The following is a 72,089-nucleotide window of genomic DNA, read 5'->3' on the forward strand; positions in this document are numbered from 1 at the left end:
CTGAAGAAACTGGAACCGTAGTGAAACTCTATAAAATAAAGATTTGAGATCTTTTATTCTTAGAGTCCACGCTCATCGCACTAAATTGATAACAACACTTCATTCATTGATGATAATTTTGGCACTGGAGAGATGTAGTTGGGTTCGACCAGGCTCGTTCCTGAGCATGGGCAGGAGGGGCGCCTGCCCAGGGCCCATGGATGAAAGAGGCCCAATAATAGTAATTTATGGTATTATTATAGGTTTTTAAACTATACTTGATTAAATTCAAAAAGAAAATATACTTTGATTAAAAACATTGTCATAGGATTCTTTCTAAATTAAAAATATTGTCATTAGATTAAATTCAAAAAGAAATATACTTGATTAAAAACGTCACATTCTTTCCAAATTTCTTAATAAAAATGTTTACATCAATTCCCTAATTTATCTCAGAGTCTTTCCATAATTATCTCTCTCACCCATTAATCCTAACAAAATTTCTAATTTATCTCTTCCGTCTTTGCAAAACTCTATCAGATTCTGATTTACTTGGTCTTCAGAGGCAATTTGGGAGAAACGCATCAAAATCTTCAAATTTCAAGAACTTAGCCACTAAAGCCTGTTAAGTGAGATGATTTTCAAATTTAGTTTTTCATTTTTCTGTTATTATACGTTGTGTCCTGAAGAGCATAAAATCTATTAGAACTATTTCATAATCTATTAAATTTGAAAATTTTGCATTTAGAAATGCTCATGGGCATCATTTTGTATAAGAAATTGGATACTTAAAGGAATATAAAATATTTTTTTCATATGAAATGTTTTTATTAGATTGTTTGCTAAATGAAACAAAAAAATATCATTTTTAAGTAATATTCTTTTATACAATTGACTTTTCTACTTTAGTTTTTACTTGTACTTATTTATTAGGGCCCCAATTGGTAACTCGCCCCTGGACCTCTAAAACCTCAGGATCAGCTCTGGGTTCGACCATGGCACATCCGATGATAACGTCAGTAATGAAATTTGAGATTAATAGATATTGAGAAATATTAAGGAGAGTGTTGTTAACTTACTTGTAAGGACGTCGTGATGGGGGTATATATACTCCCTTTGTGTTTGTCGTAATTTAGCTTAATTGTCATTAACCCCTATTAATTATCATTAATCCTCATATTAATTGTTATTAATCATTCTTTTAGAACGAATAACGGTTTGTCATTATTTCTATTTAATTGTCATTATTCATCTTGTAAGTCTATTTTAAGAGCATCTCCTAACTAGTTTGTATTTGACTCTCTAAAATAATATAAAATATTAATTTAGTGGAATTTATCTAACCAAATTTATGTTTTACTCCAATCATACTAGCTATTTGACTCTCTATTTGATTATTTTATTATTAAAAGTGAATAAATAAAAAATAGAAATAACTAATCAAATGGACTAGTCATATTTAGCTCGCGAAAATAATTAACTATATATTTTAGAGAGTTACGTCAGATTAATTAAATTTGATAATATAGTCATGTCATCCTATTATCATATACAACTTATCCAATTTCTGTTTACACCGTCAAAGATGTCCGATTAAGTAAATTTTGGGGACCAATGGGATAATTGAAACTTAGGGGGTAAATCGATCTTTTGCCCAAGTTCAGGTATCTAATGTATTCAACCAAAAAAAAAAAAGTCAAGCTGGACTGAGTTGCATAACCCATAGAATAGAAGTCCCCGGTTGAACTAGCGGGTCTGGTCCGATTTTACAAACGCAGCGCAGAACTACCAGAGGGCAAAGAAGAATTTAGAGGCAGTTTTGAGCTTCATCAACAACACTACTGAAAAACTGGACACGGCAGGCTATACAGCTCCGTACATCACCCATCTCCAACAAGTTCGGTCGTCTACGCATCATATATGCTCCGTCAAGGCACCGCCGGAATTGAAGCATTCTCAGGTCGGTCGGAATTATCCAACTTGTTGAATTCTTGTGTTGGATTTCAATTATTGGTGTTGTTGGAGTTTTCTTCCACACCCATCTAGGTTTTATGTGTTTCCGCTGCCTTCCTTTTGGAGATTTAACTAAACAAGGTTCTACAAGTTCGGGATTTGCCATCATATGAAACATTTTCTCTTCAATCTTTGCCTCAGGTTAGTTTTATCTGTTTATTCTTTCGTTTGTCATTCTTTTGCTGATTTACATCTTTCGCAATTATAGTTGATAGTGAAATTGACATTCTTAGATTGATGATTGGACTTTTTTCTTATGCTCTCCGATGAGGGATTTGCTTTAAAACCCAAATTGGCTTCTTTTTTTTTTTTTGCGCTCAATTGTATGCTTATGCCCTTTTATAAATTTTGATAAGCTTAATTGAAAAGACTGAGAGCTTCTAACTGCTTTCAGTAGATTCAAATTCCTTATAATCTACTCTGCCTCCAGTCGATTGTTTATTACTGAATTTGTAGTCTAGACCTGATTGATGTTGGGTCTTGGTGCAATTCTAATAGTTGAGGCACTAAATTGACTTTGAAAAAATGAAGTTGATACATTTGGAGATATGTATTCTAGCTCAAGTTCTTTTGGGGTTTAGTATCTCGATCCTTTTATTTTAAATTTGCATTCATTAATTTCTTTATTAGTTTTGTTGTTTCAGTTGTAGGAGGATGCCTTATGATCACACTTTAATCCTTTCTTAGTGAATCATTATTGCATTAAATAAGGCTAGGGTGGAGAAATCCTTAAAACTTCCTTATTGAGAAGAAGTAATATTTGGTTCAAGGAAATTTGGAGTATTTCCCTCACCCTATGATATGGCAATGTGGACATAAGAGACCTCTACTGTAGGAGATGATATTGTAGGATTGATTTTGAGTCATGAGGCGTTGAGAGGCTATTTGTCCTAAAAAGAAGCTACTACCAATATTCTCTGAAAGTTTCTGCACCCCATTTCATAAAAAAAGTCCTAATGTGATAAATTTCCTAATACTCTATTAATAATTGTGCCCAACAACCACAAGCAGGATTAAGTTTTTGTTTTAAGAAAAAAAAAAAAAAATGGGTTGCAAACATAGTTGTTAAAGGCGCGCCTGACCCTAGGCTCAGGGCTTAGCGCCTCTGCAGCAGAGAGGCGGGCGATGTTCATCTGGGGTGCGCCTTATGGAGCCTGTCGCGTTGTTTGAGGCGCGCCTAGGTGCAGGTATAGGATTTTTTAGGGTTTTGAATTAGAATAAGTTGTTCTAATCTCAGCTTTATGATCAAGGGCTGAGATTAAATTAGACAGAAAAAAAGAAAAGGAAAGAAGATGAAGTTATGAAGGCAAATATTAGAATAAGAAATAAATAGATAGAAAAAGGAAAGAACATCAATTAGAATAAGAAAGAAAGAAATAGAAAAAGGAAATAACATCAATTAGAATAATAAAGAAAGAAATAGAAAAAGGAAAGAACATCAATTATAATAATGAAGAAAAATACAGAAAATGGAAAGAATATCAATTAGAATAAGAAAGAACTAAACAGAAAAAAGGAAAGAACATCAATTAGAATAAGAAAGAAAGAAATAGAAAAAGGAAAGAAGATCAATTATAATAAGAAAGAAATAAATAGTTTTTCAAAAGAAAAAAAAAAAAGCAAACGCAAACGCAAAGGAAAGAAGATTAAGATCTGAATAGATACAAATAATAAAGTATTGAATATTCCACACTTCCACTGTGAGTAATGTGAGTTGGAAGAATCTTGAAGAAATCAACATATAAATGTGCTTTGCCTTTCTATTTTGCAGTGAACTATCTTATAATTCTGAACTTTGATTTTTGGAGTAGACTATTCTTGGGATGGGAAACATACTTATTTACTTCATTAGTTATATTATATCTGTGCTACAAGTATTTCGAGGAGTCTATCGAACCGTTTATTCCAGTTCCAACACCTAATATCTGATTATAGTTTTCTACTTCTAAGGAGCCCATTGATGCATCTATTATCACTGGTATGACTGAAATTATGGGCCATTAATGATGGCTGATTGTAGAGTTAGTTTCCATATTTGTTTGAAAATAATATGGTCTAGCATTTCTGTTCTTTGCCAAATTTGGTTACTCTGTCATCTCAAGTCACTTCATGTGTGAGTTTACCAATAATTGCAATTATCTTCACTCACTCTTATGGTAAATTCTGTATGTTCACATGCTTGCATGCACAAGAGCAGTTGTGAATGTGCATATGCACGCAAGTATTGAGTTTGATTCTGTTTAAGAGGTTGCTTAGTTGCAACACTATTGACATGAACCTTTTTACTGTTTACTGCTATTAAACTAGGATGTCAGTAGCAAAAGGTGAATTGAAGAGAGTCCCGAAATTTGCAAGGATAATAAGAAGAATTCTGGTTGATGAATGTGAAACAAAAGAAGAATCAGAAAAAGAAGTTAATCAGAAATATAGGCTGGCAAATGCATGTTTTTTTGAGTGTATATACGTTATTTCTCATTTTTTTCGCTGTATCATGGAATAATCTGTAGTAACAGTTGCTAGATTTGTAAAAAAAATGTTTATTTTTCTTACTACGTGCATGTTTAAACACTAGGTTGTTTCATAAGTATAATTAAAATGAAAATTTTTCTTTTCATCTTTCCAGGTGAGTTGATTATTGCATTTGCTGAAAGGTAAATATTATCACCATGGACATTGATCTTAGGTTGCCCTCTGGTGAACATGACAAAGATAATGAGGAACCCAATGGAATTGACCATATGTTGAGTGAAGACAAGCTCCATAATGGAGATGTAGGAAGTGCAAATATTCTTGATGTTGCAGAAGAGGTTAATGCCATAGAAGGTGGGGACTTGAGCTTTCCAACTGCAGAATTCAAAGAAGAAACAAATCTTGAGCCGCTTTCTGGTATGGAATTTGAATCTCATGGGGCAGCATATTCCTTTTATCAAGAATATGCTCGGTCCATGGGATTCAACACAGCAATACAAAACAGTCGCCGTTCAAAAACATCGAGAGAATTCATTGATGCCAAATTTGCTTGTTCTAGGTACGGAACAAAGCGAGAATATGACAAGTCCTTTAACCGACCGCGTGCCAGACAAAACAAGCAAGACCCAGAAAATGGAACTGGCCGGCGATCCTGTTCCAAGACAGACTGCAAAGCAAGCATGCATGTTAAGAGAAAACCGGATGGAAAATGGGTCATTCATAGTTTTGTGAAGGAGCACAACCATGAGCTTTTACCTGCCCAAGCTGTGAGTGAACAAACCAGAAAGATGTATGCTGCAATGGCTAGGCAATTTGCTGAATATAAAAATGTTGTTGGCCTTAAAAATGATTCTAAAAATCCATTTGATAAGGGTCGAATTTCGGCTCTAGAAGCTGGTGATGCCAAGACTATGCTTGACTTTTTCACGCACATGCACAATTTGAATTCAAACTTCTTTTATGCCATAGAGCTGGGTGAGGATCAGCGTCTGAAGAGTTTATTCTGGGTAGATGCCAAAAGTAGGCATGACTATGTCAATTTCTGTGATGTTGTCTCCTTTGATGCTACCTATGTTAGGAACAAATATAAGATGCCTCTAGCACTTTTTGTTGGAGTGAACCAACACTATCAATTCATGTTACTTGGCTGTGCTCTGCTATCAGATGAGAGTTCAGGTACTTATTCTTGGTTAATGCAGACTTGGCTGAAAGCAATGGGTGCACAAGCTCCAAAAGTTATAATCACTGACCAAGATAAAGCCATGAAACTAGTTATTTCAGAGGTGTTTCCAAATGCACGCCATCATTTCTTTTTGTGGAACACCTTGGGGAAGATAACCGAAAATCTGAGTCAAGTAATCAAGCAGCATGAAAATTTTATGGCAAAATTTGAAAAATGCATCTTTAGGTCATGGACAGATGGTGATTTTGTAAAGAGATGGTGGAAACTTCTTGACAGATTTGAACTCAAAGATAATGAAGTAATGCATTCACTTTACGAAGATCGTGAATTGTGGGTGCCAATCTTCACAGGGGACGCTATTTTGGCTGGGATGTCAACAGTTCAGCGTTCTGAGAGTATAAACTCCTACTTCGATAAGTATGTACATAAGAAAACCAGTGTGCAAGAGTTTGTGAAACAGTATGAAGTTATTCTACAAGATAGGTATGAAGAGGAAGCAAAGGCAGATTCTGATACATGGAACAAGCAGCCTGCATTAAAATCTCCATCACCGTTGGAAAAGAGTGTTTCAGGGGTCTATACACATGCAGTATTCAAGAAATTTCAAATAGAAGTTTTGGGTGTAGTTGCTTGCCACCCTAAAATGGAAAGCCAAGATGAGAAGAGTGTTAGTTTTAGAGTTCAAGATTTGGAAAAGAAGCAAGATTTTACTGTAGTATGGCATCAAGTAAGGTCAGAAGTTGCATGCATATGCCGCCTATATGAGTACAAGGGTTATCTCTGTAGACATGCTCTGGTTGTTCTTCAGATGTGTCAACAGTCCGTCATTCCACCCCAGTACATTTTGAAGCGGTGGACCAAAGATGTGAAGAACAGACATTTTTTGGGGGAAGAACCTGAACAGTTACAATCTAGAGTGCAAAGATATAATGACTTGTGTCAACAGGCAATGAAATTGAGTGAAGAGGCCTCATTGTCTCAAGAGAGTTATAGTATTGCATTTCGTGCTTTTGAAGAAGCCTTTGGAAACTGTATCAGTGCAAATAATACAAACAAGAGTCTTGCAGAAGCTGGTACCTCAGCTAGTCATGGACTGCTTTGCATCGAGGATGATAATCAAACTAGAAGTATGAACAAGGCAAATAAGAAAAAGAATCCAACAAAGAAAAGAAAGGTCAGTGGCAGATGACAGTTCCCATGCATGTTATGTATGTTATGCATCTCCCATTCATGATTTGTTGATGATAGCCGACTTCTTTTATATGCAGGTGAACACTGAGCAGGAGGTTACAACTGTTGGGGCAGAAGACAGCTTGCAACAAATGGTTTGTCAGATATAGATTGTTAGCCTTCCCAAAAGAGTATACACTCTCGTACACTCATACTTTTTCAATTAATTAAATTTCATTGCTATTATAGGACAAATTAACTTCAAGAACAGTGACACTAGACGGCTATTATGGAGCACAACCAAGCGTGCCTGGAATGGTATGATGTGCATTGAATTAAGATTATGTTCCTATTGACAACAGTATAGATTGATTTTTGCCCCTTTCTTGTGGATCTTTATATCTTCTCAGGTGCAACTGAACTTAATGGCACCACGGGATAATTTCTATGGAAATCAACAGACTATTCAGGGGCTGGTATGGTTCACAAAAGATTATGTTGATAATTCTATAGTCAATTGAGTACTGAAGTATGCTAATTTTGAAATTTGGGTTTACATTTGTAGGGACAACTAAACTCAATAGCTCCAAGTCATGATGGTTACTACAATCCCCAGCAAAGCATAATGGTACTGTATCTGCTGATGTTGTTTTTTAATTTTCTCACTAGTTCAGGGTTTAAATGGTTATAACCTTTGTGGTTGCAGGGGCAGATGGATTTCTTCCGCACACCAAATGGTTATACATATGGCATCCGAGTGAGTTGGCTCTATATGGTATTCTTTGCGAAAGCGATCCAACTTTACTTACAGATTATATTTTTTCTTCTTTACAGCAGGATGACCCCAATGTACGGACAGCTCCACTGCATGATAATGCATCCAGACATGCATGAATGACGAATTTTCTTACTACAACGGTAATTTATATTTAAAGATAAAGAAAAAGTTCATTGAATCTTGTAGCCAATGGTGTAGGATAAGAATATTTTACTGTCTTTGTAGGTGAGGAGGAAAAGCTAGTTTTTTCTTTTCTTTTTTATTGTGTAGCAGAGGTGGAATTTTCTGTAAAGAATGAAATGTATGATGCAAGATGGAACAGGAATAGATTAAAAGAAATATGTTTAGGATCTGTAAGATATGATAGAGTAGGACATTTGTCTCCTTCACGGCCTATTATGATAGTTAAAAGCCGGGATGAAATCCCTCTCCTGTAAAGGTTGTTGTATTATTGTATCAGTGTCTGCTTTTGGCTGAACTGGGTTGCTCAATCTTATTATTAGTTTATCTTTGTCCTTGTGACTTCTGATCTAGGCTTGAATTTAGATGGGTTATCTGTTACTTTGAGCTGTTAAGGGTTATTTCATGGTGATTTTTTTTTTTATATATCTTATGTGTGAATCATGTTTGGTAATTATATTTGTGGGGTATTAATTATACTATAAATTTGATTTCATTGCCAAGGTGGAGCAGATAGGGTTATCCAATATTGAATTAATGTAGTAGGATTATTTTACGGTGGAGGTGGAGTTTTTTATAACATGTGTGAATTCACACTACATATGGTAAAAATATGTATGGGTCCTCCATGCTTCTAATAATTTCTCTTTATACTTGGGACAAAATTTCTTATACGCTACAAAATCTTCTTTAGGAAAAGAAGAGTGTTTGGATTCGTAAGAGTTTTTTTATTCAATGTCTCTGTATAATTGTGGTTTACAGTTCAAAGTCGCACATTTTTTCGAGAACTTTCAAGACGATATCAAAAGCTTTGTTCCACTGTGTCCTATAGATCAAGGACTTGTTGCAAATTGTTGAAATCAAATGGTTTTATGAATAAAATACTTGATATGATATTTGTAGTTTCCATTTGCATCCAAGTCTATAGTGATGATCGAAGTGAAAGTTGTTTGACAATCTCTTCAAACATATTACGAGAGCTGTATATAATGGTGGTCATCTATTAACACAAAAGTATCAGTGTATGATCATAGAAATACAATGAGCTGTATATAACGGTGGTCATCTTTTAACACAAAAGTATCAGTGTATCTGTATGATTATAGAAATACAATTAATTCAATATTTTATGACCAAACAGTTATATAGTGAAGCTAGAATTATTCTAACACATGATAAATATACACAGAAAATCCAAAATCAATCATGTATAGATTATATATTCATCAACAAAATCTTAAACAAAATCTTAAACGTATAGAGGAAATTCTCCAAAAGGGTAGAGAATGTGAAAATGATACTATGTATAAACTTATTGTTAACATATAAAGTTAAGGAAAAAAACATAACTAAACATTATTTCAAGAAACAAGTTCTTCCGTAATTTTTCTAATCTCACCAATTTTAACATATCTTTTCTACACTTAGCTTTCAACATGGCATATTTGAATTTTAAGTCTCTCAGTTTTCTTAGGAGGTGTGCAACTTTCTGACTCTAGGGTTTTGATATTCGCTTCCAAGTCCATCATTTCACAATAATTGAAGTCAACAAATTCTAAATCGTGGATCGGCTTCATGAAAGACAACACCTTTTATGATCTCAAAAGTCATAGAGTATCACATTCGAGGGTAATCTGATACACCACTAGAGACGTACTATGTACGTATCTGCGGATGTATGCTTGTTGCAGGCATACAAATAGTTTTTTCAACATTTTTTTTCAGTAAGTTGTCTAGAGGAAGTCTAATTAAGACCAAATATGTGGATTGGAAGTAATTAGAAAGGATATTCTATTGTTAGTAAAAATATGGTCCCATTTGAAGCTAATCATAAAAACGACTGTTAAGGAAACAAAACCGTATGAAAACGAACCTAACAATTGGTTACGATATAGATAAGAATTGGTAAATGGTTTATTCATATGGAATTATATAGTGGTCGTCGTGTCCGAGTAAAAAAAAACAAAAAAATAAACGTAATCATGCAAATCGTTTTTAATTGAGCCAAAAGAGGTAGTCTAGGATTTTCTCTTTTTTTTTAAAAAAAAAGCCTTGTTAAAAGGACAGAAATAAAAGAGACAACTAACCCTACCTTTAGAAGGAAAGAAATAACAAAATTGCTACCTAGAAAAATGTTAAAAATATATTAAAGTAAGATAGAAATGAACTCGACATGTTGGGTTTAGATAGTTTGGTATATGGTAAGTGCTAAAGACTTGTTATAACATGTAGAATATGAAATAAGTTATAAAAAAATGAGTAAGGCGATAAAGAATAAGGAAAAAACACGAAATACAAAAATAAACTATACAACACATGAAAGACAGTTTTTTTTAGCAAAATCGGAAGTAACTCTTCAAATTTTAAAATTGTATGGGTTAGTTTTTACTTATAGTGCATAAGAAAGTAAAAGTAAGAAACGTGCAGTGCATTCAGTAGAAGAGTTAGAAGGGTATCGTCATTGTGAAGAAGTACAATAGGAGTATTATATGTGTTTCTTGTTGTTCCTAGAAGAAGTACAATAGGAGTATTGTACAATTTGGAATCGAAATCGTAATATAATATTTATTAAAAATAACTTATTAAATAATAATAATTATTATTATTATAACTTCAATCAATTTTTTTTAAATAAACCAACATCAAATTATATATATATATATATATAGAAGGATTTAAAACGATTTGTTTGAGAACATTTAAAATGAAATTTTGATTAAAAAGGAATTAAAAGACTACTTAGACTATATTATATTATTGTATTTATTAACGGAGGGTCTTCTCTCTCTCAGATTTGTTGTCATGGTGAAGAATTTTTATGAAGATTGAGAGTTTTGAGATCTATCTCTTCTCTTTTAGATCTTTCTCTCTCTTTTAGATCTATCTTCTCTTTTTCAGATCTGTCTTCTCTCTCTCAGATCTGTTGTCATGGTGAAGAATTTTTATGAAGATGGAGAATTTTGAGATCTATCTTCTCTCTCTCAGATCTATTTCTCTCTTTTAGATCTTTTTTCTCTCTTTTAGATCTATCTTCTCTCTCTCAGATCTATTTCTCTCTTTTAGATCTTTTTCTCTCTTTTAGATCTATCTCCTCTCTCTCTCTCTCTCTCTCTCTCTCTCTCGGCTAGGGTTCATGGTAAAGCGTGTTAGGGATAGATCTAGGGAGAGGGGGGCTGTGGCCGGCAAGGGGGAGTCGGATCTGGAGGGGATTTGCGGCAAGGAAGGGGGTGGCGGCCTGGTGGTTTGGGGAGAGAAGGGTGAGGCAGGTTTTGTTGGCAGCGAGCGTGCGCCGCCTGTGCGGCTGGGGACGGATCTTTGCGATCCACAGGCGGCAGATTCGGCAAGGTTGTCGCGGCTGGGTGCGGATCAATGGGAGATACGGGCGGCTGGGTTTTCTGATGCCGGGGGTAAGGCTTCCCCAATCTCGGGGGGAGAAGTGGGGCGGGGGGTGCCTGGCGCAGGGCTATGCGCCGATAGTGTCGGGCACTGCCCAGGCGCTGCCGGCTCCTCGGCCGAGCAGTGGGCTGGGGCTGTCGGCGCAGTGCCTTGCGCGGGATCCTCTCCTCCGGGCTGTGAGGGGCAGGCAGGGGCTACGATGGGGAGGCAGGCTGCCTCGGGTCTGGATGTTTCTAATAATTCGGGAAGGGTGGGTGTTGTAGGAGTAGCTCATGGGAAGACGGTCTCCCCCAGACCTAGGGTTCAGATGAGCGAGATTGGTAAAAACTCTTGGAAGGACACGGTCATGGGGGTGGCTGAGGAAGAACCGGTTTTAGAGGAAGTTTTAATGGTGGGAGATTCTGATGATATGTTCTCGGATTCTGATGAGGAAGATAATGGCCAGGAGGATCCTCTCTGTCCGATCATTAGACTTTCCGCTGCAGAGAAACGTGAGCTTAGAGAGAAGTGGAAGGTGTCTTTGATTGTTACTGTCCTGGGTAAGCGAATTAGTTTTAACTATTTTGCCCAAAGAATACAAGCGCAGTGGGCAAGGAAAGGTAAAGTCAGTATTACTGACCTGGAAAATGACTACTATGTCATTAAATTTACCAGGGTTGAGGATTATAATTTGGTTATCAAGGGAGGCCCATATATCATTTCCAATCATGTTTTGGCCTTAAGGCCTTGGGTTCCTAATTTTAATCCTCACGACTGTTCGGTTAACAGGATCTTGACTTGGGTAAGATTCCCGGGCCTTCCCATTAAGTACTACAGTGAAAACTTTCTGAGTAAAATAGGAGGTTTGGTTGGTAAGGTCCACCATGTGGACAAGACTACAATTGGGGCCATTAGGGGTAAGTTTGCTAGGGTATGTATAGATGTTGATCTGGCTAAACCTTTACTTTCAAAGTTCTGTGGTCAGGATAAAGTGTTCTTTATTGAGTATGAAGGTTTACATAACATCTGTTATGATTGTGGCATGTATGGTCATTCTTAGGAGGGTTGCCCTAAAAGGGAGAGGGTTGTTATAGAGAGGGTTGAGAGTAGTGTGCGGATTACTGGAGGGAACCAGGGGTATGGTGGCAAAGAGGCCCGCTAGACGTAGGAATCAACCTGCAGTGGTTCACAATCGTCCTTCTGATATCAACACAAATTCTAAGTCCCTTTCTCCTAAAGCTACTGTTATTCCAAATGTCAAGGAGAAGCCTATCCTCAAAGCTAGAAAGGAGGCTGGGGTTTCTTTAGTAGCCTTGCCTGGGTCCAGATTTGGGGCCCTGATGATTGAGGAAGTTCAAGAGTCGGACCAAGATGAGAATCATATAGATCAGAGTATTCCAGGATTGGAGTCTGTAGATCCAGTCGAGAAGGTGGTTGAATCTGTGAACCCGCTTTTTGTCTCTAAGGATGAAGCCCAGGGGAGGACCCTGACCCTTGCAGCTAGAAGGATGAAGAAATCAAATGAGGTTAGTATTCCTGTTCCTGGTATTGATCCTGGGATTGGGAAATCTATGGGAGTTAACAAAACTAATATGAAAAAGCTTAAAGGAAAACAAAAAAGTGGCCTTAACACTTTGGCGTTTCCAGATAAGAGGGGGCCTGGGGGTACCTCGGTAAGGCTCTCAGGAGCCCCTAGTAAATACCTGGCTTAGGGTAGGGGTGTGGTTAGTTGTCCTCCTTTCTATGGATTTGTTATTTTGGAATGTTAGGGGTGCGGCTAGCAAGGCTACCCGTATCCATATTAATGATCTTATTAAGCAGTTTAATCCATCTTGTTTTGCTCTTTTGGAAACTAAGATTAGTGGTGAGAAAGCAGATGAGGTGGTTAAGAAGTTTAAGAACTGGCACTGTGTTAGATCGGAGGCAACTGGCTGGGCTGGGGGGATTTGGCTTTTTTGGAGGCCAGATCGAATTCATTTTGATATTCTTAGCATGGATAAGCAGTTCATTCATTGTAAAGTGAGTATTTCCGGCAATACTCCCTTTTTGATTACCCTTGTGTATGCTGACCCTATCTTTTCTAATCGAAAACGGCTCTGGGAGGTTCTCTATTCTATGAGTGTCAGCATTTCGGAGCCCTGGTTTGTGGCGGGTGACTTTAATGATATCGCCTTTATGAGTGATTAGAGAGGGGGATCCAATCATTATGTTAATCGCTGTCTGCATCAAAAGAATAGTATGGATTTATGTGGGCTTTCTGATCTGGGGGCTTCTAGTCATAAATTCACTTGGAAGCGTAATAATACTTTTGTTCGATTGGACAAAGTCTACGTTAATATTTTAGCTCTAACTTCCTTCCCCGAGTGCTCTGTGTTGAACCTCCCGTTCTGTCATTCGGATCATTGTCCTATTTTGTTTAGACTTTTGAGAGGTAAGCATCCTAGGGGTAAGAGACCGTTCCGGTATCAGTTGGCTTGGGAGTCCCATCCTAAGTTTAAAGAGTTCGTTCATGAGAGTTGGAGACCTCATTCGTATGTACTGCAAGCTGCTGAAGGGTTCAGGAATAAGGTGCAGGGGTGGAATAGGAATGTGTTTGGGCATATTATCAGAAGGAAGAACAAGTTATTAAAGAGGATGGAGGGCATTCAACGCAGGTTGGAGGGGAGGTTTGATCATAGCCTTGAGGGCCTCCTCAGAACCCTTCAGAAGGAGCTGGAGGCTGTGCTTAGGCAGGAGGAGTTCCTTTGGTTCCAGAAGTCTCGGAAGTCCTGAATTAGAGATGGGGATCGTAATACCAAATACTTCCATCTCTCTACCCTGATCAGAAGGCAGAGAAATAGAATTGAGGCCATTAAGGATTCTAATGGTGATTGGGTTTATGAAGATGAGGTTATTCGGAACTTAGCCCTGGATTTCTACAGAGAGCTGTTCAAAGCGGAACCTGTTCTTTTGGAGAGGGCTCACTCTATTGCTACATTTCCTTTAATCAGTGAGGATTGTAGTCAGGAGGCCTTTCAACCTATTTCTCGAAAAGAGATTGACCAAGCTATCTTCAACATTGGGGCTTCTAAAGCTCCTGGGATTGATGGTCTTCCGGCGGGCTTTTACCATAAGCATTGGGATGTCGTGAAGGAAGGCATCTATAATTTTGTCTTGGGGGTGTTCAGTGGTTCGAAGGATATTGAGCTGGTTAATAGAACCCTCCTGGTTCTGATTCCTAAGATTGATAAGCCTTCTTCCTTTTTGCATATGAGACCTATCAGTCTTTGTAATGTTCTTTACAAAACTGTTACAAAGATTGTGGCTAATAGAATCCGTGGCATTCTTCCTGTGATCATTTGTCAGAATCAGGGTAGCTTTGTGCCTGGTAGACAAATGATGGATAATGTGGTGATCGCCCAAGAGATGGTCCACACGATAAAGATTAGGAAGGGGAGGAAAGGCATTGTGGCTCTGAAGCTGGATTTAGAGAAGGCCTATGATCGAATTAATTGGGATATCTTGATGGAGAGCCTTGAGAGAGCTAGAATCCCGGACAGCTGGAGAAGTTTAATTAAGGTATGTATTTCTTCTCCTGTGTTTCAAGTTATGGTCAATGGGGATATGTCGGAGGAATTTTCCCCGGGCAGAGGAATCCGTCAGGGGGATCCTATGAGCCCTTTCCTTTTTGTTATTGCTATGGAGAGGCTCTCTCACCTGATTCAGGATGCGATTGATAATGGGAGTTTCCACCCTGTGGCGATCAACAGCTTCTGTCCCCAGGTGACTCACTTATTCTTTGCAGATGATGTCCTTATCTTTCTTGAGGGTAATGAGGAGCAGTTGAGAGTCATTATGGATATTCTGGATTGTTTTTGTTCGGCCTCTGGGCAGAAGCTTAATATCCAGGAATCTAGGATGATGTGCTCTAAGAATATGAATCAGAGAGTCTGTAAGAGATTAAGTGATCTCTCAGGTATTCCTCTTACTGATTCTCTTGGGAAGTATCTGGGCGTTCCCCTCCACAGTGAGCGTGTGTCTAAAGGCTCCTTCAAAGAGACTTTGGATAAAGCTAATTCGAAGTGTGCCACTTGGAAAGCCAAGACTCTGTCTCTCGTTGGCCACCTCACGTTAATTCAATCTGTTAATTGTGCTGCTCCCAATCACATCATGCAGGATTGTAAGCTTCCGGATCCTGTGCTTAATGATCTTGACAAGATTAACCGTAGGTTCTTGTGGGGGGAAGCTGCGGAGGGCAGGAAGATCCATCTTGTGCCTTGGAGTGAGGTTTTCCAGCCTAAAAATTCTGGGGGTCTGGGTATTAGGAAAGCAAAGGACAATAATAAAGTTTTATTAATGAAACTCCTTTGGCGTATATGGCAAAACCCCTCCTCTCTTTGGGTTCGCCTCCTTTGTGGTAAGTATCGGAAAGACAAAATCTTCGGGGGCCCGAAAGAGAGAGTTGCTAATTGTTCCTTCCTCTGGAAAGGACTTAGTGCTGTGTTTGATGAGTTCTGCTCGGGAGTTGGCCTGGAGGTGGGGAATGGTAAGTCCATTAGTTTCTGGTTTGATAACTGGATTGGGGATAAACCGTTAATTGAGGTGTGTTCTTCCCCCCCGCCTAGTGATATACGCAACTGGAGGATTGCCGATGTGGTTGACTCGGAAGGGGACTGGATCTGGTCAAAGTTTGATACTTTCTTTAGCCTTGAGACTCTCCTTAGAATGCGGGGAGTGAAGGTGAGTAATCAAGAGGAAGACTTGGATAGGCACTGTTGGGCACTGACTAACAATGGAGTTTATTCTTGCAAATCGGCCTTTGAAGCTTTCTCTCTCTTTAGATCTGATCCTCCCTCGGATGTGTGGAAGTCGATTTGGACCCTTAAAGTTCCTTTCCGTATTAGGAGTTTCCTGTGGCTGGGCGTTAAGGACAGGCTTCTTACTAATTCGGATAGGGACAGAAGGCACTTGGTTGATTCTGGAGCTTGCAGTAGATGCAGAGGCCATGTTGAGACTTTGTGCCATGCTCTTAGAGATTGCTCTAATAGTAAAGAGGTTTGGAGGAAAATTCTCCCACACCATATTTTCTCTTCCTTCATGGCACATTCTGAGGTCGACTGGTTCTCTGATGGTGTTAGAGGAAAGTTGCTTCCATACATGGAGCATGGTGACATTTTCTTTGCTATTATCTGTCACCAAGTTTGGAAATGGAGAAACAAGGAGATTTTTGGAGATAAAACTGTTTTTATGACAAACTTAGCTGATTTCTTCTCGAAAAAACTTTTCTCTATTATCGATAGTTTCAAAGGAGAGTCCCTTGCCAGAGCCTCTCAGTGTTGTGATGTCCATCTCGTGGGATGGAGCAGGCCAAGAGAGGGGGTTGTGAAGCTAAATACTGATGGTTCCTGCCTCAGTAATGGTAAGATTGCGGCTGGAGGTGTGCTTAGAGATGCAGGGGACGCCTGGCTTTTTGGGTTCTCCCAGAATTTAGGGTTGGGTTCTTCCTTTTCTGCGGAGCTCTGGGCTATTCTTACTGGAATCAATCTTGCTAAAAGGTTGGGTGTGAAGAGGCTCTCAGTGGAGTCTGATAATTTGGAAGCAATCAAAATGATTTCTGAGAATCATTCTATGGGTCTTAACAGTCGCAACCTCATCAAAGCTATTAAAAGGCTTTGCTCCTCCTTTGAGTTCGTAGAGTTCAGACACATTTTTAGAGAGCAGAATCGTGTTGCTGATCGCTTGGCGGCGGCGGGCCATGAAGGGACGTTAGGCGTTACTACCCTTCCTGTTTTCCCTAGTTTCATCTCTCCTCTTCTCTTAGAAGATAGGATTGGGGTTAGCTTCCCTAGGCTAATTCCTGGGTAGTTTGTTGTTGTTCGTTTTCTTTTCCTTTTCTACCAAAAAAAATATTATTGTATTTATTAGTATGAAAGCTTTTGTGGCTTTATATACATAAAATAAAAAGCTATGGATGCACCTTTATTTAATTGAGAAATCTGTAGCCTTTATAGTAAGAGATGTTGGAAAAAAAAATTAGTGGATCCAAAAAGAAGATGAATTGTTGAGAAAAAAAAAAGATGGATCGTGAGTTTATAGATGTAAAAGATTAGTTACATGATAAATAAAGGGTGTTATTAAACCCATCCCCAAATTCCCACCCCTAGCCCTATGAAAGGACGAAAATGCCGTTTCATGGGTTTTGGGAGGGGAATTTCTATTTTTTTTGCCAATCCGACACGCGGGCGTGTGGATATCACGCCTCACCGCGTGGTCGGGCGTATGAGTATCACGCCTCACCGTGTGGTCGGGCGTGATAGCCCCACGCCTCATCGCAAGGTCGGGCAGTTGGCTGTCACGCCCGACCACGCGGTGAGACGTGTGTCTATCACGTCCGACCATGCGGTGAGGCGTGATAGCCACACGCCCGCGTGTCGGATGGGCAAAAAAATAGCTTTTTAACCCCGTAAATAGTTCGTTAAACCCGTAAATAGGTCATTAAACCCGTAAATAGGCCGTTAAACCCGTAAATACAGAATTGTACTTAAAACCTAAAAATACCATATAATTTAGTCCTAAAATCAGTAAAAATAATATAAGTTAATTAATAAATATTATTAATCACAAAATATAAAACTAATATAATTTAGTCCAAGCCTCTTTCCTTTCAGCGTATAGATTCTCGAAGTGACGAACACTCGGATGACAATATAAACGCCATTGGGTGGCAATGGGAGGCACTGGAAACGTGGGATATAAATAAAGACGTATGTAGTGATGATAACTCCCCAAATGACAAATCACAATCTCTCGCTATGGTGGTCTTCCATCGTGAACGCATCGGCAGTATAGTGCAACATCCTAACTGTTGTGCAGTAAAGAAGAAAATTACTACGTTCAATACAGATGCAGCAGCATATAAGTCATCCGGACTCACCATCCAGTGGGACTCACCACAACCCGCTCCTGCCCATTTAATACGTGTGAGGGCAGCATCAAATCCGTTCCCGTACACTGGCGCATACAGATCGCGGTTTGCCCTCATCTCATTCTCTATGAGCACTCTCATCAGCTTCCACTCCTCCTGGTTATAAATGATGGCATCGGCTAAAACACGAAATCCACAGTTACCATCTGCTACAACATCATGGAATCTAGTAATAAATGGTACGATGAGACCTTGAACCCAATGTAAATGGTGGTAACTGGCGATATCCGCATCAAATCCGACTGAAAATATTAATATATGAAATTCATCAATAAAAATATATTTAATTTAACTTCAACATATATATAAATGAAATAAAATATACCCGGCATATGGCTGTTATGCACAGATGAGGATGAGGAATGGCCTCGACTACGACTACTCCTCGAACCTGAGGACCGTGCTCGACCTCGTGGTGCCTGACTGTACTCCCATGCACTCGGATTTCGTTTTGTTGATGAATTTCCCTTTGGTCTACCCCTAACAGTGTCTTTGACCTCAGGTTCTTTGAAGCCACTTTGTTCCAGGTTTATCTTATCATGAATCATCATTGATATGCTACGCACCATTGAAGGATCTAATTTTTCAACCTTTTCCACAAGAGATTGAAAAAATCGGTGATCCTCAGACCTGTCAGCATATACTGGAGCAGTAACTGGTATGTCACTCAACCCTTCAAACGCAAGAGATCTCCAAAAAGGATGGATGCGGTTAACACGAACCGATTCATCTGTGTCAATATATGTTTTAAGCTCACATGCACACGGAATGCCATAAGTCTTGGGCAACACGCATCCGCATTCACTTACCACATCCATACTCAATCCGTGCATACGCTTGAGCTCATCATTTAGTACAGCCAAGCAGTAATATGAAACGTGTAAGTCAAGATACGTGAAAGGTGCTCCACAGTGATTCACCACAGATCTTCTTCTCGAGTCCTCGAGTGAGTATCTGATTATATACAGTGAAGGATTACAAAACTAATGTATTAAATTTTAAAAGATTAAAGCAAATAACAGAATAAATGTCTTACTTGATCGCCTCGATCTGAGCCTCAATGTCCTTGTGCACCTTCGCCCACACTGTATCGAGTGCACCAGTAGATGAATTCAGCCACTGTTTCAACTGTGCATGTGAACTCTCCACTCAACAGGTTGTGGTGTTTCCTAAGTGCAACACATCGTTCGCCCATGCTCGACAAAACTTCTCTTTATGCACTAGCCATGTGGTCTCCACGTACTGAATCACATGAGGCCAGTTGCCAGTAGTATTCTTCATGGCTACCACTGCCGCCTCATATTCGGCTACTGTCGGGGCTTCAATTATACGTTTCCATTTGGAATTCTTAAAAATTTCACAAAACCTCTTCATTCCACTCAACTTGCCTACTCTATCCTCCACATCTTTATTAATATGCCATGTGCACAATAAATGATGAGTATGAGGAAATACCTCACGAACCGGCCGCATCAGTCCTAACTCCCGGTCTGTAACAATGGTTGTCGGATGCACATCAGGTTGGAGCAAAAGCTTCAATTTTTGTAACACCCACATATAACTACCATCAGTTTCATCCTTCATGATTGCATAGGTGATCAAGAAGTTTTTGTTTGAAGGCGTGATTCCAATGATTTCAAAAAATGGCATCTTATACTTGTTTGTTTTATATGTTGAATCCATACCAACAAACAAGTAATAAGATCGGAACAGTGTGATCGATGTTGGATGTGCCATAAATAAGTGAGTCACGACATTGCTGCCCGGCACCGCTTGCGTCCAATGTATGTAGTCCTTATCTATAGCAAGCCGATAAAACTGACCGATTACATCCCGACCCTCAAAGCTCTCAGTCCTAATTTTCTCCCTGTAATTATAGATATGTCTTTGTATCGGGCAATCCTCTGGATGTTTTTCTTTGATTGCAGCAAAAATAGCACAAGGCTTAGCTTGAGCCGAACTGATTTCACGAACAAGTTTTTTGGAAGCCGGGCTTAGTCCGCTCATCTGTCTGTAGCCCTGACGATATACAGCCAACTGATGACAGTGATGTCCTCTATCTCCAGGAATCTCATTCACCACCCAACCGCCCAATTCAGCGATTTCCATAACCTTTATCTGGAATTTGCAACCACAGTACTTTGTTTTTGTATTCTTCCGTAGTATAACATCCATATCCATATCCTTTTTCCTTTTATAATTCTTAACACCACGAGCACATTTAACCAATATCCACTTTAACTTGTGCCCCGTCTTGTGCGACGCTGTTGTTAACTCGAACCCGATCCCAATTGCCGTCTGTTTTGCCCAGTTAACAGCTTCATGATATGTTTGAAACGTTTGTTTGGGAAAAAACTGCGAACTGTAATCTATGCCGTTTCCGTCAAATTGTTCCCACGAAACCTCCTGTAAATGATAAATAACGAACATTACAGTCCAAAACGTGACATTTCTACAGCGTTTCGGTGTCTAAATCCGAAAAACAGCCAAAAATAAGCTCGGACGTGTGAGCATCACGTCTCACCTTGTGGTGGGGCGTGTGAGCATCACGCCTCACCACATGGTGGGGCGTATGAACATCACGCCTCACCTTGTGGTGGGGCGTATGAGTATCACGTCCCACCTCATGGTGGGGCGTGTGGCTATCACGCCTCACCATGTGGTGGGGCGTGATACTTAGGGGTGAGCATGGTCCGGTTCGGTCCAAAAACCAAACCGAACCATAAAAAACCGAACCATATTTTGATGATTTTTAGAAACCAAACCGAACCAAAATTTAATTCGGTTCGGTCCAAACCAAACCAAACTAATTCGGTTTGGTTCAAGTTAAAACCAAACAGTACTTCATTCCGTTTGTTTTTTCAACTTTTAAATTCAAATACTATCTATCTTTCATTAAAAGTATCTTTCTATTAATTTTCTATTTATATATAATATATATCAATTATCAAACCATCAAATATTTCATTCATGACAATTAAAAATTATTCATTCAGTTATTTGGAAATTTAAAAAATTATGCAAGTTTTAAATTCAATTCTATATAATTATAAATAGTTGAACAGAGAAAGCTAGCTTTTTTTTTCATATTTGTAGACTAAGAACCTAATCTTTCCTACTCACTGTTTTTTTTAATTGTTTTTTAAGTGTTTGATAATTAAAAACCAAAATACTCTCAACAAATTTAATAAATATTAGAAACCACAAACAATTGAAAGAAGTCTCTGGATTTTAGTACGGTCCAATTAAGTTATTTCCAAAAATAATATTTAATTAATTAGCTTTCGGTTTCGGTTTTATTCGGTTTAGAACCAAACCAAACCGAACCAAACCGAAAACCAAATTTCTATTCAAACGAAAACCGAACCAACCCAAATAATGAATTGGTTCGGTTCGGTTTTTTTAGTTCGGTTTTCGGTTTGGTTTTGCTCACCCCTAGTGATACTCATACGCCCCACCACAAGGTGAGGCGTGATGCTTACACGCCCGAGTGCCGAACCAGATTTTTTTTAATTCAAATTACATAAATGCAAGGAAGTTCAATCGGAAAAATACCTCGAATTCAGACACAGCATCACTCCCGTCTCCTCCCCGTGATAACGGATTGCCTTCCATCAAACGTGTTGTTTTTTATTCGGATGAAAATGTATTTGGGAGACTTTGAGAGAGTTTGGGAGGGATTCAAATTTTCAGTTTTTGGTTAAAGGACGGTTACGTCTTTTTCCGGGGCTGGAAGTGTGAAAATGGGGCTGGGTTTAGTAACCCACTAAATAAATGAGTGAGGAAATGAGAGTTGATTGATGAGGTATGAGGGAGGAATCACTCATTCCCATATTTACGGGAAAGTGAATCTCATTCTTAATAAATATTAACAAACCAAACATTAACAATGGGAAAAAATCATTCTCATTCCCTTTCCGTATATTCATTGCCTTCAACCAAACACCCCCTAAGAGGTGCTTTGCAATGCAAATATTTCTAAATGAAAGTAATTAATGTAACAATAGAGGAAAGACATTGGTAATAGTGTCAGAGCACATGTACGAAACTAGGTCAAATAGGAGGCCCATTTACATATTTAACCCATTTACTCAACCTACTACATATCTATACTGTTTTTGTGTGACTTTTCCATAATACCCTCAATATTTACGCGCGTCTGTCTCTATCCCGTCTGACTTCGCAGATTCGACCATATGCGAAGCCTGTGAAGCTAATATTTGGTTTACTTGATGAATTTAATTAACATATGCGAAGCCTGAATGTGTTTTGAAGCTAATTCGTAAAGTGATATATAACAAAAAAAATGCCAAATAACAACGGATTCTAACATTAAAATCATAACATTATCAAAATTTACAACAAGATTGCCACAATAACAACATTAAAATCATAACATTATCAAAATTTACAACACGAATGCCACAATAAACTCCTAACAAATCATTTCAAAGTCAACGTGACGAATCTGGACGGAAATTTCTCGCTCTACAAGAAGTCTAGACCTTTTGGGATGATAAATGGAAGTCCAGACCTTTTGGGATGGACATGTCCCATGGTGCACATCAAGATTGGCACAATCTCTCCTAACCAATCATTTCAAAGTGAATGTGCCAATCTTGAGGGAAATTTCTCCCTATACAGGAAGGAAAGTCATCTCCCCTGTAGCCCAATACGCCGCCTTCCAGAAAGGGATGTTATGTAATCAACCACCTTTAGGAAAAATTAATTGTGTTAGGTAGGGAAAAAGACGATTTTGGCTTCGCGAAATGAGGATTAGTGAAGCATGCGAATGTAAATGTGCAGGGAAAAGGATGATTTTACTTCACGAATCGATGTTTTCGCGAAGTCTGTGAGGTCTAAAACGTGACGATCTACGTCACATATCGATGCTTTCGCGAAGTCTGCGAGTGAAATCATGAACTTTTCTACTCGCAGACTTCACGAACTAATTGATTCGCGAAGTAGATCGACACGTTTCAGGCTATTTCTCTTCGTAGATCTTCTTGAAATCATCAACTACGCGAAGTGATTTCATGGAAAAACGCAGAAGAAATAGCAGATACTTACATTTTTCGCGCCTTTTACCCTTAAAAGCGACAATAGCAATATGATAAACTAGGAAAAACGATGGAAATAACGTAGAATAACCATTTCTTTGATGGTAACAAGAAGAAAGAAACCAAGTAATGAGCAGGAACAGGAAGATGAAGAAACATGGCTTTGTTTTCTAGGATTAGAAAGTTGCAGAATCAAGAGATGAAGAGAGGAAAAAGAGAAATACATTGTGATTTGGAGAAATGGTGCATATTTCGTGCAATTTAAAGGAAGATAGAAAGATCAAAAGTCTTGGAATCATTAATGGAGGAGCCAACAGCCGTTTCGCGCACCCAATGAGAAGAGGGGAGAGAACGTTCGCATAAGGGGGAAGTGGGAAGGTTAGGGGTATTATGGGAAAGTCACACAAAATCAATCTAGATATGTAGTAGGTTGAGTAAATGGGTTAAATATATAAATGGGCCTTCCATTTGACCCATTTTTATAATTTACCCGTTTTTAAAATATGCACGTCTTTAAACAAACATAACAATAAACATAATATAATTACTAACTGTTAGCCAATATTGCAGTAAGTGTAATAAAAAATGATTTGAACAATTGAAACCCAAGACACTTCAAAATACATTTTTTTGGCATATATACAACTAACTCCATGGGGACGCGAATATGAACATGACCATGAATATGAAATCTAAATCAATTTTGAGGAATACATAGAGGATGCGAACATGAACATGAACACAAGGTAAGAAATTTGCAATGCACGCCCGGGGAGACAACACTTGAAAGATAAGTTTGATAAGAAGGTATAACTTTGAAATAATATAACATACGGGAAAATAAACCAAAGGAATCAATTTGAAGAAACCGTTTGAATTCATGGTGATTAAGGACGACAATAAAGAATGGTAACAATCTGCTAGAGGAAGATAAACAATATGAACCTAACAAAGCGACAAATATACGACAATTAAAAACTCTGAGAACATAGAATTTTAAGAACAAACAATAAAATGTGTAAAGTTATATATGACAATTGAAAAAAATTAATATGAATAATAGGAAAATAGAATATCGTGCATCATCCTCGTACAATATGGGACAAAAGCACCCCAATAACCATTGTGCAGAAATTAAGGTATATTAATAGGCATTGTTGCCTAGTCTATCACGACAAAAGATAGACATTAGAAGAGATTGTGAATATCGATAAAAAATCCTAATGAAAAATCCATTAGCCATAGAAGGCTATATGTGGATAAAATTGTGGAAGATTCATTTAACCAAAGAAGATTATTCAACAAAATTATGAAAAATCAAAAGCCAAGGGCCAACGAGTAGAGATTATGAGATTACTATAACCCCGAGATCCGATCTCATTAGGTGACCTATATAAGGATTTATTAAAAAAAAGATTACCTATCCCCAGTGAAGCAAATCCCCAACTGGTATGGGGAATCCCCGCCCCGTTTAAGCCATATACATGTCTAATAAAATAATAAGCAACCTATCATTGAGCTAAAGTTTTGTGACAACAAAAAGATCCTATCAGAATACATCAAGTCGAGATCCGCGATCAGTGACAATAACTTAGAATTCCACTAGGTTCCAAGCATTCAAGTAAAAGATTTGAGCTAAGGGATAAGAATTAAAATCGATGAAGAAAAAGCATAATCCAAATTGACCGAGTATATTGAAGTGATTCAATAGAGGATGATCTAATGAGTTGAGATTGAACAAAATCATGGATGATTATCAAAGGCATTATAATCATTCCTAACCATATGAGTCAAGAGTTGGTATGAGGTAATTAAAAGTTCATTATTATTTTGAAGCAAAAAAGTCTCTAAATTGATAATCTTTGGCCCCATGGACATTATGAGTTTCTTTTGATTATTTTCTTGATGATTATTCATTGTTATGAATATTGGCACGTAATTTTATGTGTTCGAGTATCAAGATTCGTATTTTATATTACTGATATTATGGTATTCCTTTGTCTTTCATCTTGCAAGGTGCAAAATTGGAAAGAGATAATGCGATAAGGATGCAAGCACCAAGATGGTGGCATAATGGAAGAGACTGTGAGTGGTTCATGTTGGTCCCTTACAACGTTACAAGTATAGTTCCAAGGGGGGGTTAGGAACTATTTAAATTTTTTTTTAGGGCAGACTTCTTTTTCTTCAGGAAAAAGGTTTTAACAGCGGCGCTGAGTGAATAGCAAGACACTGGCTTAGTCAACTGGTGACTAGGTCAGTTTCTTTACTTGAGTCAGGAGATAGCACTTAGGGTCTATTCCTGAGCTCAGATATTCAATGCGCACAACTCAGCTTGACCTCTTTACTTGGTCAATTTTGTTTAAGCAAGCAATATATATATATTAAGGAGTTTAAGGTTAGAAAGATATTACTCAGCAGATTTATCCAGGTTCGGCCTCCAAGCCTACGTCCTGTCCTCGGAACACGTTCCGAGATTTCGAATTCTCTACTGAGCTCTTTAACGGTAGAGCATCAAACCTTTTACAACTTAGAAGCTGAGTATAACAAGAGTACCTTCCTCTATACCTCTACTCACTCCTAAACTCACGCTGAGTACTATAACCGAGTACTCAGCCTCTCCTTTCTAATCTCTAGAAATGATAAGTGTTTGTCCTAAACAACAATTGCTAAGACACCTTAGATGATTGAATAATCACTCTAGAATTTTACACAAAAGATATGAAATTTGGTGTAAGAATTTGCTTTGCTTTTTCTTGCAGAACTTTGAGTAGAATTTTGGTCAGCGTAATGGCTTGATCAAGTTCTGTGAAAATGAAGCAACTGAAGGGCTCTATTTATAGAGACGTCTGAGACATCGGTCATTTCGAATTTCGAAATAACCGTTGGAGAGAAACGGCTTCCTGTCGTTGTCACTCAGTCTTGCTCAGAGCTCTCGGCCAATCAGATTTGAGTATCTTCTGTCCTCGGTCAGTGTTGAGCAGCTTTTAGTCAGCTCGACAGATTGTCTCTCCATTTATGGTAAGGTCAACTAGACAGCGTTCTGTGTCTTCTGAACTTTACCCAAAGTGGAAACACTTTGTCTGGAAGTTGTTCTTGCTCAGTTGCTGTCTTGTACTCTTTGTCGATTCAACTCAGCAGCTTCGTCCCGAAGTTGTTCAACGAAGGTCTTCTAGATCCTTCTTCCGCTGAGCTGCGTTTTGTACATAACGACAGCGTTTTGACATACGCGGGCCGAGTTGCATTGAACTGTTTGACTTGGGCTTTGACTTCCGTATTGGGCTTTGGGCCTTTTAATCTTTATGTCTTATAAACAATTTAACTCAACATTGAACAAACACATTAGTAGAATAAATCAAAGCATTTAAACTTAGTGTGTTTAGAATATTTTTAATTACACTTAAACAATTTTGTCAAATCAAAATTATGTGGAAAGGTGTTTCAACAAACTCCCCTATTTTGATGTTGGCAAAACTATTCAGTGAGGAACTCAGTGTTGAGCTCCCCCATGATAGTTGACCTATTATTGCTTAGCAAACTCCCCCGTCAGGGTTGAGCTACTGACTTAGTTTTAACTCTAAACATTCTAAGGTTTACTCGAGTAGGTCTAAGGTCAGTTTTCAGATATAGGTCAGCTCATGGAACATATTCTATTTTACTCAGTATTAAGCGGAAGGTTTATCATTCAGAGAGCGCTGAGTAATCATTTTGTTCAATGGTTTTTATGAGACAGTGTTTCGTAAGCATACAAGATAATGTCAAACATTTGATCAGCATGGGATACAATCAACAAGTATTTAGACAGTAAACATAGTTGATGTAATTGAAGATACATAATAACATAATACTCAGCATCATATGAAATAACTCAAGTTAGGATAAAAGATGCAAGTATTGTATTTAAGTGAAGTAGTCAGCATACATAGCAAAAGATGAGCATAAAAGAACATATAGACTAGAGACTAAGTTAAACCAAGCTGAGCTAGCCTATTTCTACTTCTTTTTCTTTTGCTTAGACTGACTGCTTCTAGGAGCCTCGTGCTGAGTTCTTGCTTGTTCTTTCTCCCCCGTTTTGTCAGCATCGGGAGGAGTAGGAATTCTAAAAGAGTCGGTTAAGACAGCGACGGTTAGCACGGCGGACAGCTCCTTAAGTTTGTCGACACTTTCGTTAATGCCGTCAAAGACAATAACGCCTTCATTCAAGAGCTCTTTTGGAATGCCGATTTTAGCAGCGCTGAGTAAGCTCAGTATGTAAGCTTGAGACTTACCTACCCAAGTAATTGACTCTGTCAGGGCAGCAAAAACTTGATGAAAGGTCTTCAGCAGTGCTGAGTCATAGTATTGGCGCTGGATATTATTGTGACGCACATGTGTGAAGGTCCTTTGGGTAGTGACCAGAATCTCATTCTGCTTCATCTGGTCAGTGTCCATCTCTTGTTTATTTAAGTTCAGCAGACGTACTGCTTCGCTTATTTGCTCCACCGAGCATTGAGAGTAGGAGGCCAGCTGATTGTTGGTCTTGATTTGCTCAGTGTGAAGCTGGGCAAAAAGCATCTTAACTTCATCAGAAGTGGCATACTGAGTATTTGCAGCTGACAAGGTCTGGAATTGGCCTTGAAGAGTGTTAAGATGTTGAACCGTTGTCAGTTGGAGCTCAGCCAGCTTGGTTATAGAGTCCTGCTTGGGCTGATGGGATTGAATTGAAATCATATCACTTAGCATATCCTTCAGTCATTTAACCTCATTTAAGAGTTGAGTGACCTGGGACAGCTGAGTTGATGTATTGTTACTTGACCCAGCAGTAGGTTGAGCAGATTGATGAATGTCCTGAATTAATGACTGCACCGAGTTGATGAGTTTTCTTCCAGACTCGGTGGCATGGAGATAGTTGAGGGATTCATCATCATGTTGCCTAGTTTCCTCAGTATGACCAGTTTGTGGAGGAGTCAGAGTTATGATAGGGTCAGTGACTGGAAGTGTGTTTTCAATCTGCACTTGATGTTCTAGAAGAGTTGATTGATCGGCAGTAGTGATGGTTGGTGAAGTAGTAATTCTAATGCTGCCAGTGCTGACTAGGGCAGAAATATTCTGAGTCAGCACAGTGCTTGGAGCAACAGCATTGACGAGAACTTGCTCGATTTGGCTCGTTGAGTTTGCGGAAGCATTCAAGTCGGCTTGTTCCTTTGGTGAAGAAACAGAGGCTTGCTTTTCAAGAGAAGCTTGTTGAGAAGAAGGTGTTTGCTTACAGAAAAACTTAAGCTTAAGAGAAGAAGGATCTATAGTCGGCTTTTGAACAGGAAGGTCAATGACAGATTTCTGACTTGCCTTAACTAATCTTCTTCTGCGAGGAGGAGTGTCAGCTTAGATAGACTCTCCTGAGTAAGAAGGAGAAGTCTCTTCTTGATCAGCATTGGGCTGATTGGTTTGTACTTGTACTTTATCTGCAGCCAACTCAGTGTTAGTTGGGTCAGCAGTTTCCTCTTCACTAGCTGTCTCCTCAGCGTCATCCTGACCGCTTTCTTCTTCTTCTTCTTCTTCCTCATCATCCTGACCTGAGTTATCTAATTCTTCTTCCACTTGAGTGATGAAGTGATCATCCAGTTCCACATCATCTTCTTGATGCTCAGCTTCAGTTCCTTGACACTGAGTGTAGTGAGAATCACCAGGAACGATGATGTCAGTGGGGATAGCATCAATTGGGGTCAGCTCAGAAGACTTCTGCTTCTTTTGAGGTTACACATCAGCATCTGTTCTTTCCTCTATTTCAGGCTCATCTTGCCTGCTTCTCTTCTCAGCTGACTTAGGTCTCTCTTGACCTTTTTGAGCAGCTGACTTAGGCTTATTGGCCTGAGGCTCAGCCTTCTTTGAAGGAGTCCCAACAGCTTTCCTCTTTCGGGCAGCTGGAGCCTTTGTCCTTTTCCCTTTCTTTGGGACATTTATCTCCTCATCAGCTTCATCGGCATTTTTTCCTTTCTTTATTGGCTGGTCATACTTCAAGGCACACAGCGAAGCCGCTGTGATCTCAGAGCCTTGGGCCTCAGTTTCCTCGAAGAGATCAATTTGATGATCTTTGAGAATTCTGGTTATGAGTGAGCCCAGCCTTAAAGTTCCAGTGCTCCTCTGGAAGCCGGCTATTAAGAAAACTGGCATGTTGATGGGCTTGTAGGTCAGCATATGCCATATGAAGCATTGCTCGAAATTTGTCGCTGAGCTGGTACAGTTGATCTTGGGGTAGATGTAATTGGTCATCAGATAGTGTGCCATCTTTTGGTGCTGGCCCATTGATGAACTTGAGATTTCTCTAGAATGGCCAGCGGGCTTGCAGAAGGTGGCATCGTACCCAGTTCCTTCATGATCCCCAGACCGCCTCAGTTTTGTTCCCTCATTCTTTAACTTCAACAAGTTAGCAAGATAGGTAGGGTTTATAAAAATGGTCTTTTCCTTTACCACAGTTACCAGATAGTCCTGGTTATCATCAGTAACTCGGAGATTGTGGTAAAACTCCCTTACTAGGTCAGGGTAAGTGGGATGTCTAATGGAGAACAGCTCGGTCCAGCCATTCTTCGATATCCATTCACAGAATGGTTGCTCGGTTGTTACGAAGGCCTCAAAGAACCATCGTGAGAAGTCTATTTTCCACTCTCTAACGTCCGCGAAAACTTTGGTGTAGGTTCTGACCTTGGTCGGCTTTCCCTTAGATGAGGTGGCTTGGCCAGCTTTGCCTTTGCTCGGCGTAGTGACCTTTGTGGTTTCAGGCGAAGTAGTTTGCCTGGAGGGTTCATCGGAACTGGTCTTAGGGTGACCGGCACCGGAGATGTTAACGGAAACCTTAGTCATAGTTTCAGAAAAAGATTGGGAAGCTTTGAGAGTTTTTAGAGAGAGAATGCTTTGCCAGAGAATTCGGTAAGTGTAAAGAGATAACAATGGGGATTTGCCCATTATTTATAGCGGTGATAAGTGGATCTTATCGAATCCATGTGTCAGTTTTGCCTTGGGATTGTGAACCGACAATAATCCTGGCTTTTATGACACATTCGGCGCATACGTCATCCTAGGTGACTATTCGCGTACTCTAGCATTAAACGCAACGGATCTTATACTCAGCGTTTAGAATACTAAGCGTTTTATATTCTGAGTGGTCATTTTTATATATACGGATGATTTCTCAGTTTTATACTACTCGGTGTCAATGTTTGCTCAGTATGTGATATTTATTCATTTAGCATTAAACACTCAGCATACATTTATTCACTCAGCATGATTCTATATTAAGAGCTGGAATTTACTGAAGAGGATTAAACATACCAATGGCTTCTCTCAGTATGCTGAACTGTTCACGAGCCAGTGGCTTTGTGAAGATATCCGCAAGCTGCTCATCCATTGGGACGTAGGTCAGCTTTATCTCACCCTTGAGTACATGGTCTCTAATGAAGTGATGTCTTATGCTGACATGCTTCATCCTGCTGTGTTGAATTGGGTTCTTGGACAAATCAATTGCACTTTTGTTGTCACATTTGACCTCAATTGTCTTTGTTTGAACACCATAGTCTTCAAGTTGTTGCTTAATCCATAGGACTTGAGCAACACAGTGTCCAGCAGCAATGTACTCAGCTTCAGTGGTAGACAAGGCTACTGACGCCTGCTTCTTGCTGAACCAGGATACAAGACAGCTTCCTAAGAAATGACATCCTCCAGAGGTGCTTTTCCGTTCTAGCTTGTCTCGTCCATAGTCAGCGTCAGTGTATCCAACGAGTGTAAAACCATGAGTGTTGGGATACCATAAACCTGCGTTCACTGAGCTTTGCAAATATCTAAGGATTCTTTTTACAGCTATGTAATGAGATTCCTTAGGGTTAGATTGATATCTAGCACAGTAGCATACTGAGAACTGAATGTCCGGTCTACTTGTTGTTAAGTAAAGTAGAGAGCCTATCATACCTCGATACAATTTGCTGTCTACCGACTTACCATTCTCGTCAGCACAGAGGACAGTGTCAGTGCCCATAGGAGTGGATATTGGCTTGAAATTTTCAAGATCATATTTCTTCAATATCTCCTTGGCATATTTAGCTTGACTGATGAAGATGCCATTTTTTCCTTGTTTGATTTGAAGTCCAAGGAAGAAGTTGAGTTCTCCCATCATTGACATTTCAAACTCAGTTTGCATTTGCTTGCTAAATTCCTTGCACATTGACTCATTAGTAGCACCGAAAATAATATCATCAACATATATTTGAGCCAGCAGGGTATCTTTACCCTTTCTCTTAATGAATAAGGTTGTATCAGCTTTGCCTCTAACATAATTTCTAGTCAGCAGGAAACTGGTCAGCCTCTCATACCAAGCACGTGGTGCTTGCTTGAGGCCGTACAGAGCCTTTTTGAGTTTATAAATGTGGTTTGGGAATTTAGAATCCTCAAACCCTAGAGGCTGATTAACATAAACTTCCTCGTTTATAACTCCATTAAGAAATGCAATCTTAACATCCATTTGGAATAATTTAAAGTTCATGTAAGATGCATATGCACATAAAATTCTAATTGCCTCTAGCCTTGCCACTGGGGCAAAGGTCTCACCGTAGTCAATACCTTCTTGCTGACTGTAGCCCTGAGCTACAAGTCTTGCTTTGTTTCTAACCACGTTCCCTTGTTCATCCAGCTTGTTTCGAAAGACCCATCTTGTTCCAATAGTCTTCTGACTCTTTGGATGAGGCACCAACTCCCATACATCATTCCTTCTGAATTGATCAAGCTCCTCTTGCATTGCGATCATCCAGAACTCGTCGTACTCAGCTTCAGCGAAATTCTTTGGTTCCTGAACTGAGACGAAGGCCACGTTGATGAGGTATCTCCTGAGTTGATTTCTTATCATCAGGGTATTCTCAGCGGCATATCTTGGAATTCTTATCTCCTTTGGTAGATTTATGTCTTGTGCTGTCTGTGTTTCAACAATCTCTGCAGATGAAGACTGGTCAGTGAAAACTATATTTGGTTCACTTTTACCTTTGGTCAGCCCTTGAGGGAATGACTCAGCGGCTGTTTCTTGATCAGCGGATACTGAGTGTGGATCATCCTCGGTCAGCGGCTGGTATCTACCTGCAGGGTTAGTTTCGTCGAACTCAACATGCACTGACTCTTCTAAAACTTGAGTTCGTTTATTAAAAACTCTGTATGCTTTGCTGTTTGTTGAGTAGCCTAAAAAGATAGCTTCATCAGCTTTTGAGTCAAACTTAGCTAGGCTATCTTTGGTGTTTAAAATAAAACATTTACAACCAAAGGTACGAAAGTATCCAATGTTGGGCTTTCGTCCTTTCCAAAGTTCGTAGGGGGTTTTCTTTAGTATAGGTCTAACAAGAGCCCTATTAAGAATATAGCACGCTGTGTTAACAACTTCTCCCCAAAAGTACTTTGGAAGCCTATGCTCACTCAGCATTGTCCTGGCTATTTCAACCAAGGTTTTGTTCTTCCTTTCAACAACCCCATTTTGTTGAGGCGTCCTAGGAGCAGAGAAATTATGGTCAATGTCGCTGGCTTCACAGAATTCAACAAACTGTTGGTTTTTGAATTCTCCACCATTATCACTTCGGATGTGAGCCAATTTTAGGTCTTTATCATTTTCAAGTTTTCTAACCAAATTTGAAAATGTCTCAAAGGTTTCATCCTTGCTACTCAGCAAGATGACCCAAGTGTACCGAGAGAAGTCATCTACAATGACCAATGAAAATCTTCTTCCACCCAGACTCAGTGGCTGGACTGGTCCGAAGAGATCCAAGTGTAGTAATTCTAACGGACGCTTAGTTGAGACAATGTTTTTGCTATGAAAAGATTGTTTGGTTTGTTTTCCAGCTTGGCAAGCGTGGCATAATTGATCTTTTTCAAATTTAAGTTCTGGCAGTCCCTCAACCAATTGCTTTCTTGCTAATTTGGCCAGGAGGTCCATGCTTACATGACCAAGTCTCCTGTGCCATAGCCAGGAATTTTCTTCCTTTGAAACTAAGCATACAGTTTTTGAAAACTTTTTCTCTAAGTTCAGCATGAAGACATTATCAATGCGAGGGGCAGTTAAAATTAACTCATTAGTTTTACCCTCGTATATTTTACATCCAGTGTCATCAAATATAACCTTTCTCCCATTATCACATAGCTGAGCTACGCTGAGTAAGTTATATTTGAGTCCGCTGACTAGGGAGACTGACTCAATAGTAGGATTACCTCCAACGGTTCCTGACCCTACTATCTTACCCTTTTTGTTGTCTCCAAAACTTACGCTTCCTCCTCGTTTACGCTCAAATGTGATGAACTGAGTTTCATCACCAGTCATATGCCTCGAGCATGCGCTGTCAATATACCACATCTTTGACTTCTCACCACATCTCAGGTTTACCTGCAATGTAACTAGTTACTCTTAGGTACCCAATTCTTTTTGGGTCCTTGCTTGTTAGGTTCAACAGGTAAAGCATCATATTTTATTTTATGGCGACATACATGGACAGTATGGCCATTCTTTCCACAGAAGTCACAGCTGACCTTCCGTTTAGGATTTCTCACTGACTGGTCAGCACCCTAGTGCTGAGCCTGCCAGCACACCTTTGTGGTGTGTCATTTCTTCCCACAGAAGTCACACTGGACATTCTGCTGAGGATTCCATCTCTATTGACCAGTACCTCGGTACTGAGTATTCAGAGGAATATTTCTTTTGTTTGGAACCTTTAGTTGGTTCTGGATAGTTGTGACGTCCTTTCTCAGTTTCTTAGAATCTGTTTGGACTTCAGAGACAGACTTATATATGATCTCCATGTTATCATGAAAAGTTGAGTTGTCCTGAAGAATGAATCTAAGGTCACTCAGCTTGACCTCTTCAACCTCGTCACAACGCCTGCTGAGTGCTCTAACTTTCTTATTACACTTTTTGACAAGTGTGTAGAGGTCACTCAGGGCATTTACCATTTCATTTCTGAGCTGGGGAAGTGATATTACCTCATTTGATTGCTCCTCATCGTCAGATGCAATGGAGGGGTCAGCATGCTCAGAGATGCACGGCTCAGCAAGTTCGTCAGCCATAAAACAAATCTTTGCTGACTCAGTGGTATCAGCTTCTGATGATGAAGACTCATCACTGTCGCTCCATGTTGCCACCATTGCCTTTTTGCCGTTCTTCCTTTCTTTCCTCAGCGTGGGGCAGCTTGACTTGATATGGCCAGTTTGATGACATTCAAAGCATGTAATGGGCTTTGAGTTGTCCTTCTTGTATTTGCTGTCGCTGGACTCAGCTTTATACTTATCAAACTTTCTGTAAGGCTTCTTAGAATATTTGTCATTCTTTCTGAACAGCCTTTTCATCTTCCTTGTGAACATAGCCATCTCTTCATCATCTGTTGAGCTCCCATCAGTGGAGTCAGCTTTCATGACAAGAGACTTCTGCTTCTTGTCTTCAGACTTTTCCTTCACCTCGAAGTTTTTCATTGATATCTCATGGGTTAGTAGTGAGCCGATGAGCTCATCATATTTGTAGGTGGTTAAGTCCTGAGCTTCCTCAACAGCGGTCTTCTTTGCTTGCCAGTCTTTAGGAAGACTCCTGAGAATCTTCTTGACTTGTTCTTCCTCAGTGAAGATCTTCCCAAGTCTCTTGAGCTCATTGATGATGTTTGTAAACCTTGCATTCATGTCAGATATTCCCTCATCATCGTTCATTTCGAACAGCTCGTACAGTCTCATCTGCTAGTTCACCTTGGACTCCTTTACTTTATTTGTTCCTTCGTAGGTGACCTCCAGCTTCTTCCAGATCTCTTGCGCTGACTCACAACTTGAAATTTTATTATACTCTGCAGCATCGAGCGCACAGTGAAGCATGTTTATAGCCGAAGCGTGATTTTGTAGCTTCTTGAGATCATCCTCTGTCCATTTGGCCTCAGCTTTAACAACTGTTTGGCCAGCCACAACTTCGACAGGTACAAATGGGCCTTGGACTATGGATAGCCAGGCACTCATATTTGTAGCCTGAATGAAATTTTTCATCTTATTCTTCCAGAAGGTATAGTTAGACCCGAAGAATAGGGGAGGCCGAGTAATGGACAGCCCCTCAGGTAAGATCTGAGTTGTTTGGTTTCCTGGGAGAAACCGAGTGCTGTTTTCGCCCATAGTGGGGATCAGCTCAAGGTGGTTAAACCTTTTACAGTGAGCTTATGAGCTCTGATACCACTTGTTGGTCCCTTATAACGTTACAAGTATAGTTCCAAGGGGGGGTTAGGAACTATTTAAAATTTTTTTTAGGGCAGACTTCTTTTTCTTCAGGAAAAAGGTTTTAACAGCGGCGCTGAGTGAATAGCAAGACACTGGCTTAGTCAACTGGTGACTAAGTCAGTTTCTTTACTTGAGTCAGGAGATAGCACTTAGGGTCTATTCCTGAGCTCAGATATTCAATGCACACAACTCAGCTTGACCTCTTTACTTGGTCAGTTTTGTTTAAGCAAGCAATATATATATTAAGGACTTTAAGGTTAGAAAGATATTACTCAGCAGATTTATCCAGGTTCGGCCTCCAAGCCTACGTCCTGTCCTCGGAACACGTTCCGAGATTTCGAATTCTCTACTGAGCTCTTTAACGGTAGAGCATCAAACCTTTTACAACTTAGAAGCTGAGTATAACAAGAGTACCTTCCTCTATACCTCTACTCACTCCTAAACTCACGCTGAGTACTATAACCGAGTACTCAGCCTCTCCTTTCTAATCTCTAGAAATGATAAATGTTTGTCCTAAACAACAATTGCTAAGACACCTTAGATGATTGAATAATCACTCTAGAATTTTACACAAAAGATATGAAATTTGGTGTAAGAATTTGCTTTGCTTTTTCTTGCAGAACTTTGAGTAGAATTTTGGTCAGCGTAATGGCTTGATCAAGTTCTGTGAAAATGAAGCAACTGAAGGGCTCTATTTAGAGAGACGTCTGAGACATCGGTCATTTCGAATTTCGAAATAACCGTTGGAGAGAAACGTCTTCCTGTCGTTGTCACTCAGTCTTGCTCAGAGCTCTCGGCCAATCAGATTTGAGTATCTTCTGTCCTCGGTCAGTGTTGAGCAGCTTTTAGTCAGCTCGGCAGATTGTCTCTCCATTTATGGTAAGGTCAACTAGACAGCGTTCTGTGTCTTCTGAACTTTACCCAAAGTGGAAACACTTTGTCTGGAAGTTGTTCTTGCTCAGTTGCTGTCTTGTACTCTTTGTCGATTCAACTCAGCAGCTTCGTCCCGAAGTTGTTCAACGAAGGTCTTCTAGATCCTTCTTCCGCTGAGCTGCGTTTTGTACATAACGACAGCGTTTTGACATACGCGGGCCAAGTTGCATTGAACTGTTTGACTTGGGCTTTGACTTCCGTATTGGGCTTTGGGCCTTTTAATCTTTATGTCTTATAAACAATTTAACTCAACATTGAACAAACACATTAGTAGAATAAATCAAAGCATTTAAACTTAGTGTGTTTAGAATATTTTTAATTACACTTAAACAATTTTGTCAAATCAAAATTATGTGGAAAGGTGTTTCAACAGTTCAGTGGCAAGTTGATAGAGTTCTTCTTTAGCGACCCAAACCTTAACCCCAATCGTGGAGGATGACGATTATCCTAGTCGGGGAGGGGGAATGGACTCGTATGGACCCCCTTATGGTATAAGATGATATATACATATATATATATATAGAAGGGTGGATAGATTATAAAAATAAGAGACTCTCATAGATGAAAAGACCTATATAATGGAAAAGAAGTTTTCACAAGTGCAAAGAAAAAGAGATATAGCTTATTTTGAGATATTTCAAGTCGTAGATTAATGAAGCGGCTTAGAGGTGTTTCAAGTGGATGACATTCTAAAAAAATTAAGTATGATTGAAGTTGTAGCTCTTTTATGATATGAGTAACATTGTGAAAACTCAGTAAAGTTCAATTAGTTTGGGAGACAACAAGTGTAGAACCTCGATAGTGTTTGAGTTGTTTAGAGTTAAGCTCTATCTGAAAAAGTAAGTTCGATCAACGAGGTCATTGATCCTCTAAGTGGGAGATAGTGTAAAAATGGGAGTTGGCCAATAGGAAAACTCAACCCCTGATAACATCCAGATATTATCTAGGGGCAAATTCACAAAACTCCTTATCATTAAAAGACCAAAAGAAGAATTTGGACACCGTCATTGAATAAGGTCCACCAGCTAAGATGGCGTATGAAGCAAGTCATATGCCATGGAGGATCCTTGGCTTATAGATACGCCTCGTAAACGCTAAACGCCTTAAAGATGTCCACAACCGCCAATCTTGGAAGACCCGCCATCCGGCATTGATCCACTCAAGGATGTCGCGCCGTCTTCCCAAAGGGAAGATGAATCCATTAATGACTAGAAACAACTCCATAAATGAGCTAACGGCCAGACATGAATAGTGTAACATTTTCTCATTAAAGGAGCATTGAATGAAAGGTTTCGAGTTACTAGTCTGATGGTTACAAGTATCATAGTATAAATAGTCTCACATCCCAAGGCATTGAGGTACACTTTCCTAATCCCACACTTTGTGCTTACAGATTATTATTATATCCTTTACTGACTTAAGCATCGGAGTATCCACGGTCGAACCCAACGGCGCCTCACATGTGGAGCTCCGGCAGAAGTTTGTTCTAGAGTTATAAATTGGTGCGGTGAACGTGGAGCTCTAGGATTTATAGAGTTTACACCACGAACGCAATGACATCTAAAGAGCTCAACCCTTCTTCCGGTAGGACCTCTGTTCCACTCTCTGTTAGTGATGCCTCTACCATTTCGGTCGCTCATGGGAGCACCTCTCGTCCCATGTCTACTCTAATCTAGTCAGCTCGAGAATTGTCACCAATTTCTTTTAGTGATCAAATTTTGGACCTAGTGGCAACCAACTTCGATCGAGAAGCCACTAACCGTCTGAGGCCAATGCTAGAGAACCAGGTTGTTAGAGGACCGACAACTGGAAGAGTATCAGGCATACGACATCCTACAAGGGTCGGAGTAAATAACCAACACCATTGAGACACTCTGATAAGACCGCCACTCGGGATCCAATCATCATTCCTCATGCAGCCATGAAGCTAGAATCCCCTGTCAACATCAACGGTTGATGCAACAATCAGCCATACAACGTCTGGATTTCCTTTTTTGAACAGGCAACTGTTCTCAGATGTACCCGAAGGAAGCAGAAGGCATGAGTGACTGCCTCCTTTGAACAGGCAATAGTTTCCAGATACAGCTGAATAAGGTGAAGGGCAGGAGCAGAGCAGCCACGTGATAGAGCGGCTGATCACTCGCATCGTGAACGCTCATGTTCTCAGCCTAGGGGATTACATTCCTGCCCGAGGCGTTCGCCCAAGCCCCCATGAAGGCATCGCAGAGCTGGAGGACTATCTTCTTCTAACCCATCGTCGAGTTCACTTGAATCCCGGCATAGTAGATCAAGAAGTAGAGATCCACCATGGGCGGATCGTGAGTACATGAATGCTGAAATCGACAAGCGTGTGCGAGAAGCCATGATCAGACAAAATGAAGAGGCAGAAAGACACGCGCCCCCATGCTAACAAAGATTCTCCATTCACAAGACGTATCTTAAGATACGTGCCAGGAAGGCGAGTGAAAGCTCCTAATCTCCCAATATATAAAGGAGAAGATAATCATGAAGCCCATGCTAAACAATATAGAGAGCTTATGGATATCTACGGATCTAATAAAGCTATTCTTTGGAGGATGTTCTTGACCACCTTGAAGGGGCCGGCATATAATTGGTTTCAATCACTTCCTGCGGGTTCCGTAGATAGCTGGGAGCAGCTGAGCATAGAGTTTTATGCAAAATTTGCAGGGAGTATCCCTCCAATTGTTTCTTCTCACAACCTTTATCAACTCAAACAAAAAGAGGGTGAACCCCTCAGGGAGTACATTGAGAAATTTAACAAACTGTGTATTCAGATCACTAATGTAGATGTCCATACAGAAGTTGAAGCAGTGATAAAAAAAACACAAAATGCAGGAGCTTGCAAGAAAAGCTATACAAACTCCAAAATATTGTAGAGCTGATGGAACGATGCAATGGGTTCATGGAGATCGATGACATTCGAAGAGGATCAATTTCTCACCTTCCCGTATTTCCATTAGTCCTTCACAAGTTGCAGTTCGGCCAGCCAAAAATAAACCATTAGAGTCCCTGATAACAGCACTAAAGCCAGATCTACCAACTTGCTCAAACTGACTAAAATCTGTGCAACACGAAAGAGTGCCATCAGTAGCAACAGATGGGGTTGACTGAAATCGTCTCTTTTGAGCCAGCTTCCATTCAGCAAGAATTTGTCATCCTGAGATTGCCGATGTAGATGTCTGCACCGTCTTCTGTTGCCATAGCAGGCAATTCCTTGCACTCCACCATTCCCATAATGCCATCATGATCTCCTTCAAATCGGTAGTAACCGACCTGCAGACATCAAAGAAAAAATCAGAAAAGTTGTTTGCTCAACTAGCCACGTGGTTAATTATTGGAGTAAGATTCGTGAATTGCCATAACTCTTGAATTTTGGGGCAAAGAGTGAATAAATGTCATAAATCTTCAATATACGCCAAACATAGAACACAACAACTGATCATATTTCATAAAAAATATTTATCAATATTAAGTTATTTAATAATATTAAATATTATAGAATAATATTTTTAAAATGAAAGATGGAAAAGAAATAATAAATCATACCATTTGATAAAACTCCAAAATGGGATTATAAACCAATCTTTAAAATGATATCATAATAGTAGATTGACTCCATGAACTTTGCAAGTGACTCACCAGCTCCCTAAACTTGCTTATTTCATATCGTCAGCTCCCTAAACTTGTCCATAAAAATTTATTAGCTTCCTGAACTTTGCAAATGTCTCATCAGCTCCCTAAACTTGCTTATTCCGTAACAACTAATTACAAAAATCATAATACTAACTCAGATTAAGGTGCAAAAATACTCCTAACGTTTTGGATCAGGAGTGATTTTACCCCTAACGTCTAAAATGGTGCAATTTTACCCCTAACAATAGTAGCCAAGAGCAAATTTATAAATTTGGTGAATTTTTTTATTTTTTTTGTCCAATTCGTACAAAAGCCAGTATATTTTTTTTCACATTCCAACATATGTTTGTGATTTGTTACTGATAAAATGATGCACGTGTGATGTGTAGATGACAAGATTCATGACCGAGAAGATAGTTTGATGAATTATTTCTCAAATTAACCTAATTTATCAATGTTAGGGGTAAAATTGCTCTTGGCTTTCAACTTTAGGGGATAAAATTACACCATTTTAGACGTTAGATGTAAAATTACTCCTGACCCAAAATGTTAGGAGTATTTTTGCATCTTAATCCGAGTTAGTATTATAGTTTTTGTATTTAGTTGTTACAGAATAAGCAAGTTTAAGGAGCTGGTGAGACACTTGCAAAGTTCAGGAAGCTAATCAACTTTTATGGACAAGTTTAGGGAGCTGGTGAGACACTTGCAAAGTTCAGGGAGCCAATCTACTATTATAGACAAGTTCAGAGAGCTGGTGATGTATTAAGCCTAAAAAGAAATTAAGCATTTTCATCATGCATAGCAAAAAAAATGAGAATCTTAGCTAGTTTATAAGTAAATGACATTTACAAGTCTTTAACCAATTACTAGAGGAATCTCTCACGCGCCGGGGTATAGTCGAAGCACCATCAGGTCACACTGGTTCTTGGCTGAAGCACCATCGCGTAACATAGTATAAAGTTTAGTGGTTTTTTATGTTATGTTTTGAAGTGCAGTGGTCATATCATGAAAATATGAAAATTCAGTGGCAATTGGTGTAATTTACACAAAAATAAAAATAAAAAGGAAAAATTACAAAAATGGGTCAAATGAGAGGCTCATTTACATATTTAACCCATTTACTCAATCTATTATATATCTAGACTTTATTTTGTGACTTTCCCAAAATACCCTAATCTTTCATTTTTCCCTTCCCCTTTCTCTTCAAAATGCATGATTTTTGTGGCTTCACCCAAAATGGCTTCTCCTCCTCCTTCCACAGGGATCTAACCTGCAAAATCTTCAACACGTTTTCCCCACCTCTCTCTCCATTCTCGACTAAGACATCGTCATCTACAGCCAATCCATTAGACCTATTACTTTTACCTCTGTTGGGCCATAAAGATTGCAAAGAATACCTAAAAGAGAATTTAGACGTCACTTTCTGAGGCTGAGCGGCAGCTACAGTAGATTTCTCTCGATTCAACTTACTTACATGCAATGTGTTTATACGAGCCTCCAAAGATCCACCGATGGAGATCGGTGGAACAATACCGTGAATCCCTGTTTTTAAACCGAGAGTATCCATTTCTGATTAATGTTAATTTTGGCTTTGAGTGATATTTATATACGGAAGAAGAATCAGGGGAAATAGGTTGAGTGACGCGGCCTTCCGCGGTTGTGGGTGGAAGGCCGATCTTAGGGATAAGTCTACCCCGTCGTTATCAAGTAATAAAATTCTAGAAAAGTCCAGGTATCGTCCACAGGATTTATTTCTGCAAGTATCGAATTACTTGGTCTCAGGTGTTATCTAGGCTTTGGGGGTTTTGAGTTTGGTTTTGTTTAAGTTAATCTACTCCTAGGTTGAATTATACTATCCCTAGCTAAGTTATCTAATTCTAACTAAGTTATTCTACGCCTAATTAAGTTACTCTACCCCTAATTAAGTTAAACTACTCCTATGTGATCTTTTACCAATGCAATTATCCGAAGGAACATGAAGGGATACGATGATAATGAAAATAGATTGTTGAGGCAATTGAATTAAACCCTAATCTAAGTCACTTGTGTCCGAGGCGATTAACCCTACCTATCCTCCTGAGGTCCCTAGTTCGTGATTCCCTTGTAAGGCCGAAACTAGCTCTAAGGCTCAGCAATTTGGGCTTAATCTTCTATAGGGTCGTCAATCCTATAGGCACTGACTAGGTCAGATTCAGCTCGCAATATGTGCCAACTTAATTTTGGGATTATCGAATGAGTTAAACCAATCAGACAAAGCGTAAGACAAAGATTAAAGCAATAAAACAATTGAATAAACAAAGCTATAATGTATATCAAAGATGAAAGTATTGTCACGAAGATACGATGAGCCTAGGATTCATAACATGGATCAGAGGCTAGACAGAATATAAAAGAAGAAAAATCCCTTTCAGGGAACCTGTCTACCAATGCAAGCGTCTTCCTAGGACTTAAGGATGGAGCTTGAGCAATCCTCGGTGAGCGGAGCTTCGGAGGTGTCTTCAATGGAGGTTTGAAGGATATGGAGGAGGTGGAGAGGATTTCTCAAGGTGAAAAGCTAAGAAAATTACAAAGATAAAAGATGATCTAATTTACAATGGAAAAGTTCTATTTATAGATGTAGCTCGGGCCCTCTTTTTGACCTATTTCGTGTCCTTATGCAGGTGGGAAGTCGTGGGACCAGTCGTGGAGTCGTGGGGTCAAAATTGGGATTTTTGACCAATTCCCTCAGGCCAGCTCGCCCGAGCAGGCCCCTGAGGGCCTGCTCGCCCGAGCAGTGCCTGGGCAGCTCGGCCGAGCAGTGCTTGGGCAGCTCACCGAGCAGTGCCTGGGCAGCTCGCCGAGCAGCGCCTGGGCAGCTCGCCGAGCAGCGCCTGGGCTGCGCGCCGAGCAGTGCCTGGGCAGCTCGCCGAGCAGCGCCTGGGTAGCTCGCCGAGCAGCCCCTAGGCTGCTCACCGAGCAGCGCCTGGGATGCGCACCGAGCACCGCCTGGGCTGCTCACCGATGCTCAATTCACCGAGCGACTGTCGGGGGTCCCCGAGACGCGATTTTCACCCGAACTCATTCCTGCTTTAGCCTGCACATGCACGAAAACTCCAAATAACATTAGTTCTGAGGCTAAATTGACCCGCCAATCGCTCATTTTGAGTAGACACTCCGTTTGGTGCGACTTTTGGCGGATCAATGAGCTATAAAAGATAATGAAATTTTACCATACATGCTATTTTGGCCATATTTGCCTAAAATAACCAAAAACGAGCCTAAACAACGAAAAGTAAATAAAACATTTCCAATTTCTAACTAACTCACACAAAAGCATATAAATGCGAGAATTGCTCGCTTATTCATGAAATAATGCTAAAAACCGTCCTAAAACCGTACCCAAAGATAGGGGTTTTTGACCCCTATCAAACCTCCTCACACTTAAAACTTTACTTGTCCCCAAGTAAACTAAAAATTAAACCCGCAATCACAAGCAAGCTAGAAAACCTCCTGGTTTGACTAGGTGCTTGACACAATTTCGAGCATCTGTAATTACATGCATTCGGAAATACAAAGTAGAGACACGATATCCAAAAGCCGCATTTCAATTATCATAGGTCATATGTTTTAAGAAAAGGACACATGTTCAATTAAACGAGCTTAAGGGGATAGCTAAGTAAAACACCTCACCATAGGTAGTTCACTCATTTCACACAATTTTGGTGGCTAAAGTGTTTACTCTCGGCTTATGTTCTTGCTTAGGATTACGTTGATTTTGCACGTTCATCCGAGTTCCTCTACTATGCTATATGACTCCGATGATATCAAAAACAGCCTCGAATTGGGGTTGTAATGTGGTTAGAGGGTTAAAGGTACAACAAGGGTTTAGGAGTTCTAGCGCTAGAAAAACAACGTTTAAAAATGGCTTTAGCAAATTGTGAAGTGATTGAGCTTTTTATTTTATTTTTTGTTATTATTATTTTCTCTTTTTATTTCTGAGACGTTCTAATTTTAGAACTGGGGAATAGAGTTTTCCCTCTTTTGTTCGTCTCTTTTTTTTTCTTTTCTTTTTCTCTTTTTCTCTTTTTTTTTTCTTTTTGGATAGTAATGCTTATTCACTTCTTAGCCTTTTGGCTTGCTACTATAATGCCATAAACAAAGATAAAGCGCTAGAAGAAAACAAAGACTCAATGTGAGCTTTGCAAAAACTCGGGTTAGGTAACAAACCAAGTGATGGTTTGCAAAAATTGGGTTAGAACGAAAGAAAAATCTACAAACTACAAAAATACAGGCTCAAAGGGGCTTCCTAGAGTGGATGAAAAAGAGAAAATAAGGTAAAGAAAATGGTTAATTCTAGTGAGGCTGATTCATCGTTTACCATCTCCAGTCATTACATGTAGGTTCAACTCAGTATTAGGTGCAAAATTTGTAATCTTTCCACAAGTCAAAGCATTCACACAAAAAATGTCAAGAAAAAGAGCTTTTTGATGTTCGCTCTTGGGCTCAAATTCAACTCACAGTTCTTGGGTTTCAATTTTGTGCTTACTAATTCTCCCCAAACTCGAGTTTAATATCACATGCTTTCAATTCTTAAGTTATCTACCTAAGTAATGATTTTAGCATTTCTTCAAAAGTAGGGTCTAAATGCAAACTTTAGCTCATGCTTTTACAGATACAAGGGTTGTGTCCTACACCTAAACTAGTTGTCATGCAATCTTAGATTCGGTTCTCAGCCCTCAAGGACAAATAACGAAGTTTAGATTCGAAGGAGGTTCACGGTTTTAGGTCCTAAGCATGCAGAAACATAAATAAAACCCGAAAGCGTTTAACTAAGCTAGACACGATGCAACAAAAATTTAAAAATTATACAAATTTTTGTAAGTTTGTCTACCCCTCCTCCTCACACTTAAATCATGCAATAAGTTCCAACATTGCATACAAAACCATCAAGCGCATGTGCAAAAAGTTAGGGTGGAGTAGACAACTTACTGATTTTATCGCAATCGCCAAAAACTTGATGATTTGCGGTGCCATTTTTTTAATTATTTTTTAATTAATTATTTATTTATTTAGCTCCGTTCGGAAAAAATCCCGAAATGTTGCTTATCTCAGCCGAGCAGCGGGCTGGGCGGCAGTGCTCAGCTCGCCCGAGCTGGGCCTCCCGGGGCGATTTTTTTTTCAGCTCGTCGCGAGCTGGCAGGCAAAAGGTCCGAAAAAATATTTATTTATTTATTTTATTTTATTTTATTATTTTCTTTTTTTAAACCCGAACACTTAAAAAAACGTAAAAGAAAACTAAACAACTAAACTAAAAGATCAATGTATAATCTAAATAAAATAAACCTGAAAAGTTTTATTAAAACTTGGGTTGCCTCCCAAGAAGCGCTACGTTATAGTCGGTGAGCTCGACATAGAATTCCCTCCTAGGTGTATGCTGACATTCGCGTTAGGAATTCAAATTCCTGAATAAATAATCCGTACCTGCAAAACGGATTATCAGTTTCAAAGAATTTTATTGAAAACAAATGATGAAATTTAAATAAATTATGAAAAAGTTTAGTTTGCTCCCTTTTTTATTCTCTAGGTAGATCAAAGAGAATGAAAATTTCTGGACTTGGAGCAAAACTGAACTCTTCTATCTTTGGATTCTTCTCTAGAGGCTCAATTTCAACTGATTTCTCAATTAATACTGAAACTTTTGGTTTCTCATAATTAGGGATCAGTTCTTCATTGTTAATGGGAAGAGATATTACCTTATCAACCTGACCTGCCAAATTGGGTTCTTTAATTGATTCGTCCGCGATTGAATCAACTAGGATCCCTTTTTGTATGCATAAATTTTTAATTGAGGCATACAAATCGTCAGTTTGATCTTCGTGAGTAGATAGAAAGTTAAGCAAATGCGTAATAGACTCCTTATTTCCATTGTTTCTAGCCATTTTCTAAAAAAAGAAGAATCATTAAAAATAACAATAAAAATTAAAAACAAATATTCACACAAAAATATTCACAAAAAGTATAAAGAATTATATATGAACAAGTATAAACGATATAAACAAGGAATATTCACAAAAGAATGCCTAAACTAACAAATCAACCTTTGGTTCGATATTGCAGAAGAAATAAATCCCCGGCAACGGCGCCAAAAACTTGACGCGACCTTCTGCGGTTGTGGGTGGAAGGCCGATCTTAGGGATAAGTGTACCCCGTCGTTATCAAGTGATAAAATTCTGGAAAAGTCCAGGTATCGTCCACAGGATTTATTTCTACAAGTAACGAATTACTTGGTCTCAGGTGTTATCTAGGCTTTGGGGGTTTTGAGTTTGGTTTTGTTTAAGTTAATCTACTCCTAGGTTGAATTATACTATCCCTAGCTAAGTTATCTAATTCTAACTAAGTTATTCTACGCCTAATTAAGTTACTCTACCTCTAATTAAGTTAAACTACTCCTAGGTGATCTTTTACCAATGCAATTATCCGAAGGAACATGAAGGGATACGATGATAATGAAAATAGATTGTTGAGGCAATTGAATTAAACCCTAATCTAAGTCACTTGTGTCCGAGGCGATTAACCCTACCTATCCTCCTGAGGTCCCTAGTTCGTGATTCCCTTGTAAGGCCGAAACTAGCTCTAAGGCTCAGCAATTTAGGCTTAATCTTCTATAGGGTCGTCAATCCTATAGGCACTGACTAGGTCAGATTCAGCTTGCAATATGTGCCAACTTAATTTTGGGATTATCGAATGAGCTAAACCAATCAGACAAAGCGTAAGACAAAGATTAAAGCAATAAAACAATTGAATACACAAAGCTATAATATATATCAAAGATGAAAGTATTGTCACGAAGATACAATGAGCCTAGGATTCATAACATGGATCAGAGGCTAGACAGAATATAAAAGAAGAAAAATCCCTTTCAGGGAACCTGTCTACCAATGCAGGCGTCTTCCTAGGACTTAAGGATGAAGCTTGAGCAATCCTCGGTGAGCGGAGCTTCGGAGGTGTCTTCAATGGAGGTTTGAAGGATATGGAGGAGGTGGAGAGGATTTCTCAAGGTGAAAAGCTAAGAAAATTACAAAGATAAAAGATGATCTAATTTACAATGGAAAAGTTCTATTTATAGATGTAGCTCGGGCCCTCTTTTTGACCTATTTCGTGTCCTTATGCAGGTGGGAAGTCGTGGGACCGGTCGTGGAGTCGTGGGGTCAAAATTGGGATTTTTGACCAATTCCCGCAGGCCAGCTCGCCCGAGCAGGCGCCAGCTCGGCGAGCTGGCCAGCTCGTCAGCTCACCGAGCAGCGCCTGGGCTGCGCACCGAGCACCGCCTGGGCTGCTCACCGATGCTCAATTCACCGAGCGACTGCCGGGGGTCCCCGAGACGCGATTTTCACCCAAACTCGTTCCTGCTTTAGCCTGCACATGCACGAAAACTCCAAATAACATTAGTTCCGAGGCTAAATTGACCCGCCAATCGCTCATTTTGAGTAGACACTCCGTTTGGTGCGACTTTTGGCGGATCAATTAGCTATAAAAGATAATGGAATTTTACCATACATGCTATTTTGGCCATATTTGCCTAAAATAACCAAAAACGAGCCTAAACAACGAAAATTAAATAAAACATTTCCAATTTCTAACTAACTCACACAAAAGCATATAAATGCGAGAATTGCTCGCTTATTCATGAAATAATGCTAAAAGCCGTCCTAAAACCGTACCCAAAGATAGGGGTTTTTGACCCCTATCATTGAGCGATGTAGAAAATGAAAGCTAGCGTGCAACACCGCGGATTAAGGCGTTTACGATCGATTGTTATGATTTGAATGTTACATCTCACTTCACATATTGTGCTATATGCGAAGTCTGCTAATTAACATATTTTGATAATGTTATGATTTTAATGTTGTTATTGTGGCAATCTTGCTGTAAATTTTGATAATGTTATGATTTTAATGTTAGAATCCGTTGTTGTTTGCCATTTTTTTTGTTATATACCACTTAGCGAATTTTGTTAAAAACACATCCAAGATTCGCATATGCTAATTAAAATCATCACTAAACCAAACATTCGCTTCTCGGGCTTCGCATGTGCTAATTAAAAGCATCAACTAAATCAAACATTAGCTTCGTAGGCTTCGTATATTACCTTCGCAGGCTTCGCATATGCTAGAATCTGCGAAGTCAGACGGGATGAAGACAACCGCGCCATAAAATTACAAACATATTAAGGGTATTTTGGAAAAGTCACAAAAACAGTCTAGATATGTACAGTAAAACCTCTATGTAGGAATACTCTATATAGGAATAACCTCTATTTGTTATAAAAAAAACTTGGTCCTAACTTAGTAATAACCTCTATTACCAAACTCTATTTAGTAATAACCTTCCAATTATTATACAAATAGCCCGATCCTAAGAGTATTCCTATATAGAGGTTTTACTATAGTAGGTGTAGTAAATGGGTTAAATATGTAAATAGGTATCCCATTTATCCCATTTTACCAATTTTATAATTTTCCCAAATAAAAATTGTAGTGTGACAAGTTGATAGTACGCGCTCCAGTTATATCCAAATTTCAGAAAAAGAAAAATAAATTCAGACACAATAACGCGCCCAGGAGGAGGAAAACAGACAGAGAAGAGGAAGCGAGTGAAATGAGCGAGTGGAATAAACCCTAATTTTGCCAATCTTCCAAACGCGCCCTCTCCTCCACTCGCCTTCGATTCACGGATTCTCCGTCTTCAGCTCAGCATCTTCTATTTACTTCCAATGAGGTTTTCCCTCTTCTTTGCTTCCTCATTTATTTATTTGCTGCAAAGATTAACATATTAAACTCTGCTTCTCTCATCTATTTTATTATCTACGTTCTGTTTCATTCATGTTTACCGCTTAAACTGGACATGTTTAGTTTTTGGCCTGTTTGGTTCCATGGAAAACCAAGGCTTAAATCATGAGATCGGATTTAATATACAACTTAAACTAGGCAAAATTGAAAGTTTATAGATACAAGATATATTTATATATATAATGGAGAAATTCCATTAATTTTGTGAGAAATTCAGCTCAGCTTCGATTAGAAAACAAAGCTTTTAGTAATTGAAGCGACATTATTTATCGATAGAAGGAAATTAAAAAAAAAAAAAATAGAAACTGGAGTTTGATAAATGGACAGTTGGTTTATGGGCATAGTTTATGTATTCTTGAGCTATGTTGCAGGAAAACTGATATGGAAATAGAAACGTACACCTGGAACGTTTTTTTTTTTTTTTTAAATATAGCTAGGAAATGGAGCCTTGGCGCAACGGTAAAACGTTGTTGCCGTGTGACCAAAGGTCACGGGTTCGAGTCTTAGGAGCGGCCTCTTGCCAATTAAATTGGCAAGGGAAGGCTTGCCCCCAATACACCCTTGTGGTGGGACCCCTCCCCGGACCCTCGCTCAGCGGGGACGCGTAATGCGACCGGGCCGCCCTTTTTTTTTTTATAGCTAGGAAATGGAAACGCTGATGAAGAAGAGTTTCGGCGCAATATAGTTCTTGACCCACATTTTGATAATTAATAATTTTTCTTGGTTTTGGAATGAAGAAATTATAGATCAAACCCAAACACTAAGGACTTCTTTTGCAGATAATTTGACCTTGGTGCATAGTTATTAAAGCCGCCTGCACAAGGCACTAGGCCGAGCGCCTTAGCAGCCCCAAAGGTGTGTTATCGCCAAGGGGCGGCAAGGCGCATCTTTGTGTGCCTAGCCATGGTTATAAGAGGTGCTATATGTCAGGTGTTTTTTAGGGTTATTTATGATCTTCTTACGGTTTTAATCTCCACCATTGGATTGGACACGTCTACTGTCCAAAATAAACATAAAAAGCAAAAGACTTTGAAGAGATGCAAATACACAACTGGAAACTGACTTTGTAGATGAGTACAATGAGGATGAAAATAATTAGATCCTTGAAGAAGAATTTGATGATGAGAGTGATGGGTCACGAGTGATGAATTTGAAGACTTTCGATGCAAAGTAAGTAGGCATTAGTCAACTTAAGATTTACTATTTTGTTGAACATGTCACTCAGACGTGCGCTTGCGCCTTGCGTCGAGACTCTAGGACCCCTTTGTGCCTTAGTGCACCATGCGCCTTTAATAACTATGTTTTGTGTGATATTTAGGTAAATTCTAGTTTATGTCGAGACTTAGCCTTTTGTTTTAGTAGCTAGCTGTTGGTTTTTAGAATTTCACATTTTATAGCTTAAAAATATGTATATAATTTCAATAATTTGCTATGATATTTATGCTGCAGAATTTCCTTAAGATGATAATAAGCTTTGGATTAACACAAGTGAGCTAGAAATGTACATTTAACATATCTTGAGTTGAGAGCATAAATAGATTGCTCATTTTCTTAAATACATTCACACTAATATTGTTTTGATGTTAAATACTGATAGTTGGTGTAACAATTGTTTGTTTTCTACAATAATCTTGTTATAATTCTATTTCTTGTTTCTGCTTTGTGATTCTGATGTTTGTATTATATGCATAGCGTGTTAAGAACTATTTGTCATGAAATATATATGCATGGTTTGTTTTTAATGGATCATTTCTGTAGTATAATCAGAGAACAAAGGGTAGGGAAATATGTTTGTCTTTCGAGATTGTGATGGTTTTGTTCGTCTTTTACAGGCACTATAGACTTTCTGGGCAAAGAGTGAAGTTATTTCATGGAAGCAGATGGCAATGATGACTGGTAGGAATCAGCAATTGGTTCTTGACATGGTCAATCTTGAAGATACAGTACCTGATGGTGATACAGTGATCGAAAATACGGTTCACATCGTGGATGGGACTCAAAATGGAGATGGTGGGGTTACTGATTTCTCAAAACGGGCTGTTGCAGTTTTCGAAGACGACAGAGACTTTGAGCCCCGTAATGGTATTGAATTTGAATCACATGAGGCAGCATACTCATTTTATCAAGAATATGCCAAATCAATGGGGTTCACCACTTCAATAAAAAACAGTAGACGTTCAAAGAAATCGAAAGAATTCATAGATGCCAAATTTGCATGTTCAAGATATGGAATTACACCTGAATCTGATGGTAGCAATAGCCGAAGATCAAGTGTGAAAAAAACTGACTGTAAAGCAAGTATGCATGTGAAAAGAAGACCAGATGGAAAGTGGATAATTCATGAGTTTGTTAAGGAGCATAACCATGAGCTTTTACCAGCCTTAGCCTATCATTTTCGAATTCATCGAAATGTTAAATTAGCTGAAAAGAACAATATTGACATCTTGCATGCTGTCAGCGAACGAACAAAAAAGATGTATGTTGAAATGTCGAGGCAGTCTGGTCGCTGTCAAAATGTTGCATTTGTTCGAAGTGATGTAACCGCTCAGCCAGAGAAAGGTCGGAGCTTAGCTCTTGATGAAGGAGATGGCCAACTATTACTCGAGCATTTCAAGCGCATCAAGAAGGAGAATCCAAATTTCTTCTATGCAATAGATTTGAACGAGGAGCTTCGTATACGAAATTTGTTCTGGGTCGACCCGAAAAGTAGGGATGATTATACAAGCTTCAGTGATGTTGTTTGTTTCGAGACCTTCTACGTAAAGTACCATGAGAAACTTCCATATGCTCCTTTTGTTGGGGTAAATCATCATTGTCAGCCAATTTTACTTGGATGTGCATTCATTGCAGATGAGTCTAGATCAACATTTGTTTGGTTGCTAAAAACATGGCTTAGAGCAATGGGTGGACAGGCCCCTAAAGTTATAGTTGCTGATATGGACAAAGCCTTGAAGTTAGCAATTGAAGAAGTCCTCCCAAATACTCGACATTGTTTTTCTCTTTGGCATATATTTGAAAAGATGCAGGAAACTCTTTCTCATGTGATCAAGCGGCGAGATGATTTTTTGCCGGAATTCAACAAGTGTGTTTTTAAATCGTGGACAGACGACGAGTTTGATTTGCAGTGGTGGACAATGGTCCCTCGATATGAACTTCAAGATGATGAATGGGTTCAGTCCTTGTACAATGATCGTAAAAAGTGGGTGCCCACATACATGGGGAATACTTTTCTGGCTGGAATTTCTGCAACCCAACGTTCTGAAAGTATCAATTCTTTCTTTGATAAGTACATCCATAGGAAAATGTCGGTAAAAGAGTTCATGAAACAATATGGAATGATTTTGCAAAACAGGTATGAGGAGGAAAGTATAGCAGATTTCGATACTTCCCACAAACAGGCTGCTATAAAATCTCCCTCTCCGTGGGAAAAGCAAATGTCAATGGTTTATACACATACAATATTTAAGAAATTTCAAGTTGAGGTTTTGGGTGTCGTTGGTTGCCATCCCAAAAAGGAAACTGAAGATGAAACAAATGTGACATTTCGAGTTCAAGACTGCGAAAAGAATGAATATTTTTTGGTGCAGTGGGACTCAACGAATTCAACTGTGTCTTGTTTATGTCGAATGTATGAATACAAGGGTTTTCTTTGTAGACATGCATTGATTGTTCTTCAAATTTGCGGTCTTTCAAGCATTCCCAGTCATTATATTTTGAAGAGGTGGACCAAAGATGCAAGGAGCAGGCAACCAGCAGCTGAAGGAACAGCAGGGGTACTTTCGAGAGTGCAACGGTATAATGTATTGTGCAAGCTAGCCATTCAAATGAGCGAAGAAGGATCAGTGTGTGAAGATGTTTATAATATTGCTTTCCGCACACTAGCAGAAGCGCTGAAGAATTGTGTGAATGCGAACAACAGTAACAACAGTGCTGTAGAATCCGGTGGTCTATCCATGGTTCAACATGAAGTAGAAGAGGAAAATCATGGAAACCTAGCAACTAAGTCAATTAAGAAGAAGAATCCGATCAGGAAAAGGAAGGTCAGTTATTGAATTGATGGTTGAGTTGACTTTTATTCTATTTATGCTTCAGAAAAGGAAAAGGAAACATTTAATGTACTTTGCATTTCAGGTGCAATCAGATCCAGATCTCATGATTGTGGAAGCACAGGATAGTTTGCAGCAAATGGTTTGTCCTGCATAATTCCACTTTGCATGTACCGTAGATTATAATGGATGGAAAAACCGGACTTAAGTCCTCGAACTTTTATACACTTTGCTAGTGAACTTTCCAAGTGAAACTATGTGTTGTTGAGCACCGAAGCTTTTAGTTTTGGTAAGGGGTGTGTGATTTATAAAACTCCCCCTGAACTTGCATGAAAATATGATAATAAATGACCGCCTAATTTTTTTAAATGACTAATTAGAACCTATTTTTGCTAAATATGACTTGTTAGGCACCTCAGCTTGCAATTTTATTGCTAAATAACTCTTCCATGCTGATGTAGCAGTGCACCTAAAAATAGGTGTTTAATAAGGTCTTTTAAAAGATTAGGGAGCCATTTAGAAAAGTGGAGGTCTCTAATAGGTGATATCCTGCAATGATAGGTCTCTAATTAGTCGTATTAAACAGTAGGGCCTATTCTGTACTTTGTACACTTTAAGAAAGTTCTTATGTATTAAACTATTTGTTAAGTCTTGATGGACAGGTTCAACAGCACAAATATTCACTTGAAGGGCTCAGTGCATCCTGAATTCTACTTATTTCTTTTGCAATATTAAGCTTAATTTATGTGGAGAACAGCCATCTTTTTTTATTCTCCTTTACTGAACGAACTGCAGAACTGCTACAATAAATATAATTGTGCACCTGCTTCCTGTGGATTTGGATTGGTACTATATAATCTGTGCTATAATGCTTACAGGAAAGTCTAGGCACAGATGGGATTCCCCTTAGTAGTTACTATGGTCCGCCACAGAATACTCAAGGACTGGTAAACAAATTGCATTAGTTATACTACTTTATATAAATTTACTTACGGAAGATTATTTTGATTGATCTGTGACATACAGGCTCGTTGAAAAACCAATATGGTTCCAATTGTTGACATTAAATTTGATGCTGCTTGCAGGTACAGTTGAATTTAATGGAGCCACCTCATGACGGTTACTTTGTCAATCAACAAAGCATGCAAGGACTGGTAAGTTTTCTATGTTTATTACTAATATAGAGGCTAAAGAAATGCAGTTTCATGATTAATTTCCGGGTTTTTACTTTAGGGACAATTAAATTCAATAGCTCCTGGCCATGATGGTTTTTTTGGCACCCAGCAGAGCATGAATGGGCTGGTATTGTATTTTATAACCACCAAAATTACCTCATGTAGATATTTGAGTTGAGATATTCTCTAATTTATCCAAATTTATGTAGGCGCAATTTGACTTTCGACCTCCGACGAGTTACAGTTATAGCTTGCAGGTGATCTTGTAGGATATAATATCAAAATGGTTGTTTTCCTATATGCATCTACATTTAATAATAGCCTTGTCAATTCATCGTTCCTTTCTCGATTGTAGGATGACTCCCATTTGAGATCTTCACATTTGCACGGAAGTGCTTCGCGACATGCATAAGGATAGAGTATTGTTTTTGCAATTGGAGTTAGGTCTGCACCTAAGTTCTTACCCAGAATCCTGTATTTACTTAGCAAGCTAGTATAAGTTGATGGCTTAACTTTAGGAGAAGAATGTGGTTGTTTAGCAAAGCCAGAAATCAATGACCTATACTAGTAGAATACTTGAGTAACATAGGTGAATGATACTCTGCATAGCATAAGGAACGGGAAGCTCGAGTCTAGTAGACCCGTTCTGTGGATCTATTATGTCACTCAAGCGGACTAGAATCAGATTATATCCATTTACTTTTGAGGTAAGAAGAAGCAATGTGAAGTAGAGAAGGAAATGGTCTCCCAAAATGTTGTTGTATGTTAGTGTGATGCTATTGTTGTTGATTTACTTAGAGAGACCTTTGTGAAATCCTGTTTTAAATGCCCTGCGCTGTCTGTGGTTTTATGTACAGTTTGATTGTGTATAGATAAATATTTGGTGCATTATGTTGAACAAACTGTTCATTTCTTTATATCTTTTGTACAAAAAACATTATGAGATCATTCCTCAATATGCTTTCACATCTAAAGACGTATATAAGAAATTGAAAAACCAACTCAAACTGAAATAATATTCAGTTTGGATTGGTTTGATTTTGCTGATCCCTATCAACTAAGCTAAAAGAAAAATAAAAAATTGTGAAAAAAACAAAACTAATATTAAGAAGTTCGAGACTGAAATTGTAAAATTACAAAAAAGAAAAAAAAAGAAAAATCATAAACATATATATATAAAGAAGTTTGCATGCATTCAAAATGGGAAGAATAAAAATAAAAAATTTATGTAGAGTTTTGTTTTATCTTGAACTTATAGTGTGAAACCTTTGACTAAAGAACTCTCTTTAATTTTGGGAGTGGATTTAATTTTCTATGTACAACACTGTGAATTCTAAATCTAATAAAAAATGAGTTCTTTTGTGAGGAAAAAGTACAAAACAAAACATATTTATGGTTTGACTCATTTTTAAATATAAATTATATGGTTTAAAAGTTCGTAAATAAATAATATGTGGTACATTTTATTAGTTAAGGCAGTCCAAAATTGTAACACCATTAAAAGATGTTGATGTGATAATATTGGTTAAAAAATCAGAGGGGTATTTTTTTATCATTTTCTCTCTATTCTCTCTCCTCTATCACCATCATCATCTCAACTGATTCTGATTCCCATATCCTAAACCTATACAACCGGAAGACTCAAGGTAGTGGGGAAAAACACAAATTATACGATAGTGAGAAAAAACACCAAGAAAACACATGAGTTTGAAGATAAAAAAACACCAATAATCAACTAAGACGTATAATTGGTCATGTGTATTAGTTTAAGATATGAAAACTTGATGCAAATTTGTTATCAATAAACAACTAAGACGTATCTGCACTCCATTCTGTCTCTCCTTCTTCTTTGATTTATGCTCTAGATGATACCAAATACTTTGACCAAGAAACTGCTCTCATGTATAATCCAATAGAGAGACTCTTTCATGATCTGTCATTAATGGAATTTTGCTTAAACCAGTGAAGATTCTTTATGGGTTTTAAACAACTTTAACAAATTCATAAAAAAAAACTCGATCTCTCTCACCTCTAGAAACAAACCCATACACACGACCTTGAAACTATAAGATAGTGGGAAAAACACCAAGAAAACACAAGGTTTGAAAACTCAAAAAGCTCAAAAACAGAGAAAATTAGGAGAAGAGTACTAGAGTAAAACAGTGCTAAGCAAGATGGAAAAGAAATGAAGAGGCGAGAAAGAGAAACACATGGAAATGAAGAGGCAATGAGAGAGACACGGGAAAGAGTGAGCAGGTGCCAATATGGAAACCGAAATCAGCTGAGACTGTGAGGGTGATAGAGGAGAGAGAAGAGAAAACAAGGAAGAAAATAGAGAAAATCACAAAAAATACCCCTTTGGCTTTTTGACCAATATTGCCACATCAGCAATTTTTAACGGTGTTACAATTTGAGACTACTTTCGCTAACGGAACATACCACATGTTACCTCTTTGTAAACTTTTAAACCACATAGTTTATATTTGAAAATGGCTCAAACCACAGGATTTATTTTTATACTTTTCCCATTTTCTTAATTAACAAAAGATGTGTAATTTCAATCCTTACTGATATCAAGCGAATATAAATTTACCATATGGTGTTGGTCCCGTGTAATGTAATAGGATTAGTTCCAATGGGGGGTTAGGAACTAATGTAACTTTTTCTCTTAATTATGCTGACTTAATTTAATTCTTTAAATAACTTTACTCGGTTTTGGTCAGCAAGGCTGAGCGAGATGTAAGACAGCTTTAGTCAGAGGCTGACTAGAACCGTTTTACTTGTGAGTTGGGAATTAACACTTAAGGTCAGCTTCCAACTCAGCACTCTGATTACTCAGTGTCAGCTTATACAATTTATATCCTGAGTAATTTAAGCAAGCAACACATACATATATATATTGAGAGAAAGGGTTAGAGATTATTCAGCAGTCTTATCCTGGTTCGGCCTCACCGTCTACGTCTAGTCCCCAGAATCCTTCCGGGCTTTTTCAATCCACTATTGAGCTCTTTAAAGGTAGAGCACAAACCGTTTACAAAGAAATTGAGTATGCAAGAGTACCGTCCTCTATTCGTCTACTCAATCCTACTGAGCGCTATAACCGAACACTCAGATTTTCTCTACCACTGAGTACTAAGACCGAGTACTCAGCACCACTCTCTTAATCTAATTGATACAAATTTGTTCTTTCTAGATGAAGAACACTTTAGATGAATACAAATTCACTCTAGACTTTTACACAGAGATTGGATTTGGGTGTAAGAAATTGCTTTTTCTAATCAGACAGCTTCTCTTTTGGATTTTCACTCTTGTGATGATTTTCTTAAATAATTTTGTCAAATCAAAATCATGTCGAAAGGTGTTTCAACAAACTCCCCCATTTTGATGTTGGCAAAAGTATTTAATTGTGGAACTCAGCATTGAGGTTCCCCATGATTGATTTACCTTTTATTCTTCTGAAGTTACTCCCCCGTAAGGGTTGCATCTATTGACTTAAATTAACTCTAAACCTTCTAAGATTTAATCGAGTGAAGTTAAGACATGCCTTTACTGACTTAGTTCAATTCTAGACCTTCCAATATCTAATTCAGATGAGCCTAGGTCAGCTTTCAGAAGAAGGTCAATGCTTGGAACATTTAGTTATAACTCAATCTCGCATATAAGTATCAGAGTTGTGTGCTGAGTATATTTTACTTGTATATTCCTTATGTTCACAAGTTTAAATTTGTTGTTCAATGATTAGTTAAGTATGACAGATCAGCATATAAGCACAACAAGTAAGCATCGCATATATAAAGTCAGTGTGGATAAAAGATGCTTATAAATCATATTACTCAGCTTTAACAAGAACATGCCATAAAATATAAGTTACAAGCACTATAGACTATTGCTAGCACTATTTCCTAATATTGGCTTGAACTTGATTCGACTTGGGTTTGGTTTGGGCAGTTCGTTGTTGCTGAGTGCGGGTGCTCGGGTCAGCAGAAGTTGAACCAGGCTTCTGTTGAGTTCCGGCAGCTGGCTTAGATATCTCCCCCCTTTTCTGCTGAGTTCGTTCTTTCTCCCCCGTTTTTCTAGCATCATGAGATGGAGGAGAAGGAGCATAGAAGATTCCCTGTTGAACAGCACGAGTCAGTTTGGATGAGTACAGTTGCAGTTGACTCGTACTCTCTCTAAAACCTTGGAAGACCTGCATGCCTTCGTCCATACTGGAAGCGGGTATTTTAATGTTGGCACTGAGCATACTTAGCAGATACTCTTGAGATTTCCCGATCCAAGTTATCGATTCTGTCATCCGGGCATAGGATTGATGATACATCTTGAGCAGGGTAGTGTCGTATGCTTGACGTTGAGTATTTATGTGCCGGACCTGCGCAAGGGTGGATTGAGTGCATTGCAAAATCTCGTTGGTCTTCACTTGGTCAGTGTCCATTTCCTCTTTACTCAAGTTGAGTAGGCGAATGGCTTCACCAATCTGTTCGATGGAGCACTGAGAGGAGGAGGAGGAGATTAGTTCACGAGCTCCGGTCAGCTCAGAGGTCAGCTGGGAGAAGTGTTGATTGACCTCAGTAGAGGTTGCATATGTTGAGTTCGCAGCTGATAAGGTATTGAGTTGACCTTGGATGGAGTTTATATGGTTCACCATCATCAGCTGGAGTTCAGCCATCTTCACTATTGACTCTTGCTTGGGCTGTTGAGATGCAAAAGACATCATGACACTCATCAAGTCTTTGAGACCCTTGATTTCGGTGAGAAGCTGAGTGACAGAGGAGAGTTGTGTTGGCTCAACATGAACAGACCCAGCAGCATCGGCGTGAGTTTGATGAATATCCTGAAGGAGAGCTTGAGCTGAGTCAATAATTTTCCTGCCAGACTCAGAAGCATGTAGGTAAGCATAGGATTCATCAATAATTTGCTCAGGGGCCGGAATCTTGTCAGCACCGGATAGAGGAGGTGTTTGGTGCTGGGAAGTGGAGGTGCCAGCTTGGTCAGCAGTTGCGCTTGTAGTCAGGTCAGCAGCTGGTGCTGACTGATTTTCATTCTGCTTTGAAGGTGTAGGAAGAATTTGATCAGCAGAAGTATTGACCTGCTCAGTGTCAGTCTGAAGTTGAGTAGATTTTGGCGGTTGAGGCAACTCAGAACTGTCTTGAGCAGGAGTTTCCTTGGCTAGCTCGTTGGGTTGAGCAGCATGGACTTCGATCACTTGCTCAGTTGTATGTTGAGTAGAAGTGTCGGTAGAAAGTGGACCCTTAGGAATTTTGGGGTCGGCTTGTTCCCCAGCGTGAGAAACAGAGGCTTGTTTTTCTTTGATTTGTTCTGGAGTTGGCTCAGTGACAGTGGAGAAGAATTGGAACTGAAGCTTAGTAAGGTCAATGATTGGATCTTTGAGTGGGGAGTTATCCAACAAATCGATGAGATTGAGCTTTTGAGCTTTGCGTTTGAAATGCTTGTCTGTACTTTCCTTAGAAGTTTTGGTTGGTGGAGTAGGATCAGCAGGAATAGACTTAAGGGACTCAGAAGAGGAGTTGAGGTCAGTATCAAGGCCTTCCACAACCTTGTCCTTCATTGGCGTCTTAACAAGGTGCTCAGCTTGCTCAGCATCAACTGGTTTACTTTGCTCAGTATGACCCATCTTGTCAGCTTGAGGCTGATGCTCAGTATGCCCTTGTTCTTCCTCCTGATCAGTATGAGTCTTCTCCAGATCAATCTATTGACTTCGTACAAAGTGTGATTCCTTGGTAATCATAAAGTCAAGTGGAGGAGCGTCAAGTGGCTTTAGCCCAGAAGTTTTCTTCCTCTTGAGAGGCTGATCTGGTGTCTCCTCACTTTCTTCCTCAGGCTCAACTTGCCTTTTCTGTTTCTCTGCTGACTTAGATTCCCCTTGAGCTGATTCCCCTTGAGCTTGCTCAGCAGCAGCTTTCTTTGCACTGGATATAATCCTGAGCTTCCGTAGAGCTGTGTTGACATCTTTTGCGGATTAGTTAGCTTTCCTCTTTTTGTCCTGTCTAGTGCGGTCAGCGGGTTCCTTCTCAACCATTATCTTCTTCCCTTTCTTGGTCGGCACATCCTGTGCTTCTTCAACCATATTATCCCCTTCAACCATATTATCCCCTTCTTCATTTTCATCAGCGGGATCTTCTTCAACCATAGCTCCTTTTCCTTTCTTAGGCTTAATGGGTTGGTTGTAGGCTAAGCCGAATAGCACTGCTGCAGTGATTTTCGTACCCCAAATTTCAATTTCTTCAACTAAGCTTACCTTGTGATCCTGAAGTATCCTGATGATGAAGGAGCCCATCCTGAGTGACCCGGTACTTCGTTGAAATGCGCCGATGAGAAAGATGGGCATGTTGAGCGGCTTATAGTTCAGCATGTGCCAGATGAAGCACTGCTCAAAGTTCGAAGCTGATGAGGAGGAGTTGACCTTGGGGAATAGGAAGTTGGTCAGGATATAGTGGGCCGTCTTTTGAGGCTGACCCATGCAAGTACTGGCAATTTCTCCTTTGTGGTCCTTTGGTTTACAGAACTCAACAGGGTAATCAACGTGCAAATAGTCATTCGTGGTCCTGAGTTCTGAACCTTTGGCCATCAACTTTAACAGTTTAGCGAGATAGGACGGAGTGATGGTGATGTCCTTGTTTTTGACCTTGGTCACTAAGTGGTCAACATCATCTTCGGCAACTCTGAGGTTCGTATAGAATTCCCTCACTAACTGTGGATAGGTGGTACCGGGGAGAGAGAAGAGCTCGGTCCAGCCGTTTTTAGAGATCCATTCGCAAAAGGGTTTCTCAGCTTTTACGAAGCCTTCAGAGAACCAACGGGAACGGATGACTTTACAGTTCTTTACGCTTTTATAGACTGGGAGGAAAACCCTTTCTTGAGGTTGCTTGTTCTTTCTCTCCTTCTTCATTTTTGATGGAGTTACTTGGTCAGCTTTGGAGTTTTTGTTGGGAGTGCTGACCTTGGATTGGTCATGCTGACCTTGTCCTTGAGACTCAGTTGAAGTCTCTTCATAGTCCTACTCAGCAGGAGATGGAGGTTTTAAGTCGGAGTGATTGTCGTCGTAATCGGTGCCGGAGATGTTCTAAGAATCATTAGACATGGTGTTCTTTGAGGATTCTTAAGAGAGTTTAAAGGATTTTGGGATTTTGAGAGAGAGAAATTGAATGCCAAAGATTTCAAGTGTAAAGAGAGTTTAGTGAGAAATCATCCACTATTTATAGTCGATTTGAATTGATCTGATAGGTCGGAATGGCGGTTTCACCTCGAGTTGATCAATCGATCGTTATCCCTGGCATTTATGACACATTCGGTGCATGTGTTTTTCTATTTATTGCGCTTACGTCATCCTAGGTGGCTATTTAACGCGCGTGCTAGCATTAATTGTGCAAGTGGGTTTACTCAGTCTCTAGAATGCTAAATATTTGAGGTTCTGAGTGCTCAGTTTTACGTAGAAGGGATTTTAGCATGCTTAGTAACTCAGCTCATAGTAATCACTCAGTATGTACGTTTACTCAGCATAGGGTGATTTTATGTTATTCATTTTAGCTCAGCATACAATAGTTACGCATTAAACACTAATCACTCAGCATGTAATAATCACTCAACATTCATTTAAGCGCAGAAATCTATTGAAGAGGATTAGACATACCGATAGCTTCCCTTAGTATGTTAAATTGCTCACGAGCCAATGGCTTCGTAAAAAAATCCGCAAGCTGTTCATCTGTTGGAACATAGGTCAGCTTGATCTCACCCTTGAGTACATGGTCTCTGATGAAGTGATGCCTAATGCTGACATGCTTCATCCTACTGTGTTGGATTGGATTCTTGGATAAGTCAATGGCACTCTTGTTATCGCATTTAACTTTAATTGTTTCTGTTTGTACTCCATAATCATCCAGTTGTTGCTTAATCCATAGGACTTGTGCCACACAACTTCCAGCAGCAATGTACTCAGCTTCAGTTGTTGACAGGGCCACTGATGATTGCTTCTTACTGAACCAAGACATTAGACAGCTTTTAAGGAAGTGACATCCTCTTGAGGTGCTTTTACGCTCCAGCTTGTCTCGTCCATAGTCAGCGTCAGTGTATCCAATGAGTGTGAAGTCATTTGTGTTTGGATACCATAAGCCTGCATTAATTGAGCTCTGCAAATATCTAAAAATTCTTTTGACAGCTATATAGTGAGATTCCTTGGGGTCAGCTTGATATCTCGCACAATAACATACTGAGTACTAAATGTCTGGCCTACTAGCAGTTAGATAGAGTAAAGAGCCAATCATACCTCGATATAACTTGTTGTCTACTGACTTACCTTTCTCATCAGCACAAAGCACAGTGTCAGTACCCATTGGGGTAGATATGGGCTTACATTCTTCCATATCAAATTTCTTTAATATTTCTTTGGCATACTTGGTCTGGCTAATGAAGATGCCATTCTTCCCTTGCTTAATTTGAATTCCAAGGAAGAAGTTGAGTTCGCCCATCATTGACATCTCGAACTCAGTTTGCATCTGTTTACTAAATTCCTTGCACATAGATTCATTAGGAGCACCAAAGATAATATCATCTACATATATTTGTGCCAGCAGGGTATCTTTACCCCTTTTCTTAATGAATAAGGTTGTGTCAGCTTTACCTCTGACATAGTTCCTGGTCAGCAGGAAACTTGTCAACCTTTCATACCAAGCACGTGGTGCTTATTTCAGGCCGTACAGGGCCTTCTTGAGTTTATAAACGTGGTTTGGAAATTTTGGATCTTCAAACCCAGGAGGCTGACTAACATATACCTCTTCGTTTATAACTCCATTAAGAAATGCACTCTTAACATCCATTTGGAATAGTTTAAAATTCATGAAGCTAACATATGCACACAATATTCTTATAGCCTCTAACCTAGCTACGGGTGCAAATGTCTCACCATAGTCAATTCCTTCTTGCTGACTGTAGCCCTGAGCTATAAGTCTGGCTTTGTTCCTGACTATATTGCCTTGTTCATCTAGCTTATTTCAAAAGACCTGCTTAGTTCCTATGGTCTTTTGATTCCTAGGTTTTGGCACTAAATCCCATACCTCATTTCTCTTAAATTGATCAAGCTCTTCTTGCATCGCATTGATCCAGAATTCGTCATGCTTAGCTTCGGTGAAGTTCTTTGGTTCATGAACTGAGACGAACGCAACATTGCTGAGATATCTCCTGAGCTGATTTCTTGTCATCAGATTGTTCTCAGCAGCATCAAGAATGGACTTCTCCGAGTGTCCTCTTGGGATTTTGATCTCTTTGGGTAATGTTAAGTTTTCAGGAGCATGTGTTTCAACAAAAATATCTGCAGTTTTAGATTGGTCAACAAAGGTAATTTCAGGTTCGTTTTTACCTTTGGTCAGCCCGTGTGGTAATGACTCAGCGGCTCCATTTTGGTCAGCGGAAGCTGAGCATGGGTCATCTTCGGTAGACTGACTAGACTTTCCTGCAGGGTCAGTTTCATCGAACTCAATATGTACAGACTCTTATGTTGGTCCCTTATAACGTAACAAGTTAGTTCCAAGGGGGGGTTAGGAACTATTTAAAATTTTGTACGTTGAGGCTGACTTCTTTTTCTTTGAAAAAGGATTACACAGCGCGCTGAGTGAACTTAAGACACTAGCTTAGTCAACTGGTGACTAAGTCAGCTTCTTTCCTTGAGTCAGAAGATAACACTTGAGCCTATTCCTGAACTCAGATACTCAATGCACACAACTCAGCGTGACCTCTTTACTTAGTCAGTTTTGTTTAAGCAAGCAAAATATATATAAGGAGTTTAAGGTTAGAGAGATGTTACTCAGCAGATTTATCAAGGTTCGGCCTCTATGCCTACATCCTGTCCCCGGAACACGTTCCGAGCTTTCGAATTCTCTACTGAGCTCTTTACCGATAGAGCATCAAACCTTTTACAACAAGAAGCTGAGTATAACAAGAGTACCTTCCTCTATACCTCTACTCACTCCTATTCTATTGCTGAGTACTATAACCAAGTACTCAGCCTCTCCTTTCTATTTCTAGAATTGATAATAAGATTGTCCTAAACAACAATTGCTAAGACACTTTAGATGATTGGATAATCACTCTAGACTTTTACACAGTAATATGGAAATTGGTGTAAGTATTTGCTTTGCTTTTTCTCACAGATTCTTCGAGTATGAATTTGGTCAGCGTAATGGCTAGTTGAAGATCTGCATCGAATGAAGCAACTGAAAGGCCTATTTATAGTGACACTTGAGGTATCGGTTATTTTAAATTTCGAAATAACTATTGGAGGGAAACGGCTTGATGTCGTTGTCACTCAATACACGCTCAGTGCCGTTGGCCAATCAGATTATTGCATCTTCTGTCTTCGGTCAGTGCTGAGCAGCTTTTAGACAGACAGGCAGAATGTTTCGCCTTTTATGGCAAAGTCTTCTAGACAGCTTTCTGTGTCTTCTGAACTTTACCCAAAGTAGAAATACTTTGTCTTGAAGTTGTTCCTTGCTCAGCTGCTTTCTTGTACTCTTTGTCGTCCAACTCAGCAGCTTCGTTCCGAAGTAGATAAAGAAAGTCTTCCAGATCCTTCTTCATGCTGAGCTGCGTTTTGTCCATAACGACAGAGTTTTGTTTACACGGGCCGAGTTGTCTTGGGCCTTTGACTTTCCTTTGGGCCTTTAGCCTTTTAGTCTTTATGTCTTATAAATATTTTAACTCAACATTGAATAAACACATTAGTGTAATAAATCAAAGCATTTAAACTTAGTGTGTTTTAGAATATTCTTTAAATAATTTTGTCAAATCAAAATCATGTGGAAAGGTGTTTCAACAAACTCCATTAAGAAATGCACTATTAACATCCATTTGAAATAATTTAAAGTTCATATAAGATGCATATGCACATAAAATTCTAATAGCCTCTAGCCTTGCCACTGGGGCAAAGGTCTCACCATAGTTAATACCTTATTGCTGACTGTAGCCCTGAGCTATAAGTCTTGCTTTGTTTCTGACCACGTTCCCTTGTTCATCCAGCTTGTTGCGAAAGACCCATCTTGTTCCTATGGTCTTCTGGCCACTTGGCTTTGGCACTAGATCCCATACTTCATTTCGTCTGAACTGATCAAGTTCTTCTTGCATTGCATTCATCCAGAATTCATCATACTCAGCTTCAGCGAAATTTTTTGGTTCCTGGATTAAGACGAATGCTACGTTGCTGAGGTATCTCCTGAGTTGATTTCTTGTCATCAGGGTATTCTCAGCGGCATCAAGAATAGCACTCTCTGAGTGTCCTCTTGGTATCCTTATCTCCTTTGGTAGATTGATGTCTTGTGCTGTCTGTGTTTCAACAATCTCTGCAGGTGTAGACTGGTCAGTGAAAACAATTTGAGGTTCACTTTTACCTTTGGTCAGCCCTTGAGGGAATGACTCAGCGGCTGTATCTTGATCAGCGGGTACTGAGTGTGGATCATCCTGGGTCAGCGGCTGATATCTACCTGCAGGGTTAGTTTCGTCGAACTCTATATATACTGACTCTTCTAAAACTTGAGTTCGTTTATTGAAAACTATGTATGCTTTGTTGTTTGTTGAGTAGCCTAAAAATATAGCTTCATCAGCTTTTGAGTCAAACTTAGATAAGCTATCTTTGGTATTCAAAATAAAACATTTACAGCCAAAGGCACGAAAGTATCCAATATTAGGCTTTCGTCCTTTCCAAAGTTCGTAAGGAGTTTTCTTTAGTATAGGTCTAATAAGAGCCCTATTAAGAATATAGCACGCTGTGTTGACAGCTTCTCCCCAAAAGTACTTTGGAAGCCTATGCTCACTCAGCATTGTCCTAGCTATTTCAACCAAGGTTTTGTTCTTCCTTTCAACAACCCCATTTTGTTGAGGCGTTCTAGGAGCAGAGAAATTATAGTCAATGCCGTTGGTTTCACAGAATTCAACAAACTGTTGGTTCTTGAATTCTCCACCATTATCACTTCGGATGTGAGCTAACTTAAGGTCTTTATCATTTTCAAGTTTTCTTACAAAATTTGAAAATGTCTCAAAGGTTTCATCCTTGCTACTCAGCAAGATGATCCAAGTGTACCGAGAAAAGTCATCTACAATGACCAAGGAAAATCTTCTTCCACCCAAGCTCAGCGGCTGGACTGGACCGAAGAGATCCAAGTGTAGTAACTCTAATGGACGCTTAGTTGAGACAATGTTTTTACTATGAAAAGATTGTTTGGTTTGTTTTCCAGCTTGGCAAGCGTGGCATAATTGATCTTTTTCAAATTTGAGTTCTGGCAGTCCCTCAACCAATTGCTTTCTTGCTAATTAGGCCAGGAGGTCCATGCTTACATGACCAAGTCTCCTGTGCCATAGCCAGGAATTATCTTCCTTTGAAACTAAGCATACAGTTTTTGAAAACTTTTTCTCTAAGTTCAGCATGAAGACATTATCAATACGAGGGGCAGTTAAAATTAACTCATTTGTTTTACCCTCGAATATTTTACATCCAGTGTCATCAAATATAACTTTTCTCCCATTGTCACATAGCTGAGCTACGCTGAGTAAGTTATACTTGAGTCCGCTGACTAGGGAGACAGACTCAATAGTAGGATTACCTCCAACGGTTCCTGACCCTACTATCTTACCCTTTTTGTTGTCTCCAAAACTTACACTTCCTCCTCGTTTACGCTCAAATGTGATGAACTGAGTTTCATCACCAGTCATATGCCTCGAGCATGCGCTGTCAATATACCACATTTTTGACTTCTCAGCACTCCTCAGGCTTACCTGCAATGTAACTAGTTACTTTTAGGTACCCAATTCTTTTTGGGTCCTGGCTTGTTAGGTTCAACAGGTAACGCATCATATTTTATTTTATGGCGACATACTTGGACAGTATGGCCATTCTTTCCACAGAAGTCACAGCTGACCTTCTGTTTAGGATGTCTCACTGACTGGTCAGCACCCCAGTGCTGAGCGTGCCAGCACACCTTTGTGGTGTGTCCTTTCTTCCTACAGAAGTCACACTGGACATTCCGCTGAGGATTCCATCTCTGCTGACCAGTACTTCGGTACTGAGTATTCAGAGGAATATTTCTTTTGTTTGGAACCTTTAGTTGGTTCTGAATAGATGTGATGTCCTTTCTCAGTTTCTTAGAATCTGATTGGACCTCAGAGACAAGCTTTTGCATAATTCCAATGTTACTATGCAAATCTGAGTTGTCCTGAAGAAGATATCGAAGGTCACTCAGTTTGACCTCCTCAACCTCGTCACATCGCCTGCTGAGTGCTCTAACCTTTTTATTACACTTTTTGACAAGTGTGTAGAGGTCACTTAGGGCATTAACCATTTCATTTCTGAGCAAGGGCAGTGATATTACCTCAGTTGAATGTTCCTCATCATCAGATGTAATGGAGGGGTCAGCATGCTCAGAAACACATGGCTTAGCAAGTTCGTCAGCCATGAAACAAATCTTTGCTGACTCAGTGGCATCAGCTTCAGATGATGATGAATCATCACTATCACTCCAGGTTGCCACCATTACCTTCTTGCCGTTCTTTCTTTCTTTCCTCAGCGAGGGACAACTTGACTTGATATGGCCAGTTTGATGACATTCAAAGCATGTAATGGGCTTTGAGTTGTCATTCTTGTACTTGCTATCGCTGGAGTCAGCTTTGTACTTGTCAAACTTCTTATAAGGCTTCTTAGAATATTTGTCATTCTTTTTGAACAACCTTTTCATCTTTCTGGTAAACATAGCCATCTCTTCGTCGTCTGTTGAGCTCCCATCAGTGGAGTCAGCTTTCATGACAAGAGACTTTTGCTTCTTATCTTCAGACTTTTCCTTCACCTCGAAATTCTTCATCGAGATCTCATGGGTCAGCAGTGTGCCGATGAGTTCATCATACTTATAGGTGGTTAAGTCTTGAGCTTCCTCAATAGCGGTCTTCTTTGCTTGCCAGCTTTTAGGAAGACTCCTAAGAATCTTCTTGACTTGTTCTTCCTCAGTGAAGATCTTCCCAAGTCTCTTGAGCTCGTTGATGATGTTTGTGAATCTTGCATTCATGTCTGAGATCCCTTCATCATCGTTCATTTCGAACAGCTCGTACAATCTCATATGCTGGTTCACCTTGGATTCTTTCACCTTGTTGGTTCCTTCGTAGGTGACCTCCAGCTTCTTCCAGATCTCCTGCGCTGACTCACAACCTGAAATCTTATTGTATTCTGCAGCATCTAGCGCACAGTGAAGCATGTTTATAGCCGAAGCATGATTTTGTAGCTTCTTGAGATCATCCTCTGTCCATTTGGTCTCAGATTTGACAACCGTTTGGCCATCAACAGTTTCAACAGGAACAAATGGGCCTTGAACTATAGATAGCCAGGCACTCATATTTGTAGCCTGAATGAAATTTTTCATCCTATTCTTCCAGAATGTATAGTTAGACCCGAAGAATAGGGGAGGCCGAGTTATGGACAGACCCTCAGGTAGAATCTGAGTTGTCAGATTTCCTGGGAGAAACCGAGTGCTGTTTTCAGCCATAGTGGGGATCAGCTCAAGGTAGTTAAACCTTGCACAATGAGCTTTTAGGCTCTGATACCACTTGTTGGTCCCTTATAACGTAACAAGTTAGTTCCAAGGGGGGGTTAGGAACTATTTAAAATTTTGTACGTTGAGGCTGACTTCTTTTTCTTTGAAAAAGGTTTACACAACGCGCTGAGTGAACTTAAGACACTAGCTTAGTCAACTGGTGACTAAGTCAGCTTCTTTCCTTGAGTCAGAAGATAGCACTTGAGTCTATTCCTGAACTCAGATACTCAATGCACACAACTCAGCGTGACCTCTTTACTTAGTCAGTTTTGTTTAAGCAAGCAAAATATATATAAGGAGTTTAAGGTTAGAGAGATGTTACTCAGCAGATTTATCCAGGTTCGGCCTCTATGCCTACGTCCTGTCCCCGGAACACGTTCCGAGCTTTCGAATTCTCTACTGAGCTCTTTACCGGTAGAGCATCAAACCTTTTACAATAAGAAGCTGAGTATAACAAGAGTACCTTCCTCTATACCTCTATCACTCCTATTCTATTGCTGAGTACTATAACCGAGTACTCAGCCTCTCCTTTCTATTTATAGAATTGATAATAAGATTGTCCTAAACAACAATTGCTAAGACACTTTAGATGATTGGATAATCACTCTAGACTTTTACACAGTAATATGGAAATTGGTGTAAGTATTTGCTTTGCTTTTTCTCACAGATTCTTCGAGTGTGAATTTGGTCAGCGTAATGGCTAGTTCAAGATCTGCATCGAATGAAGCAACTGAAAGGCCTATTTATAGTGACACTTGAGGTATCGGTTATTTCAAATTTTGAAATAACCGTTGGAGGGAAACGGCTTGATGTCGTTGTCACTCAGTACACGCTCAGTGCCGTTGGCCAATCAGATTATTGCATCTTCTGTCTTCGGTCAGTGCTGAGCAGCTTTTAGACAGACAGGCAGAATGTTTCGCCTTTTATGGCAAAGTCTTCCAGACAGCTTTCTGTGTTTTCTGAACTTTACCCAAAGTAGAAATACTTTGTCTTGAAGTTGTTCCTTGCTCAGCTGCTGTCTTGTACTCTTTGTCGTCCAACTCAACAGCTTCGTTCCGAAGTAGATAAAGAAAGTCTTCTAGATCCTTCTTCATGCTGAGCTGCGTTTTGTCCATAACGACAGCGTTTTGTTTACACGGGCATAGTTGTCTTGGGCCTTTGACTTTCCTTTGGGCCTTTAGCCTTTTAGTCTTTATGTCTTATAAACAATTTAACTCAACATTGAACAAACACATTAGTGTAATAAATCAAAGCATTTAAACTTAGTGTGTTTTAGAATATTCTTTAAATAATTTTGTCAAATCAAAATCATGTGGAAAGGTGTTTCAACATCTTCTACGACCTGAGTTCATTTATTGAACACCCTATATGCTTTACTGTTACTTGAGTACCCTAGAAAGATTGCTTCGTCAGCTTTAGAGTCAAACTTGGCAAGGTTGTCTTTCGTATTGAGTATAAAACATTTACAACCAAAGGCACGAAAATATCCAATGTTGGGCTTTCGCCCTTTCCAAAGTTCGTAGGGGGGTTTCTTAAGTATAGGTCTAACTAAAGCCCTATTAAGTATATAGCATGCTGTGTTGACAGCTTCACCCCAGAAATACTTTGGAAGCCTATTCTCACTCAGCATTGTCCTAGCTATTTCAACTAAGGTTCTGTTCTTCCTCCCAACTACCCCATTTTGTTGAGAAGTTCTGGAAGCAGAAAAATTGTGGTCAATGCCGCTGACTTCACAGAATTCATCAAACTGTTGGTTTTTGAATTCTCCGCCATTATCACTTCGGATGTGAGCTAATTTTAAATTTTTGTCATTTTCAAGTTTTCTGATCAATGTTGAGAACATCTCAAAAGCTTCATCCTTGCTACTCAGCAAGATGACCCAAGTATACCGAGAGAAATCATCTACAATGACTAAGGAAAATCTCTTACCGCCCAAGCTAAGTGGCTGGACAGGTCCGAAAAGATCCAAGTGTAGTAATTCCAATGAAGGCTTGGTTGAGACAATATTTTTACTTTGAAAAGACTTTTTGGTTTGTTTACCTTGCTGACAAGCATTGCATAATTGATCTTTCTCAAATCTAAGTTTGGACAAACCCTCAACTAATTGCTTTCTTGCTAATTTGGCAAGAAGGTCCATGCTTACATGACCAAGTCTCCTATGCCATAGCCAGGAATTGTCTTCTTTTGACACTAAGCATATGTTTTTCGAAAACTTCTTTTCTAAACTCAACATGAAAACATTGTCAACACGAGGGGCAGTTAAAATCAATTCATTTGTTTTTCCCTTGAGTATCCGACACTCAATGGCATCAAATACAACCTTTCTACCGCTGTCACACAGCTGAGCCACGCTCAATAGGTTATATTTGAGACCCCTGACTAAGGAGACTGACTCAATAGTGGGGTTTCCTCCGATAGTACCTGATCCTACTATCTTACCCTTTTTATTGTCTCCAAAGCTTACATTTCCACCTCGTTTATGCACAAGTGTGATGAACTGAGTTTCATCACCAGTCATATGCCTCGAGCATGCGTTGTCAATATGCCATAGCTTTGACTTCTCCGCGCACCTCAGGCTCACCTGCAATTTAAACTATTCATCTTTAGGTACCCAATTCTTTTTGGGTCCTCGTTGGTTAGCATAAATAGGTGAAGCATCATATTTTATTTTATGATGGCATACATTTATGGTGTGGCCATCTTTACCACAATAGTCACAAAAGATTACCCTTTGAGGGTATTTCCTCTTTTGGTCAGCACGATGGTGCTGAGCATACCAATACACTTTTATAGTGTGTCCTCTCTTTCCACAACAGTCACACTGATTGTTCTGCTGAGTGTACTGTCTATGCTGACCAGTACCTTGATACTCAGTATTTGGATAGAACCTTTTCTTAGCTGATGTACTCAGCTGGTTCTGTATAGATGTGATGTCCTTTCTCAGCTTCTTAGAGTCTGATTGGACTTCCGAGACAAACTGATGCATGATTTTTAGATTTTCATCTTGCCTGGTGTTGTCTTGAAGAAGATGTCGGAGGTCAGTCAATTTGACCTCTTCAATCTCATCACATCGCCTGCTGAGTGCTCTTATGTTCTTATTACACTTTTTGGTCAGTGTATAGAGATCACTCAGGGCATTAACCATTTCATTTCTGAGCAGAAGAAGAGATGTTACCTCATTGGAGTGTTCCTCTTAGTCAGATCCATATGAGAGGCCAGCTTGCTCAAAATAGCAGTGGTCAGCAGATTCGTCAGCCATGAAACATATGTTTACTGACTCAGTGGCATCAGCTTCTGATGAGGTTGACTCATCACTATCGCTCCATGTTGCCACCATAGCTTTTCTGCTACCCATCTTTTCTTTCTTCAGTGTGGGACAGCTTGATTTAATGTGCCCAGTTTGATGGCATTCAAAGCAAGTGACAGGTTTCGAGCTGTCCTTCTTATATCTGTTGTCGCTGGACTCAGCTTT

The 72,089-nt window shown here is 39.3% G+C and overlaps 2 protein-coding genes across 3 annotated transcripts; both read left to right on the forward strand.

The window, feature by feature from the left end:
- The first annotated feature begins 1,654 nt into the window (after positions 1 to 1,654).
- LOC136205523 (protein FAR-RED ELONGATED HYPOCOTYL 3) lies at positions 1,655 to 8,103 on the forward strand. 2 transcript variants are annotated; one of them, XM_065996158.1, is made up of 9 exons: positions 1,655 to 2,133; positions 4,616 to 6,818; positions 6,913 to 6,969; positions 7,064 to 7,132; positions 7,225 to 7,290; positions 7,380 to 7,442; positions 7,521 to 7,571; positions 7,652 to 7,732; positions 7,818 to 8,103. In XM_065996158.1, the coding sequence occupies exons 2-8, from the start codon at positions 4,659 to 4,661 to the stop codon at positions 7,706 to 7,708; spliced, it is 2,523 nt and encodes an 840-aa protein (XP_065852230.1). In that variant the 5' UTR covers positions 1,655 to 2,133; positions 4,616 to 4,658; the 3' UTR covers positions 7,709 to 7,732; positions 7,818 to 8,103. The 2 variants fall into 2 exon arrangements, with proteins under 2 accessions (XP_065852230.1, XP_065852229.1); XM_065996157.1 differs by having other exon boundaries at positions 1,656 to 2,133; positions 7,649 to 7,732.
- Positions 8,104 to 48,562: 40,459 nt separating this feature from the next.
- LOC136205578 (protein FAR-RED IMPAIRED RESPONSE 1) lies at positions 48,563 to 54,929 on the forward strand. Its single transcript, XM_065996232.1, has 8 exons — positions 48,563 to 48,749; positions 50,653 to 52,860; positions 52,952 to 53,008; positions 53,745 to 53,813; positions 53,952 to 54,020; positions 54,100 to 54,168; positions 54,251 to 54,298; positions 54,397 to 54,929. The coding sequence occupies exons 2-8, from the start codon at positions 50,701 to 50,703 to the stop codon at positions 54,451 to 54,453; spliced, it is 2,529 nt and encodes an 842-aa protein (XP_065852304.1). The 5' UTR covers positions 48,563 to 48,749; positions 50,653 to 50,700; the 3' UTR covers positions 54,454 to 54,929.
- Positions 54,930 to 72,089: the final 17,160 nt, after the last annotated feature.

The sequence above is a fragment of the Euphorbia lathyris genome, chromosome 9 (assembly GCF_963576675.1).
Source record: "Euphorbia lathyris chromosome 9, ddEupLath1.1, whole genome shotgun sequence".
In the NCBI taxonomy this organism is placed as follows: domain Eukaryota; kingdom Viridiplantae; phylum Streptophyta; class Magnoliopsida; order Malpighiales; family Euphorbiaceae; genus Euphorbia; species Euphorbia lathyris.

What these genes read in the sequence shown, in the direction of transcription:
- LOC136205523 (XM_065996157.1), top strand. Translation starts at nt 4,659, where the DNA reads ATGGACATTGATCTTAGGTTGCCCTCTGGTGAACATGACAAAGATAAT. An exon ending in AAGACAGCTTGCAACAAATG is followed by an intron (nt 6,970 to 7,063) that starts GTTTGTCAGATA and finishes TTGCTATTATAG; the next exon opens with GACAAATTAACTTCAAGAAC. An exon ending in ATCCCCAGCAAAGCATAATG is followed by an intron (nt 7,443 to 7,520) that starts GTACTGTATCTG and finishes TTGTGGTTGCAG; the next exon opens with GGGCAGATGGATTTCTTCCG.
- LOC136205578 (XM_065996232.1), top strand. Translation starts at nt 50,701, where the DNA reads ATGGCAATGATGACTGGTAGGAATCAGCAATTGGTTCTTGACATGGTC. An exon ending in CACAGAATACTCAAGGACTG is followed by an intron (nt 53,814 to 53,951) that starts GTAAACAAATTG and finishes TGCTGCTTGCAG; the next exon opens with GTACAGTTGAATTTAATGGA. An exon ending in AACAAAGCATGCAAGGACTG is followed by an intron (nt 54,021 to 54,099) that starts GTAAGTTTTCTA and finishes TTTTTACTTTAG; the next exon opens with GGACAATTAAATTCAATAGC.